We start from the raw sequence: 72,089 nt of genomic DNA, 5'->3' as shown, positions 1-72,089 counted from the left end.
TACCCAGAAAGATACATAATGAATACATTGAAATGGGAGTACACACTAAGTAAGTCTAGCCAGAAAAGAAAATCTCGGCATGCCTTCAAATCACAGTCTAGAGCGTAGTTGACCGTTGTTTCAACAATATCAGAGATGGTAAAACCATCAACATCATGTTTTCTAGCCAATTCCACACAAACATCTGTTACATGTGTATAGATACAGAGGATGTCACCGTGGCGAAAGTCTTCGCTACATTGAGTCATCACATCCAGAACATTTTGTATCATCTCACAATGTGGTTGGGTCCCTTTAACACATATGTTTGTCAAATCTTCCCATGAATCTGCCAGTCCTCTTATATGACACATGTATTTCTTGAGATTTGATTCACGGATAGTATCCTCCTCACAATTATCATCATCATCATCATCATCAATCATCATCATCAATCATCATCCTCTGAATCAGGTGCATCTTCGATCATCTTTTCCAGTAATGCAGTCATTTGTCTTTTGTAATGACCTTTAAACAGAAATTCTATGATGCTCCTTTGGCTACATACAGCACCCATGGTGGTGGCGGAGTCTGGCTCACTCTCCATTCACAAGTGAGAAACCTTGCCAGAGATCGACGGTGTCATGCACCACTTTCTCACAGGATTTGTCCAGAAGTTTGTCTCTGATTTCTTGTAGCTTTGCAGCTATGAATGGTTCGTCTTTTAATTTGGCTGCTCCTTGAATTCGCTGAGGATGAGACTTTAAGCCAGACCGGTGTAGGGCATAGGCTATGATGGTTCGTAGATCATGTTTAAACAGTTTGCGGGTCAGTTCGTCAAAGTGGGTGTCGAAAAAGTATGTGGGTGGTTCAAACAGACATGAATGTTGCAGTTGGCTGGGATGATTTATCGCACAGCCTTCACAGTCCTCCTTTAGCTTTTCGTTGATGAGATGTTGCAGGAGTACAGCAATCAGTGCTTTAATGATTTTGAATCCGAGGTCGGTGAAGCATCCGTCTGGGGCATCAATTCCCTTGTCGGCTGAGGTAGAGGGAGTGTCAGACAGACCAGATAGGAAACTCAGGTTGTGATATCCAAGTTCTTTGCAGAATTTATCTAACCATTTTTTACTGACAACAGATGTCCCGGGTTCGTCTGGCAGAATATTATCAGTAGCGTTGTCATCTGGTGGGTCAGGATCGTGGTCGAAAGGGGGACTGTAGCTGCTGCCGTGAAGCTGCTCTGAAGCATCATCTTGAGACATGGTTTATAAAGATGTTGGGTGGGGTGGGACTGGCTTACAGCACTTCTTATGGCTGTAGTGAATGGGCGGGGACGGAAAAGAGTATGTGCTGCTGCGCGCGCATCTCTCAGGGTGGAACAGCTGCACTTTAACTTTATTGTAGCCATCACGCATGTCACACCATTTGAACATTTTGTTTATGATTGAAAAAAGACAACTCAGCAGATTCTGATCGCACCACTTGAACAAAAATTGCATTTCGTACATGTCGAAATGATCATTTTGTTTGATGACTCCTGAGAGATCGCTGAGCTTTGTCTTGTCTTTACAGCAGAATATGTAAATGCACTCATCCGGATTCTTATTGGAGTGATCATCGACCACTCGGTAACGAAGATTCGGTGTTACTCCGTCCCACTCTGCGATGTACAAAGGCCTTTCTCCATAGTCATCCAGATCTTTCCACACACGTGTGTAGAATAAAGTCCAGTCCTTATCAGGAAATACCAGACAGGGGTCTCTTCCCGGTATAAATTCACCGGCGCTGTCAGCGGTGTAGAGTGTGACAACTCGAGACGGTTTATGGAATATGTAACCGAATACACGCTTACTATTCATCGTAAATTCGTCTCTCACATACTCCTTATTCTCTTGGAGAAAATTTGTCAAATAGACATGCCAGTGCTCTTTTCATCATCTCTTCATCCCATTCCGTCTCGGGGGTTTTAGGTGAGTATAAACTAGCCATGTTTCACAGCTCTTTTCTGTTTCCACAGAACACCACGCTTACTATTTATACAAACATGAAATGGAATGTGGATGCTGTCACATCTGCTACACACGTTACCCACCCAAGACTTCAAATACCGGCTGTCAAGTTTATAAACGACCCATCTACAATTTATTCACCCAGAAGAGAACCAAACCCCACAGGACAACATTGTTATTCAAATATACGCTGTCAGTTATATTGCCTGAGGATATCTCCAGTGTCGAAGGTCAAGGGTGATAGAACGGTCAACGTGAAGGGATGGGGTAACATCATGGGTGGCCCCCATGGGGGTGTAGGTCAAAAGGTCATCAATCATTTTGACATAGTAGCCCCCCTATTATCTCTCTATCCATTACTCTAGGACTCGCTCTTGCTTTCAGTCTTTGGTTCTCGTTACCCAAGCGCATCAGTTCCATTATCATGTCTCTCATTTCTTCTGTTAATCTATCCACTGCTCTGTATAGCCCTACATTATCAGTCACAGAGTGAACAGCAGCCACTGCTCCTCCATCATTATTACCGTAGGCAGCATTAACAGGCATGTAATCAGTCTTTATTGAGTCTGTGGCATTTTCGCACCGACCTGCGATTATCACTGCCTCCTCCAAATCGGTTGCTCCTTGTTCATGACATTTAGCTCTGAGCACAGGATCCAGACCAGCCAAGAAACGACGAAACTTTTTTTCTTTGGGACTTGTCGCCATACTCGGGAAAAGCCTTGTCCACTAATCTGCTGATCTCTGCCACATACACTTCCAAACTTTCACGCGGGGCACGAGGGCGGGCTGATAAACTGGCTCGGAAGCGATCCATAAACTGCCTCTGCCCGAAAGCCTCTTTTAGGCTTTCCTTCACAGTCTTATAGTCAGCCTGAACAGTAGCAGGAAGACTGTCCCACAGAAGAAACGCCGCGCCAGCCAAACGTGTCGGCAGAATCCTCACCAGCTCATAATTAACTGACGCGTTAATGTTGAACCCGCGTGTGCTAACTTAGCTAAGAACTTTTAACTGCAAACTAGTTAAACACTAAGCCACATAAAGCAAATAAAACAAAACCCCTGCCACCAATGCGACCGAGCGTTCGTGCAGGGTTCGCCTAAAATACTTAGAAATAAGAAAACAATAAACAACAGTTGTCCGAACTTTCCTTCACTTTATTCTCTGCCACACATGTATCAACCTACCTGAAAAACCCGCGACACTCCAGTACAAAGTGCGCATGCACAAACCTCTATACGGCAACCCCCGAGGGTAAAAATACATTGCACACACATATACGCAACAAGCACCAGAACGTACAGAATTAATACATCATGACAGAATCAAATAAAGTCTGTTACAAATGTTTTGAAGCTTGAAAGTTTAGGATGAATAGTTTTTTAAAATCTGAGAGTGAGTAAATAATTACAATGTTCATTTTTGGGTGAACTAACAATTTAAAAGTTCCTTTTCGTAAAATATAAAATAGTCTCGACCAAAGGCAAATGTTTTTTTATATGTTCAGGTTGTTCTTACAGTTTTATACCAAGGAAAAAAGCTGTTGACTTTTGCATTGTGATTCCTTGAGTGAACCAAGTCACTCCTGAATCAGAAAGCATGTTCTTTGATGTCACATTGACCAAAAATAAAGATTTTTGTATCCATAAGAAATGTAAAATGCTGTCTAACCACTTTTTGTATGGAACTGCCCATTGTGTATTATTACAAATACATGTTCATTGAGGACATAAGTGTGTAAAATATAACTCACAGTATACAGAAGGGAAAATGTTTCCCAAGTCATTCTTTACAGTGCTTACATTGCCCCATATCAGCTTTATAGGGAAACAATTAGGCATTATTCCACATAGTCTTAATTCTTTGTTCATCGTATGAATAGTAAGTTGTGAAGTCTTCGTTTTGAAGGAGCTAATTTTGAAGGCCCCATTAAATAAGACAAAGGTTACTGGTTAGGAACACAAAACTGTATTAGAAATGGAGAACAAATAACCAGGGAGAAACCAGATCTTTCCACCAACACTTCATTAGAGGAGTCCATTCCATGACCAATTCAATGCAGGCAAAGTTCAGTTGGTGTCTTGTAGGCTGAAGTAATTCAGACCAAAATTTGAGGACTCATTGATTTTAGAAGAGACTAGGATTTGAGATCTGTTGAGCCGGAGGTAATTTTTCTAAATGTCATTTTACTGCCATGTTTTCTTCCTCATGATATTTTGCTCAGATCCGGCCAATCATAGGAGTGACTAAGCTAATGGGTTTTTGAGCTGATTAATTTAAAGGATATTAAACTATAATCTATACAATTTTTTATGATAATCAAGGCAAAACTAATGGAAATTGTTCTTTCCAGATAGTAACCTTTGGTCCCTGCTAGGATATAAAAACTAGAAATGTTTGTGTCTGTGAAAGTGGACCCCACAAGTTCTAAATGTTTAAACCAGAACCCCACAAGTGACTAAAAAACACACATGGAGAAAATTTTGTTTGAATTTTGTCACAGTGAAGTTATATTTGTTATTAGGAACTGTTCATTATCTTATCATGATTTTTTTATATGTGCGTAGATCCACTGGAAAGGGTAGACCCCACAATTTGGCAAAAAACGGTGGGCCCCCTTATGTGAGGAAAACAAGGATGTGTGTGTGTGCTGCTTATAAAGCGTGTGAGTGTGATGTGGTGCAGGTGTGTGTGCAATCAGTCCCAGGAATGAGGGCCTCTGGGAAATGTAGTCCGAAGGATAAAGAGTCAATATTCAGGTGAGGGCTCCCTCCGGTGGTGTGAGGGAGGAAGTGCGGGAGCCTCACTTGTAACAGTATTTTTTTATTAATTGGATGACAAATCTAAATAAATTATACATTGATTTTTTTAATTAAATTTTTTTTTTAATCCATTGTTTTAAACAATGTCAGTCCACATCATGCCCAGTGTTGTCCATTAAACAATGTATAAAATAAAGCCTAAGAAAATAAATATAGTGACTGTATCTATGTAGGCTCTGCTGTACATTATAAGCATTAAAGGGTTAAAATACAAACATCACATTCTAAACCTAAAAACAACTGTTTGATTGCTATTTTATAACAGGAATTAAAACAACTTAATTAAAAATAATGAAAAAACAAAAGCACAAAATATTAACTTGTACGAGGTATGAGGAACAAGCACAATCATTCGTCTGAACAGAGTAATTATATTATATTAATGAACAATTCCAACAATCGTGTCTTTACTGTTACTGCTCTCATAAATATGATTATTTGTGTTACATGCAGGGTTTTAAACCAACACTTAATTTCTAAAAAAAATATTTTAGCAAAATGTGTATTTTAGTCAGAATTATTGATCTCTTTTTCTACTGCGCTCTGTTTGTTTTGATGCGCTAATGAAATTTGTTGACGATTATGTTCATTATCAATAATATTACCTAGATTTTATTGATTATTAAGTTGTTGCAGCCCTAGTCTTATACTGTAACCTGTAAACACAAGCCCAACACAGGCAACCTTGATTACAAAATCATTAAAGGTAAATAAAAAAAGTTTCTTTCATTGGGACAGTTTTACACATACTACAAAATACATTCACAAGAAAAAAATTTTTTAAGAATGTTTAAAATGATATCAACTCACATGAGATGAAGAGTTCAGTCATATCAGAGGCCTAAAGAAAGCTGATTTATTCTACATGGAGTCACCTCATGGGGGCTGATGAAGGCCAGATCCTCCACACTTTTTCTTGGAGAAGACAATGCCCCTCTTTTCAAAAACTTGTGATGCTGCATCCATGGCAGTAGTTGTCAGTATGAAGTCTATCATATAGTCCAGACTCCAGTAGGTTACAGTCCAGCTTTAGTTTGGTTCTGTACTCAGTTGTTATTAGTTAGTTGAACAATCATCTAGCCATGTAATAAGTGCAATAATGTCCATTCAGCCGGTGTTATCACAAATAACCCTAAAAGGGTGATCAGGACAGAATAGGTGGCGCTGTGACCAAATTAATTTGGTATGGTCATATTAATTATATAACAACGAATTATTAAAAAAACAATATTTACTATATATAGCATTATAGTGAGATTTTTTTTTTTTTTATTTATTTTTTTTATATTATAAAGAAGCATACACTGTTGCTGTATTACATAGTATCTTTAAAAGTTAATATGTTTTAAGTGTTCCCCCATGTGTGGGGGCATTAATATAATTGATAAACATTTTATAAGGTGACATTTTTTTTTTATTAATATGTTACTATTTGAATTGATGCATTTGTGATTTTGCATTTTTCTTTTTTAGAAAATGTCAATTTTTTTTCCCTTTCTTTGTTTTCATTGAAGAAAATTTGTAAGAGGAAGAGATCTGGACTCCGTGTTGTTATTGACAATCCTTTTGGTATCAAACCAGTTTTATTTTTTTATGAACATTCAGTTCAGGAACTGACAATGTCAACTCCAGCTTTCTAGCAATCTTAGCAATCTTTGAACATAAACAAATAGACATTCTTGTAAATAGCAAATGTTAACATACTATAGTTTTAAGTTGTTCTAAGTTCGGAAATATCTGAAATGTACGTTGAACTAAAAAGTTTTAAATTTGTAACTAAAAAGCACACTTTTTAATTCACACTAATAAGAATATTGCTGAATTGTTGACCAATTGTAAGCAAGATTTATTTGCTAAACAATGTAAGCAAGGCACAAAGTAGTAATTTAAAGTTACTTTTAAGTTAATTACTATTAAACATATGAACAGATGCACTCAATATTATTTATAGAATTAAAGTTTTTAACTGTCTTTAAACTGTAAAAATGATTAACATTACAATTCAAATGAGAGGGTCAGAAGTTGTATAGTGTACCTTTAAATATAAAAGAGATCTAACAATTAGGTATTTATGGGCACTTTTAATAGGTCAAAGTGACTTGTTTATATATTATCGTTAAACTAAGTTGTGTGCAGTTATGTAAAACATTAAAGTAAAGAAAAATAGTTTAGTAATGTAATGCAGTTAGATAAGGTAGTTGCTTTAGACAAGTGTATTTTGTGGTTTTGGACATTTCAGCCTTGAGGATTAACTGTAAGTCTAAGCAGGTTTAAATGTGTGAGTCAATGTCTATGTGTAAAACATTTCTGATGGATTTTAATTGGCCAGGTACAGTTCAGACACACCGCAGAGAAGTATTCAACTTTTTTGTCATTTTCAGATTCTGAAGCTATTTTTTCTTGGTTGAATTTTTTGCTTTGTCTTTATTTGTTAATTGCAGGTAAGGCACTGGAAGATTTGTGGCTTCTCTGGTGTCTTCAGTATCTGAGATTTAAGCAGTGGACGGAGTTTGTGGCGTGTTTGATTGTTTTGGCACTTTTTCTGGTTGACCATCTGTGTTTGTGAGCTTGTCCTGAGCATGGTGCTTCAGTGTTTGTGGAGTGTTGTGTTCAACGCTTGTTGAACAAAGAGGTGTGCTTTCAAATGTAGCCTGCGCAGCTCTTCATTACTGTTCTGTGTTGTCTTGGGGTTGAGTAGTGTTGGGTTTGGAAAGTGTTGTAATTTAGTTTTCATTGGTGTACTGTACAGTCACAGGCCCTGCCGTTATTAGGAACTCCTCAGTATCTTGTGCGTCCATGTTTGTCAAGTCATGCTGCTGTTTAATGAATTTGCTGAGTGCTGAGTTGGTAACTGACAGTCCGATTTCTTCGTCATCAATGCGGAAAGTGAGTGTGCTGTTGCATTTAGTAAGGTAGCTTCTACTTTTACGCAGGATTTTGCAGCTGTGGCATTTATGGAATGGTTCTTTTAGAGTTAAGTCCTTTTGTGGGGTGTGGCATTTTGGGCAAAGTTTCATTAGGAGTGATGTTTATCTGCCGAGTCGTTGTAAGTGTAGTGTTGTCTCTGTATGTACTAGTTGTAAGGTTGGTGAAGGTGTATGAGCGGTCCGTTTGCACCAAGTCGATGTGCTTTTCCCAGAGGGATAATTCAATTGTTGCTGTTGAGTCAGCAATGAAGCAGGTTCAGACTTCACATTCTATGTCTCTAACGGTGACTGTGTTCCTGGATGCTTCTATTTGGTAGACTGCAGCTTCTAATTTAGAGACCTGTAGGGAATAAAAGAAATTCATTAATACATGGTGTGTATTTATTTAATGTGTTCGTAAAAGGTAATTTGGAACTAAAACAGGTATTCATTATTGATGCTAGGTTTTTAGTTTTATAGGACAGACGTAATTAATTAGTAAATACAAAAATTGTTGACTTTTGACAGATATTATAGGGGGAAAAAATGTTGTAAGTGGTCACAAAACAAGAACATATGAATGTACTTACCAGTTGGCGAGATGGCAGTCTTTTTACGTCCACAATTTTGAGGGAGGTAGCCTCTTGCGGGGGTTTATGTGGAAAGTTTAACCCTGTCACGTCAATTGTGGTGCTTCGAGTGAGTTTTATGTCAAATTTTGGGGGTCAGTGAGGCCTACAAGACAAAGCAGGGAGTTAGGTTAGTATGTTATTCTTATCTTGTAGAGATGTTTAAATAAAGTTAGTGTTCATTAGAGGTGTGCAATATTGATAAATTATATTAAATGATAATTACATGATATTTAGCTGAGTGTTTTTATTGCATTGGTAATTTGGCGGGTTTAGGACTGTTGTGGACAGTTGAATTCTAAAGTTTTTGATATTCTTCATATTATGTGTGGCTGTCAGTTTACAGCAGTGACAAATTATTTTTTTCGTAATGTTTTAATTTATTTTTAGTTTTTGTGGGCTTTGTTTATCTTTATTTATCTATTTTTTAAAATGTAATTATGTCTCCGGCATGTTTTGTGCCAATTTGGATACATTTTTTTCAAATTCAATTATAATAAGTCACAATAGAAATGCTATTAATGAAATTAAATACGTATCAACAAAATTTATCTTTAAAATGAATAGGAAACACAGAAGTTGCATTTGAAGTGGGATTTAGATGCATTAACACAGACACAAATGAAAGGTGACAACTTAATAACCTTATATATATCACACACCCGTAGTTTTGATAGTAGTTTGTGCACTCAAATTAGATGAGAAAATCCCAAGAAATTTGTTTACATGCAAGTGAAGTTCAGGCGATGTAATTTAGACTGTGTTTTTAACAAAATAGTGGGATTGTTTGTTTTATAACTCATTGTTTATTGACTAATATCACCGTGAGAACATTGACAAAGTTTTTTGCTGTAAGTATACAGCAGTTTTCGAAAAGGAAAAATGTATTATAATGGTATACTCACTTATTTTTTTTCTGAGCGTTTTGTAGTTTGATTGGAGTTTTGTTCTTGTCCGCAAGCGTGAAGACTTGATGTTTTTCAGGTGCATCGATCACTGCTTGGTGGTAGTTGTGTCTGTTCAGCTGTAGTATTACGGGTTTTTTTTAATAATGGTGGTTTGTTTTAGTACGATGGAGTGTATATTATTTAATAACGTAATTGAAAGGATTTCTTTGCATTGCGCAACATGATGACATAGTAGTTGTATGTTCGGTTCATATGGATTTTTTGCTGAAGTATTTCTGTTCTCATCAGTGTATTTAATTAGTTTTCATGTCCTTATAAATTTACTAGGGATGCACCGATACCATTTTTTAAGGACCGAGTACGAGTACCGATACTTTTTTCTAGTACTCGCTGATACCGATGCCGATGCCTATACATTTATTAATTTCTCTCTCTCTCTCTTTTTTTTTTTTTTTTTGATATTGCAGTTTTCCAAGCACAACACAGTGAGACTAATCAATGTAGGACAGCTTCTTTATTATTACTCTAATGAAAAAAGTAATAATTTTTTATGTGCTTGTCACAAACTTAAAGAACAAAAATTTCAGTGTCCAATAACCATCAAAGGGCATAATTACCAATATATATAATTGTTCAAAAGAAATTTACAAACAAATTACAAACAATACAACAAATTCTATAGAGATACAAATTAAATAAACTTGTTTTTCAGATACAGTAGGTTTATTTACCATGTATACATTTATTTAACATATTTTGTTGTTTTATTAACATTAATGACAAATATAGGCTACGGTCCCTTTAAGACCGAATCCATGGATACTGACACATATCCTGTTTTCACCCAAATGTTTACATCAACTGTATAATACTATATAGCATTATTAAAAATCAATGGTGTAATACTGTACTTTGACATGGTAAAAAATACAGTAAAATGCTGTGTTCTATTTTACAGTAAGATAAATCCTACTGTAGTTAGTGTTATGGTAATTTTACTGTTGAATTCAGTAACTACTGGATAAGTAGTTAAGTAAGTTGCTGTTAATTTTACTTTTTTTTTTTTTTTTTTTTTTACAGTGTCCCTTGATGGATTATTTTATCTGTCCTACAGAAAACAATTGTAGAATTAGTTTGCTTACTGTAGAAGCTAGAAGTGTTTTGAGGCCTCTTGGCCTACGTGACTGTAAGGGTCAGATGTGTCTGAGAAGTTAGCTTGACCACTAAGCACATTTTGCTGGTAATTTTCCACCAGACAACAGGTGGCTGTGAAATGAATAAGACCATTATTAAGAGTGTCATGTGAAGGCTCCTTGCTTCTGGGGAGTGTTGATTGTTTTTGATACAATGTATAATTTTGCCTATGAGAAAGGGTTGACCATCAATTACCAGAATTCCACCACGAGAGATAAAGTCAAAAGATGTAGACTAGTTGGCAGTTGGCCACCCTTACAAAGAGAATTATCTCTTAGATAAGCAACACCTGCAGTTTAATTGGTGAAGTGACTGTGGTAAAAATGTTGGGGAGTACTTGGGAGAGTCCAGGAAGAGAAAGGGAGGAGAGCAACTGTAAATGAGATCATGGAAAATAACTGTAGGGGTGGATCTTACACTGTTTTAACAGATAAGAATAATGTATAAAAACTGTGCCCTGGCTAGAGAGATTCAGATGTGGAGCTGGCATCTCACTTTGTTGCTTATCAATAAAGTTTAACTCCTGGGACCTGGAACTTTGACTCAGAGTTTTTCTTTGAGACCAGAACTGAAGGGACACAGAGACATCGAATTTGCCACAACACCCTCTAGTTCTTTCTCCTTTTCTCTTCTCTTATCTCCTCTTGATATTCTCCATTGTCCTCACCCAATCCACCATCTTCCATCTCCTTTTTTTTTTTTAAACATTTCAGTTGCTCCTTGCCTTTGCTCGTGAAAATTGACACCAATATCTGTTTCTTGTTCATTACTTTTTTCCCTCCCTGACCCATCCAGCATTCTAGGGTTGCACGATATACCGGTACTATGGTAGTATCGCGATACCAAAGCTTTAAAATACTGCCGATGCCATTGTATTTTTGAAACGGTAGTATCGTCAGTACAGTAGTACCGTAAGGAATGTTGTATGTGCAGCAGGTACACTAAAACGTTCATTTCAACATGCAACATTACAAAAGAGTTTTTTAAGTGCTGTTGCCTTTCCGCTGTGCCCTGTGTAGAATTAGTACCTTATTGCGTGTTTCCCAATGCTTCAGTTCATTTTGCAATGAGATTAAGTTGCACTTGCACGTCGTTTTTATCCTTATAAATACCTTTACAACATTAATAATGTTTTAAATAAAATAAAATAAAAAATCAATAGAGAAATATGCAATGATGATAAAAACGTGAAAAGTGATTCTTTTACATACGTACTAAAACCGCCAGTAGGTGGTGGTAAGTCTTAGTTTTTTTCAACTGCTTACACACAAAATCCTTACTTGTCACACAATTTCTGAAAGCTGACACTCAAACAGCAGAACCACACACCAAATCTGCAAAACCACACACTAATTCTCAGCCTTTGACTCATTTTTCAATTTCATAAAACACTTTTTGCTAAACACAACACACAATTCTCTATATAACACACAAAAATCTAACAGGAAGTATCTTGATTTGAACACAACCAATCAAAATGCCACACTAATTCATCAGTGCCTCACACCTCACATACGCAAACACTTATTGCTTTACTTAACACCAACTAATAATGGCTTTAGAATAGGCCAAAGGTCAAGTTATAGGTTTTGAACAACTTTTCTGTTGTCTACTTCCATATTCATAATTTCTAAACCCTATTGAGGATTTTTTTTCTCCACATGGTGCTGGAAAGCACATGATCGTCGTCCCTATGTCAACATAATACTTCTCCAGGCAATGGAAGAGGCACGTGGAGACACTGATGCTGCTTCCATCTAAGGTTGGATACGCAAAAGAGAATATAGTATGTGACGTGGATGAAGTATTGTGGTTGGACCCAGCCAGGAGGAGAGATGGAGCCTAGAAACACAGAACCGTCTTGCCCACAAACAAACACTTATACAACAAACACATGTTGGGTTTCCATGTTTTATGGTGACATTCCATAGGCATAATGGTTTTTATACTGTACAAACTGTCTATTCTATCCCCCTACACTAACCTTACCACTAGACCTACCCATGACAGAAAACATTCTGCTATTTTAGATGTTCAGAAAACATCATTCTGTATGATTTATGTATAAGCTTGTTTCCTCATGGGGACTTTAAAAATGTTCCCACAAAGTCAAAATACACTGGTATTACTTTACCTATGGGGACATTTGGTCCCCTACCAGGACACACATACACAGCATTCCTTTGGAATATTCACCTTTTTCAAAATTATGCTAGTTTTTTTGGTTGCTAGTTTTTTTTTTTTTTTTTGGTCCAACTACACATGGTTGATGTATTTATTTTCTTTCGTACTGTGCAATACTGTATTCAGAACCACAAATGCTTACAGCTTCCTTATTCAACTTACAGAACGAACGCGGCGCCAGTTCCGCTTTTTCCGTAAGTTGAATAGGGAAGGCGTAGGACATTTAGCGTAAGCTTTTTGAAGAATACGGAATCGCGTTCTGGTGGAAGCACTTGTGATGCAATCATTTGTGCCTATAAAGCATATACATTTTGATTTTTTTTTTTAAGAAAATGACCGATCGTTTTGCTAGATAAGACCCTTATTCCTCGTCTGGTATCGTTTAAAACCCTTTGAAGGGTTTACACTGAAACTGTAATTTTGACCTTCAACCGTTTGGAGACCACTGAAGTCCACTATAAGGAGAATAATCCTGGAATGTTTTCATCAAAAACCTTAATTTCTTTTCGACTGAAGAAAGAAGGACATGGACATCTTGGATGACATGAGGGTGAGTAAATTATCAGGAAATTTTTATTTGAAAGTGAACTATTCCTTTAAAATTTATTTTCCTGCTTTAATGCACACTATATCAAATTTAATTACATGGTTTAATCTGTCCCGCCATAGTTTTGTAATGAATCTAAAAGATCACTAATCGAACAAAACTAAAGTGGATGTGACATAGTAAAGGCTGGTTGCGGCAGGATTCCAAGCAAAGCCATTCCATTTTTGATTAATCCTGAGTAGCCTATTTCATTTAAATTGCATACATTTTGTTCTTGCACTGTTATGTTTGTAGCAATTTTGCACTTGACTTTGATAGCCAGTTTGAGATATAGGCTATATTTGAGCATTGTGTGTATCGGATAGTTTACAAAATTAAATGATTCTGACAATTTTTGGCCATTGAAATGACTGGGAAAAAGTGTCCCAATCAACCTGAATTCACCCTATACTCTTTGAAATCATAATTGCATTGCATTATGTTGTTTTAAGGGTACTCTGCATACTTTGCTTGAAGACTTTTCCATGGGACTAAAAGAAAAACTGGGGAAGCATGTCTACAACATCAGACACCATTATGCTGCTCTTCATGATTTGAAAGAAAATCTGAGCGAAGATGAGGTTGTCCTGCATATTGACTTTGCAGAGAATTTTCTCTGCAAGTACAGCAGTGAAATCCAAGCAGTACATTTTGGAGATTCACATAAACAGGCCTAACTACACACTGGTGTGGCCTACTCCAAAAACAGTGTCATCAGTGTCAATAGAATTCTGTTTGGTTTTTGAACCAGTTATTCTTCTCTGCATGCAAATTCCAACTTTCAAAAGCTGAGATATTCTGAAATTTTAAGGTATTTACAGTGTACATCTCAATTTTTCTGTTTCCTTTGTTTAGTGAAGAACACCAAAAGCATTGTGGCATGGTACACTCTGGCACTAGATGCTTTCAGAAAAGGAAGCTCTATGAAAGCTGCCTTTGAGAATGTGGGACTGGACAGAGCCACCATTGCCCGCACAGCGGTAGTAGCTGAATTGAAGTTAGCTGCTTCTGAGGCTTTTCACACCATCATTCCATGGAATGAGCGCGTAGAGAAGCTCTCCACATTTATTGACAGATGTCGTGCCGCAATCAGCAATGAAATCAAAGAGAAAATTTCCCAGATGAAACTAGATGGATAACTCTTGCCAATAGCCAACACCTTCTAAAACACATAGTGTGTCAGCCACTTGTTCTCAATGCTCTTGTTCATCCCTGGCATTTCTGTTTGCCCGTTATGTATTTGTCAAGCACTTGTTTGAATAGAAATTTTGACTTGTTAAAGTCTCCTTAGCCATATGCATGGTATTACATATTGCGGTTTGACAATAATGTTGCAGTGTTTTGGTAGAATGTAACATTTAAAAAAAAAAATTTGTTTTAACAAGATTTCTGTTTTCATTATATATATTATTTTTTATTACTTTACTAATATATTATTACAGCTATTATTGTTCAGTAGTTGCATTTACAAATAAACAATTTAAAATGCATAATTAGCACAAAGGAGACAGGTGCTTTGTGTTTTGACATTATACTTAAAAATAATGTTGCAGTGTTTCACTAGTATAACATAAAAAAAAATTCATCTGTTTAGTTTTTTTTCTCAGGAATTATTGTTCATTATTATTCATTTACATCTACAAATAAACAATTTAAAATGTATAATGAGCACATCTTTATAATTTCTTAACATTTGCTTTAGGAAAATTGCATCCTATGTTTTCACTTTACTTAAAGCCATCAATGATGCATTTATAGAGGTTAGTAACTATATTATTACTCACAATAAGTATTTATAAGAACACATCACAGCTATTAATAACAATATATTCACTTATTTGACAGAAATACATCTGAATTACTAATAAGTCATTGTAACTATAATATAATAACATTATAGCAATGCAGGCTGAGTCTTTATAAATACATTCATGGAACCATACAACTGACTTATTAATAAAAAAATCAGTGCATAATCATTATGAGCATGCACATTGAAAAAGCAAATGCATGTCTTATAAATAATTATAAAAAATAATATAAATATAACTATAACTGTTATTATAATGCATTATAGATCTTAATGAGTCTTTATAAATATATTTATAGAATAGAATAGTAATACTTATAAATAAGTATAAATGGGATTAACATTCATTATAAGCATAACTTATAAGTAATTATAAAATATATAAATGTAACTATAACAGTTCTTATAATGCATTATAGGTCTTAATGAGTCTTTATAAATATATTTATAGAATAGTAATACTTATAATTATAAATGGGGCTATAATTCATTAGAAGTATAGTCTTCATAGAAAGTGTTACCGTCTTTTTTAATTCATTCTGAATTATGGACCAAAGCGTATTCATATTTTTAATGTCTTTACTGACGCTGCATCATCTTAATTTTACATCCCAGACACACGGAATACAAACACTGATCTCTCTGTTCAAACCTGCTATAATTAATAAGTTTAACTGTTCCTAGATTAATGATTAATAATCTTTTTGTTTGTCAATGGAAAAGATTACATATATTTTAAAAGGTAAATTGTCCTTATTTGAGAATATTTGGAAACCCTTTATATCCTTTATCTCAAACCCAGATTTTACTAATAGAATGAGTGAGGTTGAAAGAGATAAAATATCTTGATTCTCAATGTATTTCCACCCACATTTTATTATTACCAAACCATTAGTCATTTAACCATTTACTGTTTTTCCTAAATTACCCCTTTTTATAATGATTTGCTTCTTGTATGACTATTTTCAACTCTTCTTAGTCTGTATCTGAACTGACCTGTGCCTTTTTTTCTTCCTGTATTATATTTTTTCCATTATTATTTATTTGTTGTTAGTTGATGTTTTTCCTTTATTCTTTAATTTATTGTTTTTATGTAAAAAGAGAACTATTTTATTGTATAATATTGCTGTAATATATTGGCATAATTTGTTACATCTCAATAAACAAATTGTTCAAAAAAAAAAAAGTTAATGAAAATTAAGGCCTTAAATGGCATTAAAAAGCATTACATTTTTTAGATAGTTTTAAAGAAAAAGAATACTACCAGTTTATTTTGAATAAAGCCTAAACAATTAATAACTTTGATTTGCTGTCGCAAATTACGTACATTGGTGTGATATGCACGCGGAACCAGTTTGGTAATTGCCTCTGGCCGGTGCAAAATTGCCATAATGCTGGTTTGGACAGCGGCGGGCTGGGACCTGTAGACGGAAGGCTGCATCAGTGTTGCCAACACAAACACGCTGCAAATAGGCATACTCACAATGCACATACAATCAGGATGTTAACATAAACAAAAAACTCAACTTTCAGGCCATTTCCACACCACTGAAGAGTAAACACTGAACAATAAGTGGTCCCAGCCAGGTTCGTCACTTGTTGGTGTTCCCATTAAACATTTTCGTTGTGGTCTGTGCCAGTCCCGGTGCCAGGACAAACGACTTAGGGGGGGCTGTTACAATTCTCAGGGGGGCTTAATTAAAAAAAATGTATTATTATTAATAAATAATAATTTATTTAGTAATTTACTTGATTTTATTATCACAGGATGGGCGTGCGTGAAATGTAAATCGTCCATCATTTTGTGAGCAATCGTTGATGATGACACATGTAGACACATGATGTTTTATTTAACATCACAATATTGGAATTGTTAGCGTTTTAAACCATTAAGGCAAGTCAGTGGATATCACACAAGCAATGTGCAAACTTTGCGCTAGAGTTATGCTTGTGAAGAAGTCTCAAATCCCAGTCAATTATTCACTGCAGAAAGTGAAACTAAAAACTGAGCGATGAGAGCTCTACATCAACATGTTCTGATAACGGCATATTTATTTTCTTAATATTTCTCTTGTGGCCATACATAGAGAAAAAAAAAAGAGAGAAAAGATGTAGGCTATTTTTTTTTTTTCTATTTTTAGCTAATCTAACATCTTAGTGCAGCACGTCTGTTATGTGGTGATGTGCTATGAAATAAAAGTAGCCTAATCATCATCATCATCATCATCATCATCATCATTCAGATCATCGCAGAGGGGGGCTTGCTTGAGATTGCCGGGCCTGGTATGTGCTATTTGCAGCGTGTTTTTGTATTTGGTTGTGTTGTGAACTTTTACAGCGCGTTTTTGTATTTGGTTGTGTTGTGAGTATTTGCAGCGTGTTTCTGTATTTGGTTCCAATCTTCCATTTAAAACAATACATTTATTTTACAATAAAGGTTGATTTAAAAGCATTTATTTTTCAATTGGCCTAAAATCCATGCCTGTGAGAGAGAGAAAAAAACGAAGCACTTAAAACTTATTTGTAAAACTCTGGTATCCCCTTAACTCTTTCCCCACAATTGTCGAAATTTTTCGGCTTTCCGTGTTTTCAATGTTAAATGGTAGGAGACGCTATTAAGCATCTTCTGAAAGAGTATTGAAACTCCTGATCAAAACACAGGAGAAGAAGAAGCAGAAACAAGTGATAGCATATATAATTATTTGCATTTGTAAAATAACGTGATCATCAACATTGAAACAGCATATAAATCAAAACTGCAAAACGTTACCCACTGAAATGTCAACCCAGGATATGGTATAGGAATGTGCAAGCTTTGGGGGTGTCGATGGACTCAAACTACTCTATTTATGTTTTGATCATTGTTGTGAATCCATCTGATCCAGTTGTAGTCTTTGACAAAATGTGATTTTCTCAGCTTTTTGCTCAAAATTATGCTTTTTATTAAACTTACCCACAATAAAATGTTGATTAAAAAAGAATGCATGAAGCTAGAAAAAGGCAGAGGGTCTGTTCGTTCTTTTGATATATTGCATGTTCAAATATTTGTACAACAAAATATTTTGGGGGCCATGAAACTTTTGTGAAAATGATCAAAAATGCTGGAAAAGAGTTAATCCATTTTTTCATTCTCATCCATAAAATGTTATCCCCCAATTTCAAACGCCCACATTTGTTAAATTTTTTATCATCAATTTCCATTCCCATTTTTTTCTTTGTCTATATACTTTTTGACCACTTTGATTCCCTTTTGAGGGAACTCAACACTGTGTCAGAATGTTAACGCTATGGAAAGGGTTCTGCATGATTACTGCTGAAACACTTGTAGAATCACTCCTATCTCATTGGTGAAACATCACCCAGTGATGCATGACAGTGTACCGTGATAAAATATACCTAAAAGAAAGGTATCCATTAATAATAAGTATATTTGGTTGTTCCCTGCTGGTCGTCTGCTCCAGGGCATCGGACGTATCACCAGAGGTCAGTCTCAAGAGACTTGATACCTCTTTCAGGCACAAAGTCCTGATGCCCAGTCTTCTCGGTTCCCTCAGGAAATCAATCTGCCCACCTGCCACCTCAAGATGCCTCTGGGCACAGCAGTTTACAGCGAGCTCTTTGCCCAGCATCAGCCCAGGAACGTTGCGGCACTAGGAGGATCGCCCCCTCTGAGGAGGGTACTGGAGGAGTATGTTTGGTTGTTCCCTGCTGATCAATCAATTCAGGGCATCGGACATACGACTCAAAAATTCTGCCGACCCCTCTGGTGCTTAGGGGCGCAGTTTCCAGCAAGTTCATTGTTAGTGTTAGTGTACTTGTGAACTTACAAGTTCTTACAAGGGTACTTGTGAGCTTACAAGGGTAAATAAAGAACTGGTTGTTTCAGAAAGTACTGCACAGTGTTTCCTTTACTCTTCCCTTTATAGACATATTTTTTAAAGTATAATATTTGATTTGTGGGATATGTAAGATGTGGGGACGGTGAAGAGAGAGAGGGCAAACAGTTTGCACTTCAGCTCAGTATTGCCATCTAGTCAGCCAATATTGTCTTAAATAGCCTGCATAACCCTTCATCTTTTATATCATGAGATTTTGACCAAATGTATTCAATCTTGATTTTGGTAGAATGTTGTAACAATTTTTTTTTTTTTTTTTTTGTGGAAAAATTACAGTTTTGGACATATAAGGTATAAAATTTTTTTTAAAGTAACTACAAATTAGCATGTAAAGCAAATATCTTAAAAAAAAACAAAAAAAAAAAAACAATCTGTGCGGAGCATGCCCCCGCCCCACACAATGTTCTAACCTTTTTTCCTCCTTACCTGTTTTCATCCCTTACCCTTGTGGGATTACAAATTTAAGAATCTGTTTAAGATCTGCTGATCCTACATCCTGACATAACCTCACATGAAATATTAAGGTGAAGTATATTGTATTTAACATTTTGAGGTAAAGATAATGACAATTTAAGGAGATCAAGGCAGGCAGCCCAGGTGTCTGTAACATTAACCTTTTGTCTTCATGCACTTCCTAACCATTTGGCAAGACAAGCTCAAGATACAGCTGTGCCTTTGTCTCTATGATAATGTAAAGGTATGGGCTATACTGTCAGACTGAGTGGATTAGCACCTATGCATTTGAATGACACCGTTATGCTGATTAGATCATGGCTGGGAAATGTAGGGAATGGGCTGATTCCTGCACTGCATTTGCATGCTTTGTTTAGATTGTCTCCACCTCTACTCTATGTATCCCTCCCCCTTGAATGTATATGAACTACCAAGTACACTGCCTTAGTTGGACTTGGATGACTACAGCGACGCACACCGCGTTTCTCAATAAAGAGTAACTTCTGCTTGAAAGATATCCCAACGTCTCCTGGTCTCTGCTTCGACGAGGAAAAAGTTTCCTACACCCTTTATCTAATTCCTTTTGAATTAAGGTGTCAACTACTTTAGGTTCTTTTATAGCAGACAGATTTTTACACACGTGAGTACCAGGGGAAAGAAAACTTAGAAAACTTACCTGTCAAAAAACCTTCTATGATCCCAATGATAAGAAATTAACAAAACATCTGTTAGGGTAGGAAGATAAATTATTATAAAGTTTGTAAATGTTGATAGGCATTAATGGATGTTTATTCATTGTTTTGAAGACTGGGTTGGAGGTGCTTTGAACTTGCGAGGACAAACAGCTCTAGGGTGACTATAGCAACAGATATCACAGAAATGCAGAAATTTACAATTTACACTGTAGCGAATCACAGGTATTTAATCAATTAGCTCAAATCATGGGTGAAATATATATATATATATTAAATCATAACGCCTTATGATTAATAATGATATAGATCGACCCAAGAGGGAATTATACATATATATTGTGAATTAATTACAACGGATTATAATCAATTACATATATGATTAGTTCTAGTTTAATAGTTGTCTAGAAAAACTATCTAGAAAAACCTAATTTGTCCAGCAAACTATGGGTTTTCTCATAGACTATTATAAAAGAAATTTTATTCTCTGGCCACGAGAATAACTTCCTATTATAGCATTAAAGCGTAAAGCAGTGTTGCAGAATCAACGTAGAAGTGACTTGGTTTTCTGAATGAGCAGCAGAAACAATCGAGCATGAATATAATGTATTTATATATGAAACTACGGATACAGAGGCTATACTGCTAAATATATACAAATAATACACATATATAGGAAACGAAAGTAAAGTCAAGAAAACAGGTGATCAAAGAAATGGCAAATTACGAACGGTTAAAACCTTTGAGAGCCAGCAAGGAAACTCAGCTTACACACATAGGTTCAGGTGCTGTGGTCGTTTCATGTTTCTGCAGGAGTTTCGGTTCGTGCGGCTGGAGCGATTGGTCCTTTTCCGAGAAAGGGTTCTTCGGCGGGATTTTCAAACAAGGGTTTAACTTAAGAGTAAGATAACCGGAAAATAAAAAAGAAGAGTCCGTCTCCTAGGCGATGAAGAGTGAAGACTTCGGGCGACGGATGAAGAAGGCTTGACAAAAGAAAACTTGTTGCCAAAAAGATGGTCGTCCCGAAGAAGAGGGGTGCATGATGGAAGCGCGGTCGCCGAGATGTCCGGGAGAGATGTGCATGAAATGGTGAGGGACAGTTGAGAGACAATCGAGAGACGCGTGTCATTGTGTTTTAAGAACAACAGACCAGAACGCCTCCTTGGGTACATCAGCCAATGATGAGGGTGCGATTTTGGTGGGCAAACTTTTTCTTTGTCTCCATTTATGACCTAATTTGCATGGTTTATGAAGTGTCAGATCTGAGTACATTTTCTTCAAAGTACCATTAAAAATAGAAGAATGCATTTTACAGTAATGTGACATACATTTTCAATTAGGGCATAACAAATGAGACCAAACTTGTCAGATGGCAAAGACATAAAAGTGGAGATACAGTTTATACTTGAATTTTATCGTTTAGAACACAACTAATACAACTACAGTCATAGCTAAGCTTATATACTAGGGATACATACATGCAACTTGAAATATAACGCCGGGTACACTTTGGCACAGTCATATTTGGAGAATAAATGTACATTCACAATCTCCATGCGTGTTTCTGAGTGTCTATATGTGTATGTGTATTAGGGTTGTGGCCGGTGTCTGTGACCACATGGCCCTTAGCCCCACCAGGGTGACTCTTTGAAGTCCCTGGAGCTGGTGAGAATATCTTCTGTTTTTCTTCAATGAGGTAACAAAGGTGCCAATGGGGCAATTGGTCCCGGACTTGCCGGAGCCGATTCGTGATTTACACGCACAGTTCAGGAGGCTAAAAGCATTCTGAAGATTCTAAAGTTGGCTGGCAGATCCGATTTTGCACAGACGCTACAACACTTAAGGTAAGGACACACAGATTCATTGAAAATAATTCATATAGGAATACTAGAGCCTTTTAAATTTCTTGCTTTACTTGGTTAACAGGCAGATATCTTGACCCTGGAGTTTGGTTTGAGGGGCAGACCGGCTTTCTCTTGAGACGTTTCATAGGCAGTTCAAGTACATAAGTTTTCAGAATGAGAAAAAGAGACGCAGACAGAGCAAGAAATAGTGTGGTCAATGATTATGTGTGTCCATGCCACGCTTTCGTTGCATTGGTTTGTATGGCAATGACGTTGCGTTGGTAGGCATACGCCAAAAACAACAACAACACGTTTGCAATACAGATGTTGTTTACAAAATGACATTGTGTAGCCACCGCACGCTGGACTACTGCATCTTCTGAGGCAGTGGCAGAAACATAGGAGACTGGTATGCGTTGCTTTATTCTGCGCTGTCATCTCCGATTTCAACCGGATATGCACAAAAATTGGATTTGGACTGATAGTCTGAATATAGCCTTAGGGTTTTTGTTCTCCCATAAAAAATCCATAATACATTTTTTTTACTCTTTTTTTTTTCTACCCATTTTGGGTACTAAAATGTAATTAACTAATAAAAAAATAATAGTTAGCATTAAACATTCACTACTAAAATTTGCCCCTTCAAATTCAAAACTCTTATTTTTTTTATAAATTCTTCATTTCATTTTTCACCTGTCAAGACTTGGCATTGATCACTCTCTCTCCTTTATTTTTTGTTTTTGTGTTCTCTTGCGGTGACGTACAGAAGCACGCATGAGTCTGTTATATTGATGTGCAAACAAATGCACAGACACATTTCAGTACATTCACGTTGTTTTCACACACATTCAGGATAATGCTTGGATTTGTCCTGTGTATGTTGCTGTGTACTTCAGTATATATGCAGGTCAAGACGGTTGGTTTAGGTTTTTTTGGCATCTCCATGTGGTCCTGTTCAGTATCACAACTTGACTTGTCTAAAATGTAAACAAGCTCTTTGCTGTTGCACATAATATACACTGTGAATTCTGAAACTTTTTTTTTTTTTTTTTTTTTTTTTTATGGGTGCTTTGGTGTACATAAATGTAAACTTTAAATGTAAATTTACCTTGAAAAAAGCTTTTACAGTTTTGTGAAAATCACACTTTAATCTGATGGTTTACTTTGCTGGATATAGGCAATGATGGCAAACTAGACGTGTTAAACAAGATAAATGGTATATGCTTAATTTCATGATAAGTGTGTGATTAGTCGCGATTAAGGGTGCGCAATTAAAAAAAAAATTAATCTATTGACAGCCCTGATTTCTATATAAAATCTTTTGCCACTTTTTAAAATTCTTCCTAAAACCAAAATGTTTTAAAATGGCAAATAAAAAGTAACTTCCACTATGTCAAAAGCTCTGTGAAGTCTAAACTTATCACATATCCCTTCCTATTGTATTCTTTTAAAATGCTCATTATGTCTCTTATACTACTTGTCATATTGGCTATATTCCTCGCTGTCACCCCATAAGCATGGTTTGCCTCAATTATTTTTGATAAAACATTCTGTAATCTAATAGCTAAAATCTTTAAATCACCATTCAGCATTGTGGTCAGCCATATAGTTCTTTAAACTGCTTTTGTCACCTTTTTTTTTTTTTTTTTTATAAATAAACTTCATTAGTCCCAAACTTATTCTTTGCTCTAACGCCTTTTTCTGAAATATTTCATTATACACTTCTTTTGAGATCTGACTTATTTTCTCTTTGAAAATCGAATAAAATTCGTTTACTTGTACATCTATTCCCAGACTTTTTTTTCCAGACATTCTATCGCTTGTATTATCTCTTCTTCCTTTATTTCCTTATCAGTCTCTTTTATCCTCTTCTACTCTTGCTTTGATATTGTCACGAATGTGGCTCCCTCGGCCCTTCCTCCGGACCACCGGAGGGAGCCATCACCGGAATACTGATCAGTTCTCATTCGGACTACGTTTCCCATGGGCCCTCATTCCTGGGACTGATTGCACACACACCTGCACCGCATCACACTCACACTATTTAAGACACACACACACACTCACACATCGCGAAGTCTTGATTTGCCTTGGTGATCATTTCTGAGCGTTTTTCTGTGGACTGTTTACCTGTTATCGATTGGACTGTTTATTCCCTGCGACCCTTTGCTGCCGACCCTGATCTTTGCCTGTTTCCTGGACTGTGAATGTTTTGCTGCCTGCCCTGATCCTTGCCTGTACCCTGATTCTGTTTGTCTGCCGCCTGCCTCGACCATTGCCTGTTACTGTTTTTGCCTCTGCCTTTGCCCTGTCTACTCTGTAAGTACTTTTAATAAACTAGCTGCAAATGGATCCACATTCTGTCGACCCATCATTACAGAAGACTTCGCCACACAGTGATCCAGCAGCCCTCATGCAGATTTCATCTGAATTAACTGCCCAGGCCAACCAGCTGGCGGTGCATCAACATCAACTCAACCGCTTAACTTCCCTTACTGAAGAGCTGGTGAAGACGCTTCAAGACCTCCGATTCAGTCCTGCCGAAACCGCCACGCCGCCGCCCGCTGCTCCCGCCAATCCAGGCTTCGCGGCCTCTCCTGCAGTCAATCCTCGCCTAGCGCTCCCAGAAAAGTTCGACGGCACTCCAGCCAGATGTAAGGGGTTCCTTCTCCAATGTTCCCTGTTCATCAACCAGCAACCGTCCCTGTACCCCACCGAATCCAGTCGGATATCGTTTGTGTGTTCCTTGCTCACCGGCAAAGCACTGGATTGGGCCACCGCGGTGTGGAGGGATGACAACCCCGTGTTTTCCACTTTTCAAGATTTCTTGCGAAACTTTAAAGAAGTCTTTGAACATCCCGAAGGAGGCAGAAGCGCTGGCGATCAGTTACTTTCTCTCAGCCAAGGTAAACAAACAGCAGCCGAGTACGCGCTGATATTTCGTACTCTGGCCGCTCAAACGAACTGGGTTGAGGACACTCTAAAGCTGTTGTTCCGAAGGGGCCTAACACTGGAACTGCAGGCCGAACTCGCATGCCGGGATGAGGGAAGTTCGCTCAACGCTTTCATTGAACTTGCCATTCACATTGACAACCTGCTACGAACCCGACACCCCGTCCGGCAATCCTCCTCAGCCAGTCCCGCTCTGGAACCCATGCAACTTGGCTATACCCCACTACTTCCCGAAGAGAGAGAAAGGAGACGACAACGACACCTGTGTCTCTACTGCGGCCAGGCTGGCCATGTCAAGATCAATTGCCCCGTACGACCTCAGTCTTCCAATTCCAAAGCGGTGAGTTCTCCTCATCACTCTAACTACTCTTCCAACTGCTTCAAAATCCCAATTCAAATTACCGTTCATGGCAAAAATCTATCCACTCACGCCCTACTGGATTCTGGAGCCGCTGGGAATTTCATGTCAGATTCATTCATCAAAGATCATAACATCCCTCTAACAGACTGTAATTCCCTGTTAACAGTGGAGGCGCTAGATGGGAAGCCCATCGGTGGAGGCAGAGTAGTCCATATCACCGCCGAGCTCACTTTGCAAGTAGGAGCTCTTCACCATGAACAAATCCGCTTCTATGTTATTCACTCACCCAACAACTCAGTGATCCTTGGTCTACCGTGGCTCAGAACCCATAACCCTCACGTTTCCTGGAAAGATGGCCAGATTGTGCAATGGGATGCTAACTGCCATAAAGGTTGCTTGAAACAAATCACCCCTCTGCCAGTTCAAACTGCTTCACTCCACGATTCTGACACCGGAAAACTTAACATACCCGAAGTATACGCTGATCTGGCTGTGGCATTCAGTAAAAACAAATCCACTGAGCTACCTCCTCATCGTCCCGGTGACTGTGCCATCGACCTGCTGCCTGGTACCACGCCTCCCAAGGGCAGGATCTTCCCCCTGTCACAACCCGAGTCGGCAGCAATGAAAACCTACATTGAGGAGGAACTAGCCAAAGGGTTTATCCGCCCGTCCACATCACCAGCAGCATCAGGGTTCTTCTTCGTGAAGAAAAAAGACGGCGGGTTAAGGCCCTGTATTGATTACCGTGGATTAAATGACATCACCGTCAAGTTCCGGTACCCCTTGCCTTTGGTTCCTCCAGCCCTTGAACAACTCAGACAAGCCGCATACTTCACCAAGCTGGACCTCCGTTGTGCATACAACTTAATCCGCATCAGAGAGGGGGACGAATGGAAGACAGCCTTTTCCACAGCCACTGGTCACTACGAGACCCTCGTCATGCCGTTCGGGCTGTCCAACAGTCCCTCTGTTTTCCAGTCCTTCATTAACGACGTCTTCCGTGACATGCTCAATCGCTGGGTCATAGTCTACATAGATGACATCCTCATCTATTCCAACTCTTTTGAGGAACATGTTCAGCACGTACGGGCAGTACTTCAAAGACTGATACAACACAGACTATATGCAAAAGCTGAGAAATGCGAATTTCACCAAACCTCCACAACCTTTCTGGGTTACGTTATCAGCCGTGAGGGCGTGGCCATGGATGACAGTAAGGTGAGGGCGGTACTGGATTGGCCACAACCTCGCACACTGAAGGAATTACAACGGTTCTTGGGGTTTGCCAACTTCTACAGGCGATTCATACGGAACTTCAGCGGCGTTGCAGCCCCGTTAACGTCCATGACCAAGCGGCAGTCCTCACGTCTCACCTGGTCCTCTGAAGCAGTACAGGCTTTCCAGGAGCTAAAGGAGCGTTTCACTTCAGCACCCATTCTCCGTCACCCAGACCCTGAGCTCCCTTTCATTGTAGAAGTGGACGCCTCCAGCACGGGCATAGGGGCCGTCCTTTCTCAGCGCCAAGGTAACCCAGAGAAGATGTACCCGTGTGCCTTTTATTCTAGAAAAATGTCGGCGGCTGAACGTAATTACGATGTGGGCAATCGGGAATTACTGGCTATGAAGGCAGCATGAGGAGGTGGAACGGACAGAGAACGCAGAGAATATAATCCCTGACACTTTACTGCTTGCTCCAGTTCAATGGGACATTATCACAGAGATCACACATGCTAACGAACAGACCGCTCCTCCTCCAACATGCCCACCTGATCGCACCTACGTCCCAGCACAGCTCCGAAATAGGCTACTTCATCATGTGCACGACTTCCCAAGCTCAGGTCACCCAGGTGTCACAGCCACCTTCCACCTGCTACAAAACCGGTTCTGGTGGGACTCTATGCTAACCGACACCTCCCGCTTCATCTCTAACTGCTCACTCTGTCAGACCACCAAAGCATCACATCAAGCGCCAGCCGGTTTGTTGCAACCGCTACCCATTCCCCAACGTCCCTGGTCTCATATCGCCATTGACTTCGTCACTGATCTCCCAGAATCCCAGGGCCACACCACCATTCTCACCGTCATCGACCGTTTCTCAAAAGCCTGCAGACTCATACCACTGGCCAAGCTCCCCACAGCATTCGAAACGGCCGAGCTTCTCTGCAATTATGTGTTTCGATTCTATGGACTACCCGAGGACATTGTGTCAGACAGAGGCCCACAGTTCACATCTCGAGTCTGGTCCTCCTTTTTCAAAAACCTCAATATCAATGTCAGCCTCACTTCAGGGTACCATCCAGAATCCAATGGCCAGACAGAGCGCATGAACCAGGAATTAACACGTTTTCTACGCACCTACTGCCAACGCAACCAGACGGACTGGAGTCGTTATCTGCTCTGGGCAGAGTATGCCCAAAACTCCCTACAAAAACCTGCCACTGGTGTCACGCCCTTTCAATGCGTCTTGGGCTTCCAGCCTCCATTATTTCCTTGGTCTGGGGAACCATCCAATCTACCATCTGTCACTGAATGGATGCAAAGAAGCGAGGAAACCTGGGACCAAGCTCATCAGCACTTACAACGCGCCGTAAGAAGGCAGGAGATGCAGGCCAATCGTCACCGACGTCCCAATCCCCAGTACGCCGTGGGACAATGGGTTTGGCTGTCCACTAGAGACCTCCGGCTAAGGCTTCCATGCAGAAAACTCAGTCCCAGGTTTGTAGGGCCCTTTCAAATTATCAAACAAATAACTCCAGTATCATTTCGTTTAGATTTGCCTGTTAATTACCGTGTCTCTCCCACTTTTCATGTTTCGCTGTTGAAACCCGCCGGGGGTCCGAGAGGGGAGCCAGAGGGAGCCGAGGTCCGCGCCCCCCCACCCTTGATGATTGAAGGCGAGGAAGCCTATCAAGTACGAGAGCTGCTCGATTCCAGGCGCCGGGGTAGGAGACTACAATACTTGGTCGACTGGGAGGGGTACGGCCCGGAGGAGCGATCCTGGGTCAATGCGGATGATATCCTGGACCCCTCACTCACAGAGGAATTTCATCGGACGCACCCGGAGAGACCGGCCCCTCGACCACGTGGTAGACCCCGGCGTCTGCTTCCTCGCGTCTGGAGCCGCTCACAGGGGGGGGGCTCTGTCACGAATGTGGCTCCCTCGGCCCTTCCTCCGGACCACCGGAGGGAGCCATCACCGGAATACTGATCAGTTCTCATTCGGACTACGTTTCCCATGGGCCCTCATTCCTGGGACTGATTGCACACACACCTGCACCGCATCACACTCACACTATTTAAGACACACACACACACTCACACATCGCGAAGTCTTGATTTGCCTTGGTGATCATTTCTGAGCGTTTTTCTGTGGACTGTTTACCTGTTATCGATTGGACTGTTTATTCCCTGCGACCCTTTGCTGCCGACCCTGATCTTTGCCTGTTTCCTGGACTGTGAATGTTTTGCTGCCTGCCCTGATCCTTGCCTGTACCCTGATTCTGTTTGTCTGCCGCCTGCCTCGACCATTGCCTGTTACTGTTTTTGCCTCTGCCTTTGCCCTGTCTACTCTGTAAGTACTTTTAATAAACTAGCTGCAAATGGATCCACATTCTGTCGACCCATCATTACAGATATGGTGCGATAAGTAATGTTTCTTTTCCTCTTCTATCCCCTCATTTCTAAACAAATCTATTTTTGTTCATTATTTTATTGTTTCTGCTCTTCCTTTTCTTGTTTCTAGAGCAAAGAAAACCTTTGTACATTTTCCCCCTTCCATTTTATATTTAGCTCTGCTTTTCAATCTTGCCCCTTGATATTTTTCTTCATTTTTTTAAGCTTCTCTTCTAACTCTGTTACTTTTTTAAAATCCACTTTTCACATTTTCATCTTATGATCACTAAAGCCAATATCCTTGTAAAGAATCTATATCTCGTGTACTTTACCAAATTACCAACCAATTACCAAATTACCAATATCTCTTTTTTTCAATTCTCTCCCTCCACACATCAATCATATTTAATACATATACTATTATTACTGATTTTTCTGTTATACCTCTAATAGTGTTTTCAAAATTTTTTTTTTTTCTTTTTTCTGTAGGTGCACGAACATTTATTAAATCTACCTGTTTATCTATTGCTGTGTCTTCTCTTCTTCCTCTTCGCTCTGCATCCAGCATTCACATTTGTTTAGTGTTTTAAAGCAGTCTGGGCACTTCACTGTGCTGCATTCCCGTGACCACGCTCCTCGCATGTGTAGCACTCAAAATGTGGACAGTCTTTAAGGATATGTTCCAAGCTCAAACACAATGTACAGTTGTAACCTGCTGATTGTTGATCACCCAAAAATACTGAGTTCCCTCTGCTGTCTCAAAACGTTTGCTGTATGGGAGTGACGCCACTTCTCTTTAATGAACCTTGTTCCATCTCCATATCCGTACCTGGTTAGCATCTCCTCTTCACAGTTGAGACAGGAATAACTCCCTCTCCCTCCAGTTTTCCTATGATGTTGTCGTCGTCCTCCAGGTAAACAGGCAAATGCATACTCCACAAACTCCGTCTTGCAACTTCTTCACTTTGCATGTTTGTCAATTAACATCCAGTCCATTTAAAATCAGTTATATGATTGTAAGGCTGCATAAATTAGGTCAGCCGGAACCAGGAACACTTCCTATAACACCTAATGTACTTGTTACATCATATGAAGAATGGCATCTAAGATTAAGATTAGTCTCTGTTTATCCCAAAGTTTACGGTAGTCAGCCGGATCCGGGCCGTATCCAAAGCAGATGTAGGACCTGCGCCTAAACAAGACCACAACACATCCCTGAAGTGTGAGCAGAGATTGTGTCAACTAGACAATCCCCTGTGAAAGCCTCATCGACACGACAGCCAGTGGCACAGATCCTCAACATACCCGTCTCCATACCGGCATGATGAATCCAATCTTCAATCAGATGGAACTGGATTAAATATTTTGACTGTTGCGATCCCAATCTGACTTCTGATCTATATTCCTGCCTGAATCATAATCATGCACTGTTCATTTGTTGTCCAGAGGAGAACTGCCCCCCCCCCCCCCCCCCCCCCCCCCCCCCAACTGAGCCTGGTTTCTCCCAAAGTTTTTTTCTCCATTCTGTCACCTGTTGGAGTTTGGGTTCCTTGTCGCCTCTGGCTTGCTTGGTCGCGTTGATTGTTGAATACACTTGATATTTTTGATCTGCCTGCATCAACGTCATTGTATGCGAACTGAACTGAGCTGGACGATGACATCACTGTTTTCTCCAGAGCTGCTGTATAAATAAATGAACTAAATTAATAACTAATTATTTTTACAACAGAATGAATTAATACTGAACTTACTTAAGCTGGATAATGACACTATTTTCTTCTTTAGCTGCTGTACAGCCAAAATTATGTTCCTTCTATCGCTGTAAAGCTGCTTTGAAACAATCTGCATTGTAAAAAGCGCTATATAAATAAAGGTGACTTGATTTCCAGTTGTTCACTGAACAATCAGTCATATCCATACATATAAACAGATGCTACATCGCTGGGCTATCGTAAACAATAGCTATATTGATGATCGATTCAAACAGCAATCAGCCTCCAAACGATTGCTGTTTATACATAAACAATTATCGCAATGATGGCCAAAGACAGCATTTAGACAATCAATCAATTTTCATAATACATACACAGACATTCTGCTAATGGCGTCCGCCTATACAGAACTAGCATTGCTATGATTCTGACAATGACTTCACTCTTTGAGTCATTCTCTTCCTAGCTGCTTCTCTAACACGTCCTCATGAGGGAAATAAGATGTTTTTGGGTGACAAGGATTTGTTTTTTTAAGCAAGTGAAGGGAAACAGTGCAGTCTGAGCTACGGAAGAACAACAGTGACAGGTGCATCTGTCATATAAGCTCTGTTTTTTGAATGGTCGAGACAGATGTATGTCTGTACTATTGTGCAAAGATGCGGAAGATAAACAGCACACACATTGTTGGAATTGTCTTGGGATTGGCTAAAAGTTTTGTCAGTCAGATTTACTACAATTACAGTGGCTGGAGAATATGCCTCTCAAGACACCACAAAATCCGACAGTGCTGCTTAGATATTATAACTAAAACTGCTGCACAATTTTGAAAAATAAACTTTGGACGCAGGCTCATTTGTTTGTGAGAGTCTAATGTATGCGATCTTATACAGTTTTACAACATAAACATTGCTCAGATTGCATAACTTATTGAAGAACGATGATGGAGAGCCGACATGAAGTAAACATAGTTAGTAAACAATGGACAATATATCAATATTTCATGGATTTAACACTCTTGTGGACAAAGTGCTGTTGGATTTTTTTCAGTGGATGCTTATCATAGTAGGTATGAAGTCCCGTTTTGATTTTGCGTGTTGTCATTTGCACTTCTGACACAAATTAAAATATTACTGGTGCTGGAGCATCTATATCGTAAACAGACATCGTAGATTGACAGTAAACCCTTAGAACTTTCAAATGATTAATAATTTATCATTCTCAATATTTTTAGACAGTATTCTATATAGTAAATGTATACCATGGTAAACAATGTCCCGAAGTCGGGACAGTGCGCCTTAAGAGGTTAAGCCTACTTCTGGACTAAAATGCATGTTTGAGACGTTTTAACTGAAAGCAACTTGCACTAATATATCTTAAAATATGTCAGTGACATTGTTTTGTCTCAAGATGCACACCAGTAATGTTTTTTCTAAGGCATGTTTATAAAAGATACTTAGATGTCCTAATTAAACTAAGGTCTAATCCTGGCTCAATCTAAGCCCCATTGAGCTCTCATTCACCATGTTTATGTAGAATATCTATAAGGACTCATCACTGGACTGCTAGTTTCAGGTCTCAGGTCAGCAGGTGGCGCCACTCTCCAGATTCCTGCTGAAAACCAACACTCATTAAGCTTGATTTGTTACACCTGTGTTTTGCCCTATATAAGTGTGTTTGTTTCAGGCCTTTTTTTCCCCTTGACTATGAACACTATCTCATTCATGTGGAGCTCAGCTCATTCAAACATCCAGGGCAATGAAAGTTAGAAAGAAAGAAAGAAAGAAAGTTAGAAATAAATAAATAAAGTTAACAAAATCAGAAGGAAAAATTATAATATGGAAAAAAAATGTCAGTAACAATGGGAGAATGCAACAAAAGGAAAACTTTTACTTTTTCAAAGAGTATGTATTTTAATAAGGGAATTAATTGGAAAGAACAAGTAATACTAAACAGGATAAGAATGGGACATAACATTCTTAACCCTTAAATGCATGACTGTTTCGCCAATCATTCTTACATATTCGGGTCTTTATCGACCCGGATCTATATCTAACACGGAAGGATCTCTACCTGTCGCAATAATATAAAACTCCTCTGATATTAGAGTAGCAATTACAGAAGAATAAAATAAATCATATTTTGTTACCTTTTGGAGCTTGAAAGGGCTCAGTTTGAGCAGATGTTTTATGCCATCATCACTGTCCTCGTCAGAGCTCATTTCCCAGTAAATTCAGCAAATAATAGGCTAGTTTTATGTTTGAGGTCACAAATATGAGCCCATTCGCGATCTCAAACATATTCTCAGAACTATATAATTTTCAACATCTTCAAAATCAATATTTCGAGCGCTAACAGCTTCACCAGATCCATCCAGTGACAGTGAGAGTCATATTTGATTGCGTTTAGTACTTGCTCTGCAGTAAATCACTAAACCATTTCATGTTTTTCTTATTTTGTTTTCTGTCTGAATGAGTCGTCACTTCAGCATTGTGTATCAGACATTGCCACCTTGTGGAATAAATGTGAATTGCGCTTATTCAGTCATCTAAGATTCGATTATTTTTGTGCAGAAAAAATATACGTACACTGATACACACATCGGGTCGTTAGCGACCCTATACAATTTTGACAAAAAATGAATTAAAAAATAGGCATTCTTTTATAATTTTATGATTTTTTTTTTTTTTTTTTTTTCTTGTTATATTCTTTAAAATGAATTGATTGAGGAATACCAATTCATAAAAAAATTAATGAGGAGGAGGGTAGTGAATGACGTCCCGGGTCACTAAAGACCCGAGGTATGCATTTAAGGGTTAATAGTGCTTTTCATATTAGCGGAAAACATCCAACAGGTCTGTGTACTCAATATCAGGAATATGAGACAGCTGAACATGTTCTTTTATCATGTGAGAAATTCACTCAGAAAAAATAAGAAATTATGATTCAATTACAGGAAATGGGATAAATGGACTACAATATTAAAAGTATTGTGCAGTGTGCAGAGAGCATACAAGAGAGTAAATGTCTGTTTAACTTTCTAAAAGAAACTATTGGAAATCTCAGACGCAAAGACCAGGAGACTTAGTTGTATCTTCAGCAGGAATCTTTATTGAGAACACATGCTGTTGGGAGCTACATGTTGTATTTTATAGGCATTCAGTGGGCAGTCCTTACACTCAGCCTTAAGCCCGGGACCCACTGCATGATATTTGGTTGTCCCAGATGAAAGATTGTCATCGTGAAACAATTGTGGCGATTTCTGTGATCGTGGCTCTTAATCGGTGGTCCTATATCGTACAGTGAGAGTGGTACAAAGACTGCTGTTTTCCCGGTCTTGTGATTGAGATTGCCTACGATAACTTTCTGACCATGTCAAAAATTCTGCATGATCAACCATAGTGTGTTTGCTGCTATGACCTACGTCTACTGACCAGCCAATAAAAATGTGACATGAAATCTACGCAACATAGCACTAAAACTTAAAACTGCTTACCTCAAGCTCTTTCCCTTCTTCTTCCACTACTTCCTTTTTTTTTTTTTTTTTTTTTTTTTTTAAACAGCGCACATAAAAACTACAACTGCCAAAGTGTGATTCAGCATGGTCTTTTTGTTTACCACTAGCATATGCTGATGAAGTTTTATTCTTCTATAGAAACTTGCATTGTAGCCTACGAGTCAATATGCGTCATCAGCGTACAGTCTACATGCATGTTGTACCCAAGTTTAATAGATCCATGTCGCATAGTGTGATTTGATTTGAAAACCCCCTCACTGGAAACTATATTGAATCTAATCAGTAAATTGATGCCATGTTCACACAGAATGCAGTACAGTGTAGTTCACCTTAGTTTTTCATGTGATGTCATGTCAGGACATAGGATCAGCAGATCTTAAACAGATTCTTAAATTTGTAATCCCACAAAACCGGACTGGACAAGCGACTGTAAAATAAACAGAATCTAGGAAAAAAAGGTGACCGTAATGCAACAAATCAGATGCCAACTGCAGTTAAACCCCAACGAAGACAAAGCCTTAGTGTTCAGTCTTGAGCCTATGTTTCCAGTTGCTAATACAAGTTATGTTCTGTATTATACAATGTTTTTTGACCATTGTGTCTGTTTTGATTTCCCTGTTTTTGGAAGCTCAGCTTCCTAGGTTTTGTTGCACTTTACCTCAGTAAATATTGTTTTTGTTGGAATTCTATTCTATTCTTCATTGCTTATTTTATTCTCTGCTCTTGGGTATATTCAGGAATTTAGCTCAGTTTGTAAACTCTGAGACTTTGAGGATGGGAGATGGGGTTCAATCCCCACCTAGAATAGCTTCATTTCAATATCAGTCCAATGTAGCTGTACTGCTCACATTTGACTCTTTGACCTTTTGCGACTGCCCTAGCAGCCCTGAGCATTTGCATGCACAGAACCGATGCGCGCGCGCACACACACACATACACAAAAAAAAGGGAAAACACAGTTTGAAGTGAGTCAGGGAAGAGTTTGTGGTCCAGGTTCAAATGCAGGCAAAGTATCTGGTCACTGTCATTCTCACATCTGTTTTAAAAAAAAAAAAAAAAAAAAAAAAAAAAAAAAAGCAAAAATCTGTGTGCATGCTGATAACCGGATCATAGCAACAGCAACTTTAATATTAACAATGTACACTCACAACTGAAAACATGATTTTTGTAATGTCATACACACGCATGAATTATCGCACATGACGGTACACAATTTGTTTTTTTTTTTTTTTATGTTTTTTTTTATATTATATCAAAAAGTATTTAGCACATTCAAAACATCTACATCAGAGCAGAAATTCATGAACAAAAGCTTCATTGAGGCAGTATTTACAGTAAATGCTTTATAAACTATCCAAAACAGGCCAATGAAATCTTGTCTAAAAATTTGTATTACATTAAAAACATTGTTTATCATTTGATAAATTATAGACAATATAAATATATTCATCCTAGTTTAATACATTGCTCATATATATATATATATATATATATATATATATAATTTTTTTTTTTTTTTTTTTTTCAACATTTCATTTGATTTAGGTTATTTCAGTATAGCAATAGTTTGGGAAAAGCCAAACTAGTAAATAAGTACATGTTATTAAAAAAAAGAAGCATGTTTTCTAATGTAAGAAGGGGGGAAAAAAACTAACTTGTCAGAAATTACATCCTCAGGATCAAGTCACTCCTCAAAATGTAACCGAAACCATAGTCATGCTCTTCTTCTGAGGTAAATTCTTCCTCAGATCATTAACATATGAATAGCACACACTGTCTGTAGGCATGTTCACACTAGTGGTAGTGAGCACATCCTGTTTGTTTTCTTTATTTTGCAAAAGCACAATATTTTGTTTTGATTGTAAGTGGACACGAGTAAAAGTAGACCCCTTTTTTAATGTTTTGATTTTATCTGTATGAACTTTTATCTGTAATCTTCAGATTCAAACACTGGCTGTGTGGTAATCACCAGCTGGGGTGCCCTTGATAGCCACCAGAGGGCACTCCACCCCAGATTTTTGTCATTCCCTCACAAACTACATTTCCCAGAACTCTTCATCCCTGATTGTATTCAGCTGTTTCTCATCTCATTACCTCTGCCTTTAAAAGTCATGTATCTCTCAGTCACTCTTCGCAAAGTCTTGTATATGTCAGCACTGCATTTCTCAGTTTTATAAAAAGGTTACTTTGACTACAAACCCCATTTTTCTCTAAACAATTCTTCATACAATATTTTCACCCATATTTCTTTATTGCATACTTCTGAACCGTTTTAAGCCTTAGAGCTTTCTTCATACTCAAATCAATTTTAAGCCTCCTTCCTTATCTTTTTGAGATCCTCACATTCTTCCCTCTACACAATAAATCAGTGGAATTTGTCTCTATTGACACCCACTCTGGCAAGTCTAGAACATTTAATGTATGAACAAATCTTGACATTAGCAATGTGTTACTTGTGTTCCCTTTCAATTTCAGTTCTCTTTGTTTCCAGTAATTAACTGTTTGCTTTATTTTCTACAGGATCATGGACATGTTTGAGAAGTACTGCTTAAATTTCAGATTTTTCAATATTTTTGCTCCTGCTGATTTCCCATATGTATTCATGTGCTCCATTATCTGCTTTATGCTGTTTATGTCCCTCACAGTAAAGGTAGTATCATCTGCATACTGATGAATTAAGCTTACTCCATCTCCTGCAAAGATAATTGGCTTTATCGCTTTGTCTGCTTTAATTTGAAGTTGCCAATGGCTCAACAGTTATACAGTAGAGCCGACAAAGGGCAATCCTGCTTTATAAATCTCTCAATATTAAATTCATCTGTTGACATTCCATTACACTGGACAACACTATGCGCATTACTATACAGCAACTTAATCTATGTACTAAATCTACCACCAAAGCCAAATGTTTCCAAAGTTTTCTCCAAAAACTAGTGTTCCACACTATCAAAGGCTTAATTTAAATCCACACTTAACAAAACCCATCGTTCCCTCTTCATATAAAATACCACCTCTTATTGTGCTTATATCAATAATATCTTTTAATATATATCAGACTGGTTTTACAGATGGCTTCGTTTAGTTTAGTTTGTTTATACAGCACATTTTAAAACAGGTTTTAAAAATAAAGTGCTGTACAACAAATATAAAACAAAAGAAAACCAAAAGGACAAATGAGAATTAAACCCTCAAACAGAATTAAAACACAAAGAATAAAAATGGGTCTTCAAAGAGGATTTAAACAAAGAAATAGAAGGGGAAGATCTTATGTGATGGGGAAGACTGCTCCAGAGCCTAGGAGCTGTCACAGCAAAAGCCCGGTTGCCTTTAGTTTTAAAATGTGAACTAGGGACTGAGGAGAAATTGACTAGATAACTGAAGAGATCTAGAGGTATTATGCGGGATCTTGTCTGAGGGCACTAGTGGGCTCATGTAGCCATGGCTGTACTTTTTTCATCACCTTGGATGTCTGTTCTAAGGGGAACAAGTGAGTCTAAAGTGGAAGTGCAGGTACTTTTAAAAAGATCAACTTTCACAGCATTTGGAATTTGGGTAGATTAATACACATCATTGAAAGACTTGGTAGTAGAGGAATTAAAACATTTGGAATAACGAAGGATGATCGGGGATCATAATAAAAAATTACCGGAGGATTGTGTTTATATATATATTTTTTTTTTGTTGTTTTTTTTTTGTTGCAAAGACAAGAAAAAGCTCCGAGCGTGCGTGGCCTATTCCTGAGTCTGAGCCTCACATGCACTACGACATGAGGTTTCTATTTCAGTGGAAAGATGTTCGTATGCTTGACTATATTTTTACCAGTATTGACAAGATGTTTAGATGGTGCGACATGTATGACCGTTACAGTTCTGTGAAAGTGCAATTGTTTCACCCCGAGCTGGGCGTTACCAACACTGAAGACCGCCTCTTAACCCCCAGGGGTCTGAGTGATTCTAGGGCCCTTGAGATGTTTTGACATGCCCTGACATTTGTGCTTATTTCAGCTACTTATAACATACTATTGGCCAACATGTAATTTTGCTTTATTCAGCACAAACTCTGCTACAAAAATATGTGAGCAAAATAGATGTACATGTTTGTAGTATTATTATTATTATTATTATTATTATTATTATATATATATATTTTTTTTTTTTTTTTTTTTTAAATAAAGATTATGCGTGGTTAGTAAGTTCTGGGGAAAGAAATGTCCTTGCAATAAAGCCAAAAAACACATACTAAATAGTTGTTCACAAAACTGAGTTTTCAAGCTTGTAGGCTAGAATTTTTACTACACAATTATGTAAAAATTATTCTGAACACTTCAACACAAACAACAATGATAAGTCAGTTTTTGTGTCATCACTGCTGTATGTGTGGGAGTGTTTATGGCCATGAATATTTATGTGATTCGCACCAGGGGAGACAAAGGACACTCCCCCCAGTGGCTAATGGCCCATCAAAGTGGGCTCATTAAACTCGGACTCATTTATTTTCTTTTAGCTTATGATGTTGCCTGAATTATATAGGGGTTTTTTGAGTGGTTTATGGCCTATCTTGCATGCTTTATATTTTATCTTATGTATTAGTTTATTATCTTATCTTTTTGTGTAAAATTGTACAGCACTTTGGTACAACACATTGTTTTTAAATGTGCTTTATAAATAAACGTAAATGTAAACTTGAATGCTGTGAAGTAAATGTGGCTGGTTATGTGGAATGCAGCCTGAACAAATAAAGTGACATTGGAGACTGGAGTAATGATGCTGAAAATTCAGCTTTGATCACAGGAATAAATTACTTTTTAAAATATATTTAAATAGAAAACAGTGTGTAATTGTAATACTATATCAATTTTCACAGGGACACTGATGTTCTTGGTCAGCTCAGTGGTCAGTGGGAGGTGGTCAACAGAGCACACACATCTGAACACAGTCACACATCTTTGTGCCACTCTTGAAAACAGTTCCTGTTCAACTGAAGACATAAGTGAACACTGCATGCCTGGCATTTCCATGGTGTTATTTTTATTTATTTATTATTATTATTTTTTTTTTTACCACGCACTGCTTTGCAATGTACACGGCTCCGGCGACCAACCATCGCAACATTCCTGCCATCGGAGGTCAGCTCAGCTCCTGGAACTGGTATATGGTCACTATTTGTCCGTTTTGGTGCTGCTTTCTGTGACACCACAGAGCTCTGTGATAAGTTGCTCCATAAACTCTTTATGGGACACGTTACCATGTAGCTCTTTGTGCAAAATGAAAGAGTTGGTGGAAGCAATGTCCAAGAAGTGCAGAAAAATCTTTCTGTACCACTTCATGGTTTTGTGCTGTGTTGTGTACTATATCAGCTGATCAGACAAGTCAACGCCCCCCATGTGTGTGTTGTATGCAGTCATAGGTGCCAGGACATGGAAACAACTTTGTCCTCCATGTATCTTGTGATTTCACCCTCCTCTGCACCATGTCTCCTGAATAAGCAGAATGTGGGTAGAACAGACAGATACCTCTCATGTGTCCATCCACTTCACAAATACAAGAGGTCCATCCTGAATCCATCTGATGGATCCCCTGGCAGATTTTTTTAGAATGAATTAGCTGCATTTCAAAGGGGAGTCCTTTCTGTTGTCCCTGTAAGTCCCACACGCACCAAACTTCATTGCAAACAGGTCTTTTAGGAGCTTTGGACTTGTATAAAAATTGTCCATGTACACATGGTACCCAGAACCCAAAAATGTATGGTCCAAAAGAGAAGTCACAGCATCATATGACAGTCCATGGCCTGTGGGAAAGTTGTTCTTTCCTGTGTACACAGAAAAGTCCACAGTGTATCCATTTGAAGAGTCTGCAAGAACAACTAACTTGAAACCCCACTTGGTTGGCTTGGCTTTCATGTATTGTCATTCCAGTGTTTGCTTTGTATGCCACCATTCTCTCATCCACAGCTAAATTTTTTCTAGGATGATAGATGGCTTTGCAAAAGCATGACGAATAGTGTCCATGAGAGGTTTGACCCGGAACAGACGGTCATGTTCAGCTGTGCCCCTCTTTCTGTCATTCACTTTGTCTGCATCTGGGTGACTCATGTGCACATTCCAAGAAATCGTCCGGTATCTGTCCCTAGACATAACTGTAGCTGGAAAAGTTACGGAGAAAACACTGCTCTGCTGCCAATAGTCCCTGATGGAGTTCACCTTCACCATTGCCATGTAAAACAGCAGCCCAATGTAGCGGTACATCTGTCCATTTATATTTGCAGCCCGTGCATTGGTGTTATGGCACAGAGTTGAGACAGCACTTTCTGAAAAAAAGAGTTTGAATAGACTCATGGGAGAATGTGACTCAGCAGAGCTCAGTTGTGGTCCAGTTTCACGTGCGGGCAGGAATCGCAGAGTATGTGGAACCATGTCAACATAAGTCTGTGTTTTCCATGACAGAGTGGACTGCCTGTTGTTTGCCTGCTTGTTTGCCTTGGCTCTCTTTGGAACAGGTGCTTGGAAATTTTCCTTGTTACATCTGTTAAAAAAGAGCAGTATTTTCCAGTACTGCCTTAACCCTCTTGGGCATGGAGTTCACCAGAGCTTCACAGGTTGCCACTGGAGTCCTTTTCCACACTTCCATGATGACATCACGGAGCTGTTGGATGTTAGAGACCTTGCGCTCCTCCACCTTCCGTTTGAGGATGCCCCACAGATGCTCAATAGGGTTTAGGTCTGGAGACATGCTTGGCCAGTCCATCACCTTTACCCTCAGCTTCTTTAGCAAGGCAGTGGTCGTCTTGGAGGTGTGTTTGGGGTCGTTATGTTGGAATACTGCCCTGTGATCATGCTCTGCTTCAGTATGTCACAGTACATGTTGGCATTCATGGTTCCCTCAATGAACTGTAGCTCCCCAGTGCCGGCAGCACTCATGCAGCCCCGTACCATGACACTCCTACCACCATGCTTGACTGTAGGCAAGACACACTTGTCTTTGTACTCCTCACCTGGTTGCCGCCACACACGCTTGACACCATCTGAACCAAATTGACACCATCTGAACCAAAAACCAATTAGACCAAGTTTATCTTGGTCTAATTGGACCACAGGACATGGTTCCAATAATCCATGTCCTTAGTCTGCTTGTCTTTAGCAAACTGTTTGCGGGCTTTCTTGTGCATCATCTTTAGAAGAGGCTTCTTTCTGGGATGACAGCCATGCAGACCAATTTGATGCAGTGTGCGGCATATGTTCTGAGCACTGACAGGCTGACCCCTAACTCCTTCAACCTCTGCAGCAATGCTGGCAGCACTCATACGTCTGTCCCAAACAACCTCTGGATATGATCATTTATGATCCTCTTTATCATTTACCGATAACTACTCACTACTTCTACTTCTTTTACTACCACATTCTTTAAGAATAAACCACTAGTTACTTGTTCAAACTTAAAACACTATTTCACAGCAAATTTAAGTTCTTACATCCCATTTATGCTCTTCATTTCTGATTTTCCCATAAATGATCACTCTTAAATTTGTGAAAGTCAGAAAAAATGCTTGAGGCTTTTTCTGTGGGGATAGACCCTGTTTTAAGCAAATAGGATAGACAAAGAATGGGCTCTACACTTAGATTAATTACGTCAGTTACATATTTTCCAGTGTCTTGACTCCCTGTCAGTCTTTATGTTACTTGTTTCTTGACTCGGTTATGTCATTTAACCACTACTCTCATCAGTTGTGTTTCCATTTACATCAATTGCTCTCTCAATCGATTCTAAGAACATGTCATCAGTATAAACAGGCAGTTTCACCATCTGGTATGACTATGGTGGAGCCAATTTAACCATGTGTTATCCGCCTGCTTAGGCTCTTTTACGGCCTGCTTCATGTGAAGAACTATGTCAGTGATGTTATCGTTAAAATCTGGAATGTGAAAACAGCATGATGTCCCCAACATTTTGCACACCCCACCTTTCTCCGCAGTTATCATAGCAAGGACTAACCTGTTCTGGATCACTGCATTTCTGATCTGTTTCATTTCATCATTTACCATTGTCAAAGCATTCTCAGTACCGTTGGCTATAGCTAACACAGTCCATGCTAACCCATTTATTTTATTAATTGAGACCGCAGTCCCCGCCCCCATCAGAAGTGACCACCCAACGTTTGCCCCAGGTGACGTCCATGGATCTGATAACACATACCCCTTGTAATGTTCTGGCAAAGTCTCTGGCATGATGTCAACCCCTCTTTTCTTTCTCCCCTTTTGTTTGGACTCACCATGTGGCAGATACACAGAAGTCCCTACACTCATCAGAGCTGGATGGTAGCATCCTGACCATCCTTTTCTTGGCATGTAATGATAAGCTCTATCACCACACACCCACACTGCAGCAGAAGACGTGTCTTTCAGTCTGCTTGGAGGTTTCACTCTTAGAGGTGGAATCGGTACGTCTGGTTTGTTGTGCACGTACTTGGTTGTACAAACAGGTGCTGGGAACCTTGTTGGCACTTTTCCCTTGTCAATGTCTGCTGCAGCCCTTAACACTTCAGTCATTTGTAATGGAATCAAACAGGTGGTGTCTTTCATGGTGTCAACAGTCAGTGGGGCAGCTTCCCAGGCATGAGTCATCTGCAAACAGAGCCAGCAACTTGTTTATCTCTAGTTCCTCCTTTTGCAGCAGGGCCAGAGTGCATGCTTTGTTCCCTTGGCACTTCATCATAGCTCTCTGCACTTCTTCATTCGCTCCCCCTCTTCCTGCTCCATCATTCCCCATCCACGTCATCTCTTCTCTAGTAGCTGGTTCGAAAGTAGGTTCAATAAGTAGTTTTCACTGGCTCTGGTTCGGTTACAACAATGCTGAATGCTTCATACCAGTCTTTTCCCGCTCTGTCAATACCACAAAAGTACTTGCCTTGATCTGAATCTTTTATCCGTTCCGTAGCTTGTTGGGTTGGTGTAGGCTTTCACATCGATCCACTTGCATGGCTCTTTGCAAAAGTAGACTTGTGCGAAGTTAGTCAACCCTCGCTCTTCACACCCAGGACAGTTCCTTTCGAATGGATTGCACTTGAATTGAACAAAAGATCCTTCCACGATGGTGATGTTTTCTTCCAGACCCCGTGTAGGTACCACTGTCGTTGGGGCTGCTCTTCTGATGCGTCGAATGAACGTGTCGTTGCTATCAAGTAGATGATCTTCATCCATACTGGCATTAGTCCCTGTCACCGTCACTCTGGTTGTCTCTACTAGTTCTGTGGTGAGGTACATTGTGATGGCGCATATTATCACAGCCATTACGATCAATATGCATGTTGAACCTCTCAAACCACACATTCCTGGAACTCTGAAGGGGTGCCATGCTCCATCTTCTTCAGTTAGCCAGGTGCTCCGCGCAGATGTATGGCCAGAAGGTATGAGGTAGATTGGTTGTGGATGCACTCAGCGGTCTACTCTATCTATGAAAGGGCGCCACCCCTGCACAGATTGCGCAACAATTGTTGTGTAGCCTCTCCACCCCCTTCCGGACGGTGAGTTAAACCTCGTTGAGCTCCACTTGAGCACACAGCTATGATGCTGGGATCTGTTATCAGTACTTCTTGGATCTTTCTCAACTCCCACCCTTTCACAGCAACTGCAGCTTGTGCTCTTACGATGGGCTCTAATTGGCACACTGGCTGTTTCAACACAACATTCCAGCTGTGTCCTTGTTCCTGAGCTGATAATGGCACTTGGTGTTTATACAGGATCTTGGCGTTAATTGACGTGACTTTCTCTCCTTGGCACTGGTGTGTTGGTCCAGATTAGCCAACCTGAACGTCCCCCTTGGCACAGGGCAGCCTTCTGTCTACTCCTCCCTATGCTTCTCCTCTCGTTCCTCCTCTTGAGGTGGGGTTGGGACCTTCCTGAAGTGGCTGGCCCTCTCTGCCACTTTTACAGCCGTGTGAGTCGTCAGAAGCACCTGGAATGGCCCTAGACACCTCTTTGCCCTCCAACTCTTTCTCCTCAGGTCTCTCACCACGACAAAGTCGCCTGGCCTGATTTTATGGAGGGTGGTCTCTGCCACTTTCCCCTGAGCAGCTTTCACCTGGACACAAATATTAGACAACAGAGAAGACAGCTCTTTACAATAACTTATCATGTCATGTTCACACAATTCTGCTGATGGCAGCAGTTGCTTACCCCCCTGAACCTTAATTCGTGGTGGTTTACCAAAGAGAATTTCAAATGGGCTCAGGTTTATCCTGCTTCTTTTTCTCATTCTCATATACATAAGAACAATCGGCAGCGCCTTGAGCCATGTGAGGCCAGTTTCCTCACAACATTTTGCCAATTTGTTTTTCAAAATACCATTCTGTTTCTCGATCGCCCCTGCCCGAAAATGGAGCATAGGAGCAATGCGTCCTCCATGTCTATACCCAGAAATTGACCCACCTGTTTTATTGCCTCATTGACAAAGTGTGTTCTGTTATCTGAACTGATTTTACGTGGGATTCCCCATCTTGGGACAATTTCAGTCAGCAGGGCCTTCGCCACCTCTGCTGCATCCTGCTTTGACGTGGGGAATACTTCTTCTACCCGTTTCGACCACATATCAACCATTGTTAGACAATATTTCTTCCCATTGCATGGGGTCAGTTCAACAAAAATCACACATAAGATATTCAAATGGGCCTGATGCCGGGGGCTGAGACATTTGAGGCATTTTTATTCCCCTTGCCACATTGTGGTTGTTACAAATCACACATCTTTTACAAAAATTTTCCGCAAATGTTAACCCCTTTGTAAACCACAATTCTTTCACTTCTGCCACCATCGCCATTTTTGATGCATGATCTTGTCCGTGTAAAAACTTAGTGTAATGAGGGTAAAAATGTCAGGGTAAACAAGGCTTGCCATCACAACTCATCCAAATTACATCCACCAGCGTACAGCCGGCCTGCTTCCACTGGTTCCTCTCTGCCACTGAGACAAAGGTCTGCATACTCTGTAAAGGAGAATCAACATTGTTGTTTTCAGATAACAAGGTACACTCTGCTTCCTTTGTCTCGCCAGACAATGCCACAGCCTTCGCTTTTCCGTCGGCCAGTCTGTTTCCTGTTGAGATAGAGCTGGTATCGTTACTGTGTGCCGCACATTTGCAAATGGCCACCTTTCCAGGCAGCAGAATGGCCTCCAAAAGCGCAGCAACAAGAGAAGCATTTAGTATTGGGCGCCCATCCGACTTTAAAAATTTTCTGTGTTTCCACAAAGCTCCAAAGTCATGACAAACCCCAAAAGCATAACGCGAATCTGTATAAATTGTGACACGTTTACCCGCCATGAGTTTACATGCTTCTGTTAACGCTACAAGCTCAGCTGCCTGGGCTGAGTAATTTGATGGCAACGTGCCGGATGCGACAACTTCAAATTCAGTTGTTACCGCATACCCGACTCGATTCTTACCTGTTTGTGGATCTTTGAACGCCGAACCATCCACAAACAGGATATTGTCACAATTTTCGATTGGTTCGTCAGAAAGATCTGGACGTGGTGTACACACTTGTTTGAGAGCGGTTAGACAACAGTGATGCTCCTCCCCATCCTCCTCTGTCGGAAGGAGGGTGGTGAGATGGTTGTGCAATGCTTAACCACAACATTCGGCATATCAAGCAAGATAGTATGGTATCGTAACCATCTTGCTGTTGATAAATGCAATGTTTTCTGTTCTTGCAAGATCATGGAGACCTCATGAGGCACCATCAAGGTTAGGTCAGAATACCCCACAAATTCCCTAGACGCCATCACGGCCTGCTCAGCAGACGCCACGGCCCTCAGACAACGTGGCAATCCGGCTGCAACTGGATCTAATTTGCTCGAGAAATAGGCCACAGGTTGCAGCCTGTCTCCATGACGCTGCAAGGGAACAGAAGTCATAAATCCATGTTTTTCATCAACCATCTGAACAAAGGGCTTGGTCGGCACAGGGAGGCCCAACGTTGGGGCCTGAGACAGCTGAAGCTTCATAATTTCAAAAGCTTCATCTGCCTCCACTGTCCACTCAATTCTGTCACATGACTTCAATCCCTTTCCCACTGTAAGGGCTCTCAAGGGCTGTTCGTGTATCACATAATTGGGGATGAATGTTCTGCAGTATGAGCACATCCCCAAGAATGAGAGCATTTGTCTTTTTGTAATTGGTTTCAGCACATCCCTTATCGCCTACACCCTTTTTTCAGACAGCGATTTACTGTTTCTGGAAATTACATGCCCTAAAAATGTCACTTGCTGCTTGACAAACTGCAATTTTGACATGCTGACTTTGTGGCCCTCCTGCGCCAAATGCTTCAGGAGGGAGAGTGTCAGCCATGCATGTGGGTTCATCCTGTAAGGTTCCACCCACCAGCCCAATGATGGCATCTAGTGGTCTGGTCGAAGGTATTTCGCGTGTACGTCCTCTGGCACGTCTGTAAAAATCATCTCAATTTAATACAACATTGATTTCTAATTCAGTTCTGACTTCGTGAATAATTTAATCTGACTCCAATTATAAATGACTCTTAGTTTCACAATTTTTCCGATGTAACAGCTGATCATAAGATTAGTTGTGCTTTAATTTGGATATTAGATTCTTCTGATTATCTTACGCTTTCAATTATTCGTTCACTGCGGTCCCGGTATCGCTTTAGAAAAGTCACTTCGGCCGACTGAATGCTCTTCTCGGACACAAACTCGTCAGTTCTGACCTTAGACATTGGATGCATGGCAAATATCTACCTTTAAGTCGGTCGCGCTCTGCTTACTCGTAACAAAAAGCATAGTTTTTATATATTTGCGAAAACTGCAACTTATTTAAGGCAGCGATTAGTCAGAAATCGAAATGGACTTAATTGATGTGCCCTATGCTCCATCTATTAAACCTTCCGTATGATCTATCCTGAACACAGATTTGCGGTAATACCTCCGCTTTAATCTACTAGAAATAATGAATTAAGAATAATGCAGAATAAATCTAGAATAACATTTATTGTTTTTGCCAGGCAGGATAAAACATCAATTAAAGAATTAAAAGAATACATCACACAACCGATCAGCATAAAATACAAAGTACAATTCAAAACAAAATATTAAAAAGAATTTCAAAGAGTCAGCATACCTGGCAAATAGAGATACACACAGCAATTGTGCGGGAAGTTCTGAATGCAGATTCTTCCTTGAGTGGTTTGCCAAATCCATTTTAAATTCCCCAAGTCTTAACAAAAGGACTGTAAACATTTAGCACCCAAATATTTATGCAGCTTTTGTTGGACCTTTTCTCGTGCCCCAAAGGGGTCACACGCCTGGTTTTGGGGATCAAAACAAATGGTTAATAAAGATCTTTATTGGGGCATCTCCCACACCAGGAGAAAAGGTTTTGTTTTCTTTATTCTTGTCTGTTCTATTGATGTGGGAGTGAAACCATGTTACCAGCCGCACCAGAAATATTTACATTGAGGTCACTTAAAACAGATAAGATAACAGATTTGTGAGACTCGCATGGCCTCAGGGGAAGGAGAAGGTGTGAGGAGTCAGGAACTCAGCATGGGGGGGAAGAGAGGAGGTCAAGCCAGGTGTTGTTCTGCGCTCTTTCTTGCAGATCCTTTCTACAGATTAGAGTTTTATTACAGGATAGGAATCTTGAATTCAGTCTTGGTAAAATCCATCCTTACAGTTCTGCCCTTGGCCCCTTGGGGCAGATCCAGAGCAGTCCCTGAGGGGCCACTATCTATGGATTTCTTGCAGCTTGCTTACGGTTGTAGTTTCTGTAGGGCTGGTACCCGTAGTGGACTGAGCGCGATGGCCACATTGGTTGAAGTGCGCATCGCACAGAGGAGACATCTGAAGTAGCAGCACTGAATGAGAGTGAATAAGAAGATGAGCACACTGGCGATGGCGCATGCACGAAACATCCAGTCCCACCAGGTGTAAGCATACCAAGCTGAGCGGGTAGAGGAACTTGACAGGATCTCTGCAGTCCTTTTCGCCAGATTTGCTTCCACTTGTGCTTGGTTGAGGTGGTATTCAGTCTGTAAAATAATCCCTTGAACTAAGTCCATTGTGTTGACCAAAGCTTGTGTGCTTTGCTCATAAAAAGTGTCCTCCCACCATGGGGAAACATCTACATCTAGCGGTACCTTTCCCAGGATGTTTATCTGGCCCATTGAAAAGTCCTCTTTCACTTCCAAGCAGAAAGTGTGGTTTGCAGGGCAGGTCAGACCTCCATAGGTGAAGGAATTCATCTCGCTTACAACGCACCACTGAGTATGAGACACTTGGACAGCATCGGAATGGCCATGCAAAGACTGCATATTAATGAGCTTAGAATCATTGGCAGAAAAAGGTTGCAAAGTATTGCAGGTACAGATAATGTAGCTAGATGTTTTATGGCAACAGGTGCGAGTGGTAAATAAGGTTTCAGTGCCCTTCAAAGTCATATACCCCGTAAGATGGTCCCATTTAATGATCTGATCTTTCACTACAATGCCAATAGAGCATATGCTAGTGGAATTTAGGTAGACTTGATCAGGGTGAACAGAGGGAAAGTGGCAAAAAACCCAATACAACCAATACATTCATTTCCAGTATACATCATTAATGTTGACAACAATTCAGAATAGTTAATGTTCTTCATTTTTTCTGAAGTAAGCCATCTAAGCAGATCTAAAACTTCTATAAGATCATTTAAGATGAAGAATCTCGTTTAGTATGAGCAGGTGGAATTTGGACTGCAAGTCTGTTTTTGTAATCAGAAACTAAAAGTTTCATCATTATAATTACAATGTTTTACATAAGCAGACAAAATGTTAGAGATATTATACGTCACATGTGTTATCACAAGATTGACATCATGAAGCAAAGTCTTGTTTACATTTCCTTTGATAAGGCCACCTGGAGGGGTGGGATATAATTTTGGACACTGTGGGCTTTTTATATCCGCAAGTGGTTAGATTAAAGCAATGATGTAATGTCCATGAACAAGTATGAGGGCTAGTAAAATCGTCCATATTTGCCTCACATTTTCCCACACAGTATGTTCCTTCTTTTCATCCAGTCCAAACAAATGTTTTCAAACTGTTTTTTGGTTCAGGATTTGTTAGGTTAAAAAGAAGTTCAGTAAACTTCAAATGTGTATCATTATGTGTTGTAGTGTGCCTACACCTATATGTTGCTGGTTTCAGATCCTTAATGGAGTAACATTTTTTTGGATCTTCACCATAGTTGTTGATTTTATACAGTAGGTTTTGACTACCAATTTTTGAACCTGGGTACTCTTTAAGTTGATTCCAGGTAGTAATGTTACGGTGAAATTTTGGTGCGAGTGTGTAACCTGTGATGTTTGTGTCTGGGAGATGAGTAGAACCTGACTTACAGCAGATTTTAGCTACACAATTTGGTTCCGGTGCTAATCCGGGAGGCCATGTGACTATTTCTTTGTATGTAATTGGAATGTAAGGTGTGGATGGCCCCTTGGTATATTTCCATACCCATCTCCCGCATCCTAGGATGTGTGCGAGTGTGACACGTTGTCCCAATTCGATGCATGTGGGTCCAGACACCGCCCTGGCATCCGGCCTCCATGGAATTGCAGTGACTGTCCTGTGGAAAAGAAAGATCATAATTAAATGAACCTTTGAACAGTTTGCACTGGGACATGTGGTACCATCTTAATTTTCCTCAGATGGTCACGGCCACGCAGCTGTTGCAGACAGCTTTAATTTCATAGGGCCCGTGCCATCTAGGGGAGAATGCATTTTGTTTTACAAAAACGCGTACCATCACAATATCTCCTTCTGAAAATTTTGTTTCAGAGATTGGGTTAAATTGTGTATCATTTGTCAGGTCTGACTGTTGTCGTTTCAGATCAGCCTGAGTGTGCAACACCTTCAGTCTTTCTTGCAATTGCACCAATACAGTCTGCTGCGTTGCGAGCATTAGAGGCCCCAGGTCTGCTGGGGAAATCTCTGGATCAATAGGCAACTTCATCACTCTTCTGGTCATAAGCTCATATGGGTTAATTCCTGTAGCTTTTGATGGGGTTGCTCGCAGCACAGTTAGAACAGTGGGCAAAGCATCAATCCACTTGTTTTGGTGTTGGGCTATCTGCTTGGAGATATTTTCTTTGATAGTCTGGTTAATGCGTTCAACCATCCCCAAGCTCTGTGGTCGAAATGATACATGAAATCTTTGCTTAATGTTCAGCATTTTGCACATATCTTTCATAACCTGTCCAGTAAAATGAGTCACTTGATCAGATTCAATTTGAATTGGTGCTCCCCAAAGAGGGATGATTTGGTTCGCCATCACACGTGCCACCGTGTTTGCGGTGTTATTGCGAGTGGGAATCGCTTTGACCCATTTTGAGAATTTATCAATTATCACAAGGCAATATCGATACCCCCCTTTGGCACTGGGTAGCGGACCAATGAAATCCAATTGTAAGGACTTCCAGGGTCCTTTAGGTGGTTCTGGCCTGCGCAGGTTTGTTCGGCCTAATTTTCCCTGGTTAATTGTGGCACACACCAGACAGGTGTTGCACCATCTTTCAATGTCAGCTGTCATTCCTTGCCACCAAAATTGTTTTTGTATCAGTTGTGCTGTTTTTGTTGCAGACACATGCGCATATTCATGATACAATTTGATTATTGGCTTTTGAAGCGCTTCTGGAACGACAAATTTTCCATCTCGGGTGACTATGCCTTCGATTATGTTAATCATCTGATCATGTTTCAAGTGTGGGACAAGTTCTCCATCAGAGACCCAAAGATCTTGTTGATACTGTTTGAGGTCTATGGGTGTAACTTGCGCTGCACTTGCTACAGAAACAGAGGGTGTTTCGTTTTGCCATAGGTCACCTTTCACTGCTGCCAGCTTAGCCAATTGGTCAGCAATATTATTGTTTTTCTCATGCATATCAGGATTTTTGTTGATGTGCGCACGCAATTTTACAACGGAGATGGGGGCTTCTCGCGCTTGTATTTCTTGCCAAATTGCAGTTATAGTGTTGAAATGTTTTATAGGCATTCCGGCAGATGTGAGGAAGTTCCGCAATTGCCACTGAGCCATAAAATCTGTTACCACGCCATACGCGTAACGGCTGTCCGTATATACGCAGAGCGGTTCAGGGTATGCCTTGATCGCTTCTAGCAATGCAACGAGTTCAGCTTCTTGTGCAGATATGTTAGATGGTAATTTAAACAACAACTGCTGTTTTGCATCTGTATCGGGGAGATGAGGAGCCCACACTGCACAGCCAGTATAAAAATGACCATTTTGACAGAATCGAGAACCATCAATGTACACCTGCACTTGGCCTGGTAGTGGCTGGTCATGTACAAGGCTTTGTGCCTCTTGTTCAGGCTGGCATGTGTGTGGATGTCCCTCATCATCTCCGAGCAGATGTGGCAAGATTCGTGTGTGTTTTTTTATTTTTTTATTGTGATTTCACGCGCTTGAATGTCTGCTAGCCATCTCGCTAATCTTTGGGAGGAAACTCCCTTTATCCGGCCTTGTAACAGCATTCGTACAGGTGTATGCATTGTGTGTGTGTATAACAACAGGTTGAAATCCGACAATGGGTTCTGTTGTTTTTAGCATCCAATGCACCGCGAGTACCTGCTGTGTACAGGGGTCGAATCCTTGTTCAACTAGATTTTTTTTTTTTTACGGCTGTAATAAGCGATTGGATGCAGTTTTCCCCCATGTTCCTGAGCTAAGACTCCACTTAATGTGATTTCATGTGCGTCTACTTGAATATGAAAATCTTTTGATGGGTTGGGCAAACCCAGGGCGGGCGCGGCACACAATCATTGTTTTAAATTGGTAAATGCTTGTTCATGTTCATCAGTCCATTCAAGGACTCATTTGGTTTTGTTTTGCCTTTTAAATGCGAATACAACGGTGTGGCGGTATTTGCAAAAATTAGTGTACTTCCCTTTGGGCTTTTTCTTAGTTCATTTTAAAGCCTGCGTCACTTAACATCTGTAACACTGTGTCAACCAGTTGCAAGTGTCTCTCAAGTGGTTCTTCTGTGGCTATTAGTATGTCATCTACATAGTGAACTACTTTGCCAGTCTTTAATAAGGGAGTGAGCACATCTGCCACAGCTCTGTGAAAAATGGCTGGGCTGTTGTGAAGGCCTTGTTGCATTTGTTCCCATGTGTACTGCATTTGGTTTACAGTAAATGCTACCTTCCATTGGTCTTCTCGTTTGACTTTGATAGACCAGAAACCATTTTTAATATCAAGCACTGTGAACCACAAAGCACTGGTTGAAACTTGTGATAAGATGGTAGACGGGTTTGCCACTATAGGTGTTGCCTTAGCTAAAACTTTGAGACGTTGATAATCAATACAAAGACGCCATTTACCATTGGGTTTCGGAACGGGTAAACACGGAGAATTTCGCCGAACTATCTCTCTAATCTCAAGCTGTTTCACTATCTCATGAACAGCGACCTCTGCCTCTGGCTTGATGCGATATTGTTTTTGTGGGGGAGGGGGCTCTCCCTCAGTGCATACTTCAAAGTCAATGAGGCCGCAGTCGTGTTCATGATTAGCCCAAAAATCGCTGTGTTTGTTGATGAGAAGTTGGATTGGATCTGTACTGGATATGGACATAATGCTGGCATGGCTTTGAGACAGGTATTTCTTTGTCGTTTTGTTAGTTTGTACTTCAATTTGTTTTTCAAAAAAATGAATTACAAAACCATGCTTTCTCATATCCATTCCCAATACAGTTCCTTCGCTGTTATCTGGTAAATGCCAGAATGACTCGTTTAATACTACTATGCCCAAATCGAGCTGGACTGGCTGTGTTTGGGTTGCTGTCATCAAAGTATCGCCTTTACCTTTAATTTGGATTGTTTGTGTACTTAAGGGTAGTGGAATGTTTGTGCAGGAGCAGGCGGCACCAGTATCAATAAGGATGTTAACTAACCGGCCTCCAAGGTTAGCTCTTATTTTGATTCGATTGCCACTTTTGATAACGCTTCCTACAGCAATGGAGGCCACGCACCCCTATTGGGGACTGTTATATTTTGCTAGTAGGACAGCGAGATCTGCCTGCAAATTTTTGTATGAGCAGTCTTGGTTTGGCGGTTGGTTTTCAGTTTGATTTGGGCTGCTCTCTGGAGCATTATTTTTTGCAATCAAATTCTTTAAGCGTTTAAGGATTTCACTGTCATTTTTAGAATGCACTGTTTGATTGTTTTGCTCTTTTTTTCAGTCTGAGGCAGTTTTGAATACTGTGGTTACTTTTTTTGCAATAATAGCATCGAAATTGTGACTGAGGTTTAGTGCTAGGATTTTTAGCACCATTACCTTCTGCTAGCCATTGTGTTGTTGAAACGGAACGAGCTTTGGTTTGTTTAAGCCTGGTTTCTATTTTGGAAGCCTAATCCACCAATGACTGGTAGGTATTCTCAGATGGATCGGCTCCATGAACTAGCGCTTGCTGAATGTGAGGCCCTGCATTATTTTTCAGGAGTTGAAGTAAAACTTCCTGATCACGCTGTGCATCTTCTAAGCCTGAGTGCTCTTTGTACGTCACCCATAAACGTTCCGCATACATTTCAAATGGCTCTTTGTTGGCCTGTTTTATTTCTAAAATCCTATTCCACTCAGCGTGTGTTGGTCCCCTTAGCTCTAATAAAGTCTCTTTCAATCTTTCATACACGTCGTTTTCATTCTCGCCTTCTTGCTTAATTACAATTTCTCCAGATCTTAATTCAGGGGACATTTTTGGTTTTAGTTCCTCTGGAATAGTGAGGAGAGCAATTTGCCAAACATCTCTGACCTCTAAATTGTACACTGATGCTTGTAGCATTAAGTTGTCCCAGTAGGGTTGGAAAGGGCCTTTTCTTGGCATCATTCCCACAACTTCTTTGTGTTTGGTGCATTCTTCGCAAGTTAAAGGACAGCTAATAGTAGTGACTACTTCATCTGCGTTAGTCATTGTTTTAAGTACAGCAACTTTCATTGTTTTTCTGAGAACAGCGCCAGTTTTAGTTCGAGTCAATATTGGACTGCGCTGCCTGTCTTCGGGTCTATTTGGGTGATAATCCATATCACTTGCAGGCTCTGGAGAAGGATCGCGCAACACCGAACTAAGTTTTGTCCTTGAAGTTCGGCTACGAACTTCAGTCAGGGACAAATTATCTTTGACATTGCTTGCCAAAGCAGCAGCAGCAACATCTTCATCACTATCACTTATCTCGTCTCCAATTTTAGAATTTATTGCCGCTATTTTAACCGCAGCTACGGGAAACCCTGCAGACCCGCAGCACTCTTCAAGAGCGGATGTGTATTTTTTTTTTTTTTTTTTTTTTTTTTATCCAATTTTAGCTTCTTTTCAAGCTTTTTAATTTGCGTTTCCATTGCGTCGCCCTGTCTTGCCCAAGTTTGTTTTTCATACACAGATGCTTCAACCTGTGCTCTGAGCTTTTTCAGCTCATCTGATCGCGTTGCTTCTAGCTCTTTTATGTTCGCTATTACGCGTTCGTTTTCTGCAATAGTAGCCAAATCATTTCGACGCAGCATATAAACAATCGCGACCAGTAGTTTTCGATAGGAAGATTTAGCTTGTTTTTAAGATTTAGGCTCCTCAGCGTGGATGAATCTAATATTTGCTGTCAGTCACCACACCGGTGTGAATACTGTACTTTGGAATCACAGATTCTATGGCTTGAAGTCTGACCAAAATAAGAATTTTCACCAGAAAATGTCATCCGGGGCTGTATTAACATAACATTTTATCTTACCACTAAGAATTCTCCTAAATAGCAGTAAACTATAGCAAATAAGCTTGTTGCTCACACATTTAAATGGCTGGTTACATTCACTATAGCAGTTTGCAGCACGCTTCAGAGTTCCTCTAAAACCCTCCACCTGTATAGATCTGCTATGGGTTTATGATATATGCTATTTGTGCAGCAGCACTATATGTTACTTGCAGCAGCGTATCGGCATATGTATTACCAGTAGCAAGTTCCTGTACTTGCTTTGTAGCAGCAGCAATAATCAGCAGCAGCAGCAACAATTTAACAGCAGCATATCCATTACCATGCTTAAAATCTTCCAAGAGTTGTCATGATTGAACTATGTGTATTGACTGTGTATTAGCGTTACCTGTAGATTTCAATTTCTGTAGCCACTCCGTAGTCTTTTGCTTTGACTACGGGTGAATCTCCAGCTGAAGATTTGGACCTTTCTGGATTACAATCTGCCATCAAAATGACAAGTTTAATTATTCCAGCTTCTGTGAGAACAGGCTATCCCCCAGTTTCACAGACAAGGCTTAAGCTAGTCCTAGACTAAAATGCATGTTTGAGCTGTTTTAACTGAAAGTAACTTGCTCTGACATATCTTAAAAAATGTCAGTGCCATTGTTTTGTCTCAAGATGCACACCAATAATGTGTTTTTCTAGTGAACATTTATGATAGCTACTTAAATGTCCTAATTGAACTACGGTTAATCCTGGCTTAGGCTAAGCCCTGTCTGTGAAACCAGCCTATAAATGATCCGCTACCAGCAGCATCCTCACATGCCATATAGTCTGCTAGCTGGGACTCCTTCTTTATGTAAACAGACGTGATATAACGATGCAAAGACGAACGTCTGCATGCTCTAATTTTCCTGCGGAAACCCACCATACCGGTCTAAAATGTTTTCACTATAAACTGATTTAATTTGACGAGAGATACAGGGGGAATGGCTTTATTGCATCAGATACATGTCACTTTACTCACAGCTGATTGGTCGAGTTTGGGTCGAGTTTGTGATCTCTAACTCGGAATAAAACCTGTTCATCTCTCGAGTATGGAAAGCATTTTTCTCGCTCCTAGGTGTGACCGTCAGCCTGTCATCTGGATAGGATGTTTGGGGATGCGGCTCATTCACAACGACGACAGTGGGTTTCGTTTCATGGCTTTTAACATTTAAAAAAACAGCTCACTTTACTGGTCGTGGCACACGAGCGTATTTATTACACTAGAATTACACAGTACTAGGAGAAAAAATGGTCCAAAAATACACTAGGGCAGCGCGGGTAAAACTTCAAGTAAATACCATGTTATGACACGACAAACCGCCGCAGCAACCACTCACGTTACTCGAAAATGCACTAGGGCAGCGCGGGTACAACTTCAAGTAAATACCATGTTATGACACGACAAACCACCGCAGCAACAACTGACGTTACTCGAAAATGCACTGGGGCCAACTTCAAGTAAATACCATGTTATGACACGACTAACCACCGCAGCAACAACTGACGTTACTCGAAAATGCACTGGGGCCAACTTCAAGTAAATATGCTGTTATTACACCCGTCGTTACTTAAAATTACACAGAAGACTTGCAACAAAACCACTTAAAAAACTTCGCCGTAATAATAATAATAATAAAACAGCAGCCTTACCTGTGAATCTTGGCCGTCTCATTTAAGAATGTTAGATTCGCCAGGTTGGTCTTCCCCTCCAACATGAAAGCGAGAAACTTCTTTATTCTGTACAGTTTCCCACTCACGTTCTCCCTCAGTTTGCTGGACGGATCGGGACCTTGCTGATGCCTGCGATAGTCCTCCAGAAGATCGTCTGTGATCAAACAAGCCAAAAGTCAGCAAAAGCATTTCACACAGCCAGGATAATTATTACATTACTATTATACTCACTCAGCACCACTACCTGGTCAGGGTACTGGGGCGGGCTTGAGGGCTTCCCGGTGCTGGGGCCCAGCTGGCCGGTGGAGGGCACGCACTCCTGGGAAGACGACGGCGATGGCGGCGACACTAGATGCTTGGCGGCGGGGGGCTGTCGGGGGGGCGTCTTCCTCCGTCTTCTCCTCCTCCGCAGGACCGAGAGAGGAGAGGAGCCTTCGGGCCACCTGCTTGATGCGCGCCGAACCCTTGGTTTCGAACTTGAGGCGAAGCGCGCGGTACCGCCGGGTGACGGTCCTCAGGGTCTCGGTCAGGTGATCAACCTGCTCGTTGAGGTCAGTGTTGTCCCTACGTAGGTGCTTCACCAGCCGTTTGCAGGTTCTGCTGCTGCACTCCTCCTCCTCCTCCTCCTCAGGTTGCAAAACAGAGGTGGTGGGATCTTTCATTTCGGGGAGTGCCGCCTCGAGGTCCAGCGTGGAGACCATGGGGGTTCGACGCCCTCAGCGCACCCAGCAGTTCCAGGATCCTGCGCTGCTTGCAGGAGGTGATGGTGTCGTTTCTGGCCGTCTCCGACAGCTCCGTGTGGGACTGGATGTGGCGGTCCAAACGGGTCGTCTCCTTGCCGCACCCCGACTCCAGTGCCAGCAGGTGTTTCTTTTCGGTCTTGTTTTTGACATTGTGCATGACCATGAGATGCTGGCCTGGCCGAGCATACATACGGTAACACAGCGGGCACGATTCGATAGGCATTTTACACGTTTATGTAACGGGTCAAAAATGCGGCAGCACTTCGTCGTCTGACAGATCGGATGCAGCACGATCAACAGCTAGACAAGTTGTGGCAGGTCAAACTCTGAGTTGCGGGGCTCTTCCTCGCTCGTCGCCTCCCACCCCGGTGCGCTTTCCAGTAAGTCGCAGGCAAAATTACTTACAAATGGTCCGGGCCTGTCAGGCTGCAATTTCAAGTCACGTCAAGTCAAGTCACCTTTATTTATATAGCGCTTTTTACAATGTAGATTGTGTCAAAGCAGCTTTACATTGATAACTGGTACATTATTTGCCTGCACAGCAGCTCTTAAAAGAATAGTGTCAATGCAGGCAGATCAAAGCACTGTTGAATATCCAATGTCAAGTCAAATGTCAAGTGTCCCCAACTAAGCAAGCCAAAGGCGACAGCGGCAAGGAACCCAAACTCCATCAGGTGGCAGACAAGTGGCAAATAGGTGTTTAAATGGAGAAAAAAACCTTGGGAGAAACCAGGCTTAGTCGGGGGGCCAGTTCTCCTCTGGCCAACAGTGCTTTGTTACGATTCAGGTAGCTATCATAAGTCTGACAGGATCGCAACATTCAAAGTATTTATTCCAGTTCCATCCAATTGAGGATTGTATTCATCACGGCTGTTGAGGAACCGTGGCTGTCGTGTCGATGAGGCCCTCAGAGTGGATGATCTAGTTGACTCAATCTCTGCTGATACTTCAGGGCTGCGTTGTGGTCGTGTCAAGGCGCAGGTCTTTGGTCTCACCTGGATACGGCCTGGATCCGGTTGACTACGGTGAACCTCGGGATAACCAGAAAGACTAATATTAGCGTAGATGCCATTCTTCTTCTGATGTAACGAGTACATCAGGTGTTATAGGAAGTGTTCCCGGTTCCGGCTGACCTAATTTATGCAGCCTAATAATCCTTTAACAGATTTGAAAATATAAATTGGTAATGTGTTATGTGTATGCCAGGTTAAAGAAATGCGTTTTTAGTCTAGATTTAAACTGACAGAGTGTGTCTGCTTCCCGAACAATGCTAGGAAGATTGTTCCAGAGTTTAGGTGCCAAATAGGAGAAGGATCTACCACCTGCGGTTGATTTTGATATTCTAGGTATTATCAGCTGGCCTGAATTCTGAGATCGCAATAGACGTGAAGGACTATAATGAATTAGGAGCTCGCTCAGGTACTGGGGAGTTAAACCATTTAGTGCTTTGTAAGTAATTAGCAAGATTTTAAAATCTATACGATGTTTAACAGGAAGCCAATGCAGTGTTGACAGAACTGGGCTAATATGGTCATACTTCCTAGTTCTAGTAAAAACTCTAGCTGCTGCATTTTGTACGAGCTGTAGTTTATTTATCAGGCGAGCAGAACAACCACCCAGTAGAGCGTTACAGTAATCTAGCCTTGAGGTCATGAACGCATGAACTAACTGTTCTGCATTTTTCATTGAGAGCATATGTCGTAGTTTAGATATATTTTTAAGATGGAAGAATGCGGTTTTACAGATGCTAGTAACATGGCCTTCAAATGAAAGATTGGTATCAAAGAGCACACCCAGGTTCCTAAGAGACGACGAAGACTTAACAGAGTAGCCATCAAGTGTTAGACAGTATTCTAGGTTATTACGTGAAGAAGTTTTTGGTCCAAAAATTTGAATCTCTGTTTTTTCTGAATTTAGTAGTAGGAAATTACTGGTCATCCAATTTTTTTATATCAGCTATGCATTCTGTAAATTTTGTGAATTGGTAAGTTTCGCCAGGACGCGAAGAAATATAGAGCTGAGTATCATTACAGTGAAAACTAGCGCCATACTTCCTAATGATATCTCCCAAGGGTAGCATGTACAGAGTGAACAGCAACGGTCCTAGTACTGAGCCTTGCGGTGCTCCATATTGAACTTGTGATCGATATGACATCTCTTAGTTTACTACTACAGACTGATAACGGTCAGATAAGTATGATTTGAACCATGACAATGCAATTCCACTAATGCCAACATAATTTTCGAGTCTATTTAAAAGAATATTGTGATCAATAGTGTCAAATGCAGCACTAAGATCCAGTAACACTAATAGAGAGATACAACCACGATCTGATGATAAGAGCAAATCATTAGTAACTCTAATGAGAGCAGTCTCAGTACTATGGTATGGTCTAAATCCTGACTGGAAATCCTCACAGATACTATTTCTTTCTAAAAAGGAACATAGTTGTGATGATACTACCTTTTCTAGTATTTTTGACAGAAAAGTGAGATTTGAGATCGGCCTGTAATTGACTAATTCTCTAGGATCAAGTTGTGTTTTTTTAATAAGAGGCTTAATAATAGCCAGCGTAAAAGTTTTCGGTACGTATCCTAGTGATAAAGATGAATTGACGATATTAAGAAGAGGATCTATAACCTCTGGAAGCATTTCTTTCAATAGCTTAGTCGGTATAGGGTCTAACATACATGTTGTTGATTTTGATGATTTAACAAGTTTAGACAATTCTTCCTCTCCTAAAGCAGTAAATGAACTGAATTTTTCCTCAGAGACACTACAATGCACTATCTGACGCGATACTGTAATAGACGGTTGCATGGTTATAATTTTTTTCTCTAATATTATCAATCTTGCAAGTAAAGAAGTTCATGAAGTCATTACTGCTGTGCTCTTTGGAAACATCAGAAGTTGAAGCTTTATTTCTTGTTAAAAGTTTTGAAAAATAAGCAGATCTAGCAGATTTTAAGGCCTTTCTGTGCTCAATCATTCTCTCTCTCCACGAAATGCGAAATACTTCTAGTTTTGTTTTCTTCCAGCTGCGCTCCATTTTTCTGGCTGCTAACTTTAGGGCCCGAGTGTGCTCATTGTACCATGGCATTGGATTAATTTCCTTAATCTTTTTTAAGCGCAAAGGAGCAACTGAGTCTAATGTGCTGGAAAAGACAGAGGCAATAGTTTCTGTTACAACATCAAGGTCTTCTAAGCTTTCTGGTATGCTAAGGCGATGAAACTGATCAGGAAGATTATTTATAAAGCGATCTTTAGTGGTAGAAGTGATGGTTCTACCATATTTATGGCATGGAGGCAGTTTAGCCGCCTTGACTAAATGTAGTATACACGAGACTAGATAATGATCTGAGATGTCGTCACTCTGCTGCAGATTTTCAACAGCATCAATATCGATTCCATGTGACAATATTAGATCTAAAGTATGATTACGACAATGAGTACGTCCTGACACATGTTGTCTAACACCAATAGAGTTTAGAATATCTGCAAATGCCAATCCTAATGTGTCTTTCTTATTATCTACATGGATATTAAAATCACCAACAACAAGGACTTTATCTGCAGCCAATACTAACTCCGACAGAAAATCAGCAAATTCTTTGATAAAGTCTGTATGGTGTCCTGGTGGCCTGTATACAGTAGCCAGCACAAATGTCAACCTACATAATGTTACGTAAAGTACCATTACTTCGAAGGAATTATATTTGAAAGACTTTTGACTAATACTGTAAATATTACTATAGATTACAGCAACACCTCCCCCTTTGCCTTTCTGACGGGCATTGTGTCGATAATCATAACCTTGAGGACTAGACTCATTTAAAGTAATGTAATCGTCCGGTTTTAGCCAAGTTTCTGTCAAACACAGCACATCTAGATTATTATCTTTGATAATATCATTAACAATAAGTGATTTTGAAGAAAGGGATCTAATATTTAACAACCCGAGTTTTATCATTTGTTTAGCATTATTATCTCTATTTTTTATTTGTTGAACTTCAATTAAATTTTTACCATTAAATGGGTTTGGAAGTTTTTTTGTTTTTACTAATTCGGGGTACAGACACAGTCTCTATTTGAAAATATCTAGGTGTAAGAGTTTCTATGTGTTGGGAGTTATCTGAATTTTCTGACTTCTGTAACGTGAGGCAGCTAGCAGACGGTCGGTTTAGCCAGTCTGTCTGCTTCCTGACTTGGGCCCCAGTTTGTCATGTTTCAGTTCTAAGACTATGTGCCATATTACTAGAGAGAAGAGCAGCACCATCCTGGGAGGGATGAATACCATCTCTTTTCAACAGGTCAATTGTCCATGAAACCTATATTATTTTGCGGACACCACTTAGACAGCCAGCCATTGAGTGATGATAATCTGCTAACTATCTCATCACTCTGACGAACAGGAAGGGGGCCAGAGCAAATTACTTCTCCTGACATTGTACTTGCGAGTTCACACACCTCTTTAATGTTAATTTTAGTGATCTCCGACTGGCGAAGTCGAACATCATTAGTGCCGACGTGAATAATAATCTTAGAGTATTTACGATTAGCATTAGCCAGCACTTTGCTTTGATGTCAAATTTTCAGTGGGAGATGGTTAGGTTTAGGTGCAGGGCGGCTGAGACGGTTAGGTTTGAATTTACCCATATAGTTGTACACAGATGGCTTACGGGGTCTCTGTCAAATAGGTCGCAGCTGGGAGGCAGATTCCCTTACCCAACGACCCTCCCACCTGCTATCTATTCGACGCAGACCCTGTAGGATGTTTGGGGATGCTGCTCATATCACAGCGACAGTGGGTTTTTCATTTTTGGATTTTATGATTTTAAAAAATTGGATTTACTCTTCTTTTTTTTTTTTTGTACACAGATGGCTTACGGGGTCTCTGTCAAATAGGTCGCAGCTGGGAGGCATATTCCCTTACCCAGCACCCTCCCACCTGCTATCTATTCGACGCAGACCCCCTAGGACGTTTGGGGATGCTACATTTTTGTTCATCTGACAGCAATTTCAATTTTTAACACATCGAAAGAGACAAATTTGTGTATTTAAAACTTATTTTCATGACATTGGGTGCACACATCTTACAGTAGTAACTCACATATAAATAATCCTTTATAAATACCAACACACAGAGATATAAATGTAAATGTTAAAAAAATTTTAAAGCTCACACAATAAAAAATAAATAGGTGCTTTTATGTTGGATGTTCACTCCAGGTCCAGGAGATCTTGAAGATTCAACGTGACCAGGTCTGAATGCTGGCCACTTTCTGGCTCTGTAAAAACAACACATTGTCTGTTAACATTCCATTTAGCTAATTCCATAGAGTCTAATCACTAATGTGTCGAGCCATTAACACCTACCTTGCATCACAAAAGCCCCGTCCTGCAGGCCTTCCATGTCTGGCTCGGATGCTTCTGGAAGGTCTAGGATCTCATCTGCAATAAACATAGTTTGAGTTTCCATTCTTTAAAATACAGTCACGTACACCAATGATATTGCACCCTGACATCGTTTACCCAGCGCTTGAAAAAAGTCCTCTTCAGGCTGAAGTTGTTGGGAAGCCGTCGCTTCTGCCTCCACCAAGTCTGAGGTGATGTCGAAAGTGCTCACCATCGGAATCGGGGGGTTTGTTGCCCTCAGACTCATCAGTTGATCCTGCGTGACCTTCCACAGGAGGTCTCTGATGTGTCGAGCGACCTCTGAAGCCTAAAAGAAAAAAAAAACAACAGGGGACAGTTGGTCATAACATTACCATTAATGGTATGTTAGAGGAAATCCAACCAACAACTATTAGAATTCATGAACCAGCTTGTGAATTGGGAGCAGCGATACTTACTGTTAGATCTGGGTGTCCCCTGTCCAGGTGTTTTTCAATGTAGGCAAATTCCCTGGAACACGCAGGACAGCTCAGGTTCCTCAGCTTCACCCTACCTCTGGCCAACTTCAGCAAGATCTGATGTTCCTGGATGTTTAAGATGCCGTGCACAGACCTCAGGTGATGCCTCAGATGAGTGACTCTGCAGAAACACATGGAGCATTCCAGCAGCATCTGTGAACGTGCAAACCAAGTTATATTACATGGGGTTCTTTTTTTACATTTCTCCACAAGAATCACAACAACTGTCCAAAGAAAGACTACTTACATTGGAAAAATAAATGGTTTGAGATTTTCTTTGAAAGGTCAGAGGGCTCTGGAGCTGCTGCTGTCTCTGCGAGGTCTTTCTCCCAAATGAGCTCACCTGGCCGTGTGGACGGCCCATTAACCTTGGTCGTTAGCATTTCTATAGAGACCATCCAGAATTCCACAGGAGTTACAGCTGAGGAGTTATGCTGAACTGAGAGCCCCAGCTCTAACTGATTTGTTCACCGATGGCTTACGGGGTCCCTGTCAAATAGTTTGCAGCTGGGAGGCAGATTCCCTTACCCAGCACCCTCCCACCTGCTATCTATTCGACGCAGACCCCGTAGGACGTTTGGGGATGCTGCTCGTATAACAGCATTAGTGGGTTTTTAATTTATGCGTTGTATGATTTGAAAAACTTGTTACTACATATTATTACAGTGTGTGTGTGTGTTTTAAAAAGATCATATTCAATTTTTACCTTTTTGGGTAGGAAAAACACGACAGACAAGAAGTGTACGTTTCAAACCACACTATTTATTAAAACAGAATCAGAAACACACACAGAAAAAATAAATGATCTTTTTATGTTTCAAGCTCGCCGCTTCTTATGCTTCTGACCCTTCTGACGCTTTTCCCGGGCCCTCTTCTCTTTGCGCCGCTTCTGGATCGCCCTTTTGACCAGCCGCTCGCCCTTTTTGTTCTTCTGCAGGCCCTGCAGAGTGGTGCCCTTTGTCAGGACCACCTTCCTGAGCTTCAGTGGTGACACTTGGTCTGCAGTGAACATCCGCTTTAGGCATGACTTCAGCGGTGTCAGCCTAACCGTGGGGCTCCCTCTCCTGGCCCGCCGCATCAGGCGGCTTGTGGTGGAGTCGGTGGCCGTGGCGGCGGCGGCGTCCTGTCAAAGAGGAGCGGGTCGTTAGTTTGACAATCGATAAAACACTGTTTTTTGGTGGTGTTTGTTTTTTTATTGTTTTTCAGTTTACCTGGCTCGAGTCAGATGTCGACTCCTCTTGCTGCTGGGCGGGAGCCTCTGCGCTGGCAGAGGAGGAGGAGGAGGAGGACGAAGAGGTGGAGGAGGCGGAAGACAGCACGAGGATCCGTCGGCGGGGCGTCGATGTCTTTCGCCTGCTGGAGGAAGAAGGAGCCGGCGTCGCCGCCCATTCGAAGAGCCTCCTGTGCTCCATCGCCTGTTTCGCAGTTAGGTTCATGGCATAAAACTTGTCGGCGGTGCGTACGTCGTGACACATGAATTTTGCCACTTTCATGCGGTCCTCCTCCCCGCGAGTGTACTTGGCCTGAAAATAAAATAAAAACAAAGGGGGGTGAGATTGACACGTACCTATTGACAAATAGGTCGCAGCTGGGAGGCGGATTCCCTTACCCAGCACCCTCCCACCTGCTATCTATTCGACGCGGACCCCGTAGGACGTCTGGGGATGCCGCTCGTTTGACAGCGACAGTGAGCTTTAATTTTTGGATTTTATGATTTGAATTTACTCTTTTTTTTTTTGTACACAGATGGCTTACGGGGTCTCTGTCAAATAGGTCGCAGCTGGGAGGCAGATTCCCTTACCCAACGACCCTCCCACCTGCTATCTATTCGACGCAGACCCTGTAGGATGTTTGGGGATGCTGCTCATATCACAGCGACAGTGGGTTTTTCATTTTTGGATTTTATGATTTGAAAAACTTGAATTTACTCTTTTTTTTGTACACAGATGGCTTACGGGGTCTCTGTCAAATAGGTCGCAGCTGGGAGGCAGATTCCCTTACCCAGCACCCTCCCACCTGCTATCTATTCGACGCAGACCCCCTAGGACGTTTGGGGATGCTACATTTTTGTTCATCTGACAGCAATTTCAATTTTTAACACATCGAAAGAGACAAATTTGTGTATTTAAAACTTATTTTCATGACATTGGGTGCACACATCTTACAGTAGTAACTCACATATAAATAATCCTTTATAAATACCAACACACAGAGATATAAATGTAAATGTTAATTTTTTTAAAGCTCACACAATAAAAAATAAATAGGTGCTTTTATGTTGGACGTTCACTCCAGGTCCAGGAGATCTTGAAGATTCAACGTGACCAGGTCTGAATGCTGGCCACTTTCTGGCTCTGTAAAAACAACATATTGTCTGTTAACATTCCATTTAGCTAATTCCATAGAGACTAATCACTAATGTGTCGAGCCATTAACACCTACCTTGCATCACAAAAGCCCCGTCCTGCAGGCCTTCCGTGTCTGGCTCGGATGCTTCTGGAAGGTCTAGGATCTCATCTGCAATAAACATAGTTTGAGTTTCCATTCTTTAAAATACAGTCACGTACACCAATGATATTGCACCCTGACATCGCTTACCCAGCGCTTGAAAAAAGTCCTCTTCAGGCTGAAGTTGTTGGGAAGCCGTCGCTTCTGCCTCCACAAAGTCTGAGGTGATGTCGAAAGTGCTCACCATCGGAATCGGGGGGTTTGTTGCCCTCAGACTCATCAGTTGATCCTGCGTGACCTTCCACAGGAGGTCTCTGATGTGCCGAGCGACCTCTGAAGCCTAAAAGAAAAAAAAAAACAACAGGGGACAGTTGGTCATAACATTACCATTAATGGTATGTTAGAGGAAATCCAACCAACAACTATTAGAATTCATGAACCAGCTTGTGAATTGGGAGCAGCGATACTTACTGTTAGATCTGGGTGTCCCCTGTCCAGGTGTTTTTCAATGTAGGCAAATTCCCTGGAACACGCAGGACAGCTCAGGTTCCTCAGCTTCACCCTACCTCTGGCCAACTTCAGCAAGATCTGATGTTCCTGGAGGTTTAAGATGCCGTGCACAGACCTCAGGTGATGCCTCAGATGAGTGACTCTGCAGAAACACATGGAGCATTCCAGCAGCATCTGTGAACGTGCAAACCAAGTTATATTACATGGGGTTCTTTTTTTACATTTCTCCACAAGAATCACAACAACTGTCCAAAGAAAGACTACTTACATTGGAAAAATAAATGGTTTGAGATTTTCTTTGAAAGGTCAGAGGGCTCTGGAGCTGCTGCTGTCTCTGCGAGGTCTTTCTCCCAAATGAGCTCACCTGGCCGTGTGGACGGCCCATTAACCTTGGTCGTTAGCATTGCTATAGAGACCATCCAGAATTCCACAGGAATTACAGCTGAGGAGTTATGCTGAACTGAGAGCCCCAGCTCTAACTGATTTGTTCACCGATGGCTTACGGGGTCCCTGTCAAATAGTTTGCAGCTGGGAGGCAGATTCCCTTACCCAGCACCCTCCCACCTGTTATCTATTCGACGCAGACCCCGTAGGACGTTTGGGGATGCTGCTCGTATAACAGCACTAGTGGGTTTTTAATTTATGCGTTGTATGATTTGAAAAACTTGAATTTACTCATTTTTTGTACACAAATGGCTTACGGGGTCTATGTCAAATAGGTCAAAGCTGGGAGGCAGATTCCCTTACCCAGCACCCTCCCACCTGCTATCTATTCGACACAGACCCCCTAGGACGTTTGGGGATGCTGCTCATTTCACAACAACAGTGGGTTTTTCATTTTTGGATTTTATGATTTGAAAAACTTGAATTTTCTCATTTATTTGTACACAAATGGCTTACAGGGTCTGTGTCAAATAGGTCAAAGCTGGGAGGCAGATTCCCTTACCCAACAATCTCCCACCTGCTATCTATTCGACGCAGACCCCGTAGGACGTTTGGGGATGCTGCTCGTTTCACAACAACAGTGGGGTTTTAATTTATGGGTTTTATGGTTTAAAAAACACCTCATTTTACAGGTCGGTGCTGCTGAAAGTGGTTTTTCATACATTTATAACTACAGTGTAACTAACATATTATTACAGTGTGTGTGTGTGTGTGTTTTAAAAAGATCATATTCAATTTTTACCTTTTTGGGTAGGAAAAACACGACAGTGTGGTTTGAAACGTACACTTCTTGTCTATTTATTAAAACAGAATCAGAAACACACACAGAAAAAATAAATGATCTTTTTATGTTTCAAGCTCGCCGCTTCTTATGCTTCTGACCCTTCTGACGCTTTTCCCGGGCCCTCTTCTCTTTGCGCCGCTTCTGGATCGCCCTTTTGACCAGCCGCTCGCCCTTTTTGTTCTTCTGCAGGCCCTGCAGGGTGGTGCCCTTTGTCAGGACCACCTTCCTGAGCTCCAGTGGTGACACTTGGTCTGCAGTGAACTTCCGCTTTAGGCATGACTTCAGCGGTGTCAGCCTAACCGTGGGGCTCCCTCTCCTGGCCCGCCGCATCAGGCGGCTTGTGGTGGAGTCGGTGGCCGTGGCGGCGGCGGCGTCCTGTCAAAGAGGAGCGGGTCGTTAGTTTGACAATCGATAAAACACTGTTTTTTGGTGGTGTTTGTTTTTTTTATTGTTTTTCAGTTTACCTGGCTCGAGTCAGATGTCGACTCCTCTTACTGCTGGGCGGGAGCCTCTGCGCTGGCAGAGGAGGAGGTGGAGGAGGCGGAGGCGGAAGACAGCACGAGGATCCGTCGGCGGGGTGTCGATGTCTTTCGCCTGCTGGAGGAAGAAGGAGCCGGCGTCGTCGGCTTGATGGGACTCAGGTCCGGACCCTCCAGCGCCCCTTCGAAGAGCCTCCTGTGCTCCATCGCCTGTTTCGCAGTTAGGTTCATGGCATAAAACTTGTCGGCGGTGCGTACGTCGTGACACATGAATTTTGCCACTTTCATGCGGTCCTCCTCCCCGCGAGTGTACTTGGCCTGAAAATAAAATAAAAACAAAGGGGGGTGAGATTGACACGTACCGCCACGCTAAGACAAAAAGGCACTCGTTTTGCGAGAAAGATGCTTACGTGGCTGGCGATCGAGGTCCTAAGGTCGGTGAAGGTCGGACAGCCGGGCAGTTTCATCTCCTTCCACGCCTCTTGGAAATAACTGTTTAGGTTTTTACAGGGGTTTGGCGTGGAGGTGAAGAAAAAATGTTTGGCCGCCTTCCCCCCCGGCAACTTGTTCCTCAGCGCCAAGAAACGCCTACTCCATTCGTATTCTTCCTCCAGGAGCGCCACCTGGGCTGGCCCGTAGGCCTGGTTGGTCCTATGGCTTTCGATCTGAGAAGAAGAAACAATATGACACGAGTTATTATATAACACCGAAGCCAGACACCAATAGAAAAATCACGACGTTAAAAAACACAAACAACTCACGTTTATGACGTACGACTTCTCAGAAGTGGATTTCCTCGCCCCCTCCACCTCCTGGATCGTCATATTTTGATACACGCCTCCTCGGTGGCCGTAGATGGAGGCGAGGAAAGCCGAGAAGTACCCATAAAACCGCCACAGGTTCTTGGCGGTGGGAGTGCTCTCCAAAGCAGCTGAAACAGACAAACAAAGAAAAAAACCCTCAAAATTAGCAACTTGAACAACAAAGGGCCTGTACACGGATTGCTTTCGGGGTCCCCGTCAAATAGGCGGCAGCTGGGAGGCGGATTCCCTTATCCGACACCCTCCCACCTGCTATCTATTCGACGCGGACCCCGTAAGATGTCTGTGGATAGAACGAACGTGCATATATTTACCCAGAAGCTCGGGGATCGCTTGCTTTGAGAGCTCGCGGCACTTTCGGAGAGTCGCTTTTGATATGACCCTTTCCTCCTTGGACGCCTTCACCGCCGCCTGGTGAGCCACCACGCCCCTGCGCATGGATTTCAGGATCTGACGCATCTCCCGCCGAAGTCCGATCAGTACCGTCTTACTGAGCCTGCATGTCGGAGGAGGGGTCTCTGCCAAGTAATCGACAAATTGCGCCACGTTTTGCGCGTAGTGCTTTATTGTCGTCTCAGTGAAGATATCCACCTGCGCAGACAAATGAGAAAAAAATCATCAAAAACGGCTCATTCAAAAACAGCATCATCCTACCACCTGCAACCTATCCGACAGCGCCCTGACAGCCCGTTCGTGGACATACATACATACACATTCTCCAAAATACACCAGTACAACTTTAAGTAAAAAACACACTGCTGTGACACACCAGTACAACTTCAAGTAAAAAACATACTGCTGTGACACACGCAACTGCCGTTACCTGAAAATTCACCAGGGCCGTGGAGGTACAACTTCAAGGAAATACACACACAAAAAATAGGAGACAATCTGAATATTTGTACACGGGTGGCCTACGGGGTCCCTGTCAAATAAACAGCAGCTGGGATGCGGCTTCCCTTACCCGCCAGCCTCCCACCTGCTATCTATTCGACGGGACAGGCGTAGGACGTTTGGGGATGCGGCTCCACAATGACAACAGTGGGTTTCGTTTCATGGAAAAAAAATAAAAAAAACAGCTCAATTTACTGGTCGTGGCACACGAGCACATTTATTACACTATAATTACACAGTAATAGGAGAAAAATGGTCAAAAATCTCAACATTTGTACACAGGTGGCTTACTGGCTCCCTGTCAAATAGATAGCAGGTGGGAAGCTTGCGGGTAAGGGAAGCTGCTTGGCAACTGCTATCTATTCGACGGGGACCGCATAGGACGTTTGGGGATGCGGCTCGTTCACAATGACAACAGTGGGTTTCGTTTTCATGAAAAAAAAAAAAAAAACAGCTCATTTTACTGGTCGTGGCACACGAGCACATTTATTACACTATAATTACACAGTACTAGGAGAAAAATGGTCCAAAATACACTAAGGCAGCGCGGGTACAACTTCAAGTAAATACCATGTTATGACACGACTAACCACCGCAGCAACAACTCACGTTACTCCAAAATGCACTGGGGCCAACTTCAAGTAAATACCATTTTATGACACCACTAACCACCGCAGTTACTCCAAAATGCACTGGGGTCAACTAAATACCATGTTATTTACACCCAACGTTACTTAAAATTACACATTTGCAACAACCAAAATACAATGATAAAACAGCAGCCTTACCTGTGAATCTTGGCCGTCTCGTTTAAAAATGTTAGATTCGCCAGGTTGGTCTTCCCCTCCGACATGAAAGCGAGAAACTTCTTGATTCTGTAAAGTTTCCCACTCACGTTCTCCCTCAGTTTGCTGGATGGATCGGGACCTTGCTGGTGCATCCGATAGTCTTCCAGGAGATCGTCTGTGATCAAACAAGCCAAAAGTCAGCAAAAGCATTTCACACACAAGCCAGCATAAAATGATTACTATGAACTATTACTGTTACTCACTCAGCACCACTACGTGGTCGGGGTACTGGGGAGGGCTCGAGGGCTTCCCGGTGCTGGTGGACGGCGCGCACTCCTAGGAAGACGACGGCGGCGGCGGGGGGGCTGTCGGGGGGCGTCTTCCTCCGTCTCCTCCTCCTCCTCCGCAGGACCGAGAGAGGAGAGGAGCCTTCGGGCCACCTGCTTGATGCGCGCCGAACCCTTGGTGGTCAAGAACTTGCGGCGCAACGTGCGGTACCGCCGGGTGACGGACCTCAGGGTCTCGGTCAAGTGATCAACCTGCTCGTTGAGGTCGGCATTGTCCCGACGAAGGCGCTTCACCAGCCGTTTGCAGGCTTCGCTGCTGCACTCCTCCTCCTCCGGTGGCAAAACAGAGGTGGTGGGGTCTTCTATGTCGGGGAGTGCCGCCTCCAGGTCCAGCGTCGAGACCATGGGGACCTCAGGGTTCGACGCCCTCAGCGCACCCAGCAGCTCCAGGATCCTGCGTTGCTTGCAGGAGGCGATGGTGTCGTTCCTGGCCGTCTCCGACAGCTCAGTGTGGGACTGGATGTGCCGGTCGAGACGGGTCGTCTCTTTGCCGCACCCGGGCACCCGGGCACCGGGCAGCGGCCCTGGCGGACGTTCACACGCCCCGACTCCAGCGCCAGCAGGTATTTCTTCTCTGTTTTGCTGGAATAGGGATGTGCTCTCTTCTCCAGACACCCTCAGCACTCTTGATGTGTCTGTTTACAGTCTGTTTGGAGACGGCTTATGGTAGAGAAATGAACATTCAATTCACAGGCAACAACTCTGGTGGACATTCCTGCAGTCAGCATGCCAATTACACGCTTCCTCAAAACTTGCGAAATCTGTGGCATTGTGCTGTGTGATAAAACTGCACATTTTAGAGTGGCCTTTTATTGTGGCCAGCCTAAGGCACACCTGTGCAATAATCATGTTGTCTAATCAGCATCTTGATATGCCACACCTGTGAGGTGGATGGATTATCTCGGCAAAGGAGAAGTGCTCACTAACACAGATTTAGACAGATTTGTGAACATAGAAAAAGTCTTAGATCTTTGAGTTCAGCTCCTGAAAAATGGGGGCAAAAACAAAAGTGTTGCGTTTATAATTTTGTTCAGTGTATATTCAATCATTCCATTGAAACGGCTGGCTCTTAACCACACAATCACTTCTGATCGGTCAGAAGTGCGTGCGTGTGGTGGGCACCTTTCAGATGCACTTATTGGATATTACAATGTGTTGCATAAAACAAAGAAAGGGTATAAGATTTTTTCTTCCATTTCATTGACATCGCTGTTGTGAATAGCTTTATTCTTCACAGTGCACTGTCAAAAGCCCAGAACAAGACCCCTCTGACTCAGAAAATGTTCAGAGAACAACTTGTTTCTGAAAGACACCACAGAGCCAACAACATCAGCAGCGAGCTCATCATGTGCACCAGCCCAAACATGCCTCCCTGAGGATTTTGTAAGTGATGCTACAGTGGTGA

The 72,089-nt window shown here is 41.1% G+C and overlaps 1 protein-coding gene and 1 pseudogene across 1 annotated transcript; both read right to left on the bottom strand.

Annotated features, from left to right (window-relative positions):
* Positions 1-47,812: 47,812 nt before the first annotated feature.
* Positions 47,813-57,175, bottom strand: LOC127507815 (uncharacterized; annotated as a pseudogene).
* Positions 57,176-67,846: 10,671 nt separating this feature from the next.
* Positions 67,847-69,114, bottom strand: LOC127507812 (uncharacterized). Its single transcript, XM_051885240.1, has 4 exons — positions 68,970-69,114; positions 68,596-68,765; positions 68,245-68,499; positions 67,847-68,152 (listed from the first exon to the last, which is right to left on the bottom strand). Exons 1-4 carry the CDS (start codon positions 69,112-69,114, stop codon positions 67,847-67,849), a joined length of 876 nt encoding a protein of 291 aa, XP_051741200.1.
* Positions 69,115-72,089: the final 2,975 nt, after the last annotated feature.

Source organism: Ctenopharyngodon idella, chromosome 3, assembly GCF_019924925.1.
Source record: "Ctenopharyngodon idella isolate HZGC_01 chromosome 3, HZGC01, whole genome shotgun sequence".
Lineage (NCBI taxonomy): Eukaryota > Metazoa > Chordata > Actinopteri > Cypriniformes > Xenocyprididae > Ctenopharyngodon > Ctenopharyngodon idella.
Note: the sequence above shows the minus strand (reverse complement) of the source record. Positions and strands in the feature narration are given on the sequence as shown.

What these genes read in the sequence shown, in the direction of transcription:
- LOC127507812 (XM_051885240.1), bottom strand. Translation starts at nt 69,114, where the DNA reads ATGCGTCAGATCCTGAAATCCATGCGCAGGGGCGTGGTGGCTCACCAG. An exon ending in AGAAGTCGTACGTCATAAAC is followed by an intron (nt 68,500 to 68,595) that starts GTGAGTTGTTTG and finishes TCTTCTTCTCAG; the next exon opens with ATCGAAAGCCATAGGACCAA. An exon ending in GGACCTCGATCGCCAGCCAC is followed by an intron (nt 68,153 to 68,244) that starts GTAAGCATCTTT and finishes TTTTATTTTCAG; the next exon opens with GCCAAGTACACTCGCGGGGA.